This window comes from Babylonia areolata, chromosome 5 (genome assembly GCF_041734735.1).
Source record: "Babylonia areolata isolate BAREFJ2019XMU chromosome 5, ASM4173473v1, whole genome shotgun sequence".
NCBI classification, from domain to species: domain Eukaryota; kingdom Metazoa; phylum Mollusca; class Gastropoda; order Neogastropoda; family Buccinidae; genus Babylonia; species Babylonia areolata.
In genome coordinates this window covers 41,484,526-41,556,614 of record NC_134880.1, presented here as the reverse complement: position 1 = coordinate 41,556,614, position 72,089 = coordinate 41,484,526, and the positions used below count along the sequence as shown (strand labels likewise).

Below are 72,089 nucleotides of genomic sequence, written 5' to 3'. Positions count from 1 at the left end.
TAAAACATGTTCGTCCCAAAGCAAAAGAGTCATGTTTATGCAGTCAAGATGAGCTCTATTGTTAGTGCCAAAGAAAATCATGAATCATGCACACATAAGCAAGGTTTTAGAAAGCAAAATAGGTGTGCTGCATTCTGAACAGATTTTGTCCAGTGGTATGCAGCATTGTGAATGAGATTGTGTCCAATGGTGTGCAGCATTGTGAATGAGATTGTGTCCAGTGGTGTGCAGCATTGTGAATGAGATTGTGTCCAGTGGTGTGCAGCATTGTGAATGAGATTGTGTGGCGTGCAGCATTGTGAATGAGATTGTGTCCAATGGCGTGCAGCATTGTGAATGAGATTGTGTCCAGTGGTGTGCAGCATTGTGAGTGAGATCGTGTCCAGTGGTGTGCAGCATTGTGAATGAGATTGTGTCCAGTGGTGTGCAGCATTGTGAATGAGATTGTGTCCAGTGGTGTGCAGCATTGTGAGTGAGATCGTGTCCAGTGGTGTGCAGCATTGTGAATGAGATCGTGTCCAGTGGTGTGCAGCATTGTGAGTGAGATTGTGTCCAGTGGTGTGCAGCATTGTGAGTGAGATCGTGTCCAGTGGTGTGCAGCATTGTGAATGAGATTGTGTCCAATGGTGTGCAGCATTGTGAATGAGATTGTGTCCAGTGGTGTGCAGCATTGTGAGTGAGATCGTGTCCAGTGGTGTGCAGCATTGTGAGTGAGATTGTGTCCAGTGGTGTACAGCATTGTGAATGAGATTGTGTCCAGTGGCGAGCAGCATTGTGAGTGAGATCGTGTCCAATGGCGTGCAGCATTGTGAGTGAGATCGTGTCCAGTGGTGTGCAGCATTGTGAGTGAGATTGTGTCCAGTGGTGTGCAGCATTGTGAATGAGATTGCGTCCAGTGGTGTGCAGCATTGTGAATGAGATTGTGTCCAATGGCGTGCAGCATTGTGAGTGAGATCGTGTCCAGTGGTGTGCAGCATTGTGAGTGAGATTGTGTCCAGTGGTGTGCAGCATTGTGAATGAGATTGCGTCCAGTGGTGTGCAGCATTGTGAGTGAGATTGTGTCCAATGGCGTGCAGCATTGTGAGTGAGATTGTGCCCAGTGGTGTGCAGCATTGCGAGTGAGATTGTGTCCAGTGGTGTGCAGCATTGTGAATGAGACTTTGCTTGTTATGTGCAGCAATCTGAATGTGACTTTGCTTGTTATGTGCAGCAATCTGAATGTGACTTTGCTTGTTATGTGCAGCATTCTGGGCAATGAGGAAGAACCGGATGCCTATGAGCTGCACATCAGAGTGAAGGACTACTGCTTTGCCCGTGAGGATCGACTGATCGGCATCGCTGTCATGCAGCTCAGAGACATTGTGGAGCAGGGTTCCTGTGCTTGTTGGTGTACGCTGGGACGGCGTGTGCATCTGGACGATACAGGGTTCACCATCCTCCGCATCCTGTCCCAGCGCACCAATGATGAAGTGGCCAAAGAATTCGTCAAGCTCAAGTCCGAGTGCCGCCATGAAGAAGTGCTTGTGCAGTCATGATAGCAGTTCACTGCCCGACAGGAATTGGTTTTTTTCACTTCTTTTCGGCCACATCACTACTAGCTGGTGAAAGATCTGGTAGATTGGTCTTCACGATTTGGCCTAATTGGTTCTCTTCTTCTGCCTTTTAAATCCAGCTTGAGTGCATCAAATAGGTAGTTCTGTCTTTGCAGTGGATGCCAGGGGATGATTGCTGGTTGATGCCCCACAACCTGGTATTTCTAGATGCAGTCAGACGTGATCCTGTTGAAGAGCTTGATATGTCTTTGGCACTCTTGCTTCCATCCTTTTCATTGCCATTGGAACTGAGCCATCAGTGTGTTTTCTTTCTTGCAGAGCAGGCAAGCTGTATGACGTTGGCAGGAGCAGAAACATGCGTCCTTGCTCTGAAGCAGACTGCTTTACCATGGATCAGTGAAGAAGCGACAAGTTAACATTACAGGCAGCAGACCTCTCGCACTTTGGGACTGACTTTTTCTTCTTTCTCAACATGTGTACATATGCAGGAAGGAGTTCAGAAGGCAGACGACATTCCAAGGTCTCCTCCGCCTCTCCCATTCACCGGCAAGCCCAATCTGTGAGCGCGTGAAACCCTGGCTGAAGAGTGAGTGCTGGGAGACCCAGCTTCGTCTTGCTGTGCTGTGCTGACTGCTGAGGGCCAGAGTGTGAGGAGGTAGTCCTTGAATGCGGACAACTTTGTGATCAAACCTGTGACTGTTCAAAACAAGTTTCCTTCATTCCATCGCACATTTGGAAGACTTTTCCCCTCCCTTGTGATTTGGGTTATTGTTTTACATAGTCCCAGAATGAAACAGCTTTTCTTGTGATAAGTTAGTTGGTGTTCTGGACGGGTCTTAGGTTAGTGTGACTGAGTCACTTGTGATAAAATTGAGTACAGTTGTGATCATGTTATGCATCTCAGTATCCCCACTGTTTACTGTCAATGAAAAAAAAAGTGAAAAAAAAGAAAAACAAAGCAGAAAACCTGTAAAAAATCCCTGCTGCTTAAAAATTGGGATTCCAGTCTTTTTCAAAACAGACTGGTTTTGATCTGTATCTGTATCTGTTAAAAAATGTAATTCACAGAATGAACAAATGCTGCTAATTAGTTGATCCACGAAGTCAAGAGTACATGGCATAATTTGTTGTTCCCACAACAGACCCATGTGTGCTCGTCACTGGTGGATGGCCAGCAAGATATGAAAGAGTACTAGAATCAGCCAACACACATGTATAACAAACTGAAAAACTTGTATCATTCCTGTTTTTCACCAGTATTCATACTGTCTCCATTCCACCAGTATCTGTGCACTGTCACATGTGTTTATGCTGCTTAGATTTTCGTTACAATTATCTGAAAACATCACACAATAATAAGTAGGGCAAGTCTGGCCTTTTCATCCATGCTCTCTTTGAAACAGTTCCAAGAAGCAATTGAGATAGTGCCCGATAATTGCTCTGCTCTTCTTTCCTTGATAATTGGGGCAGCAGTTGCAGAATTGTGAGGACTGGACACGCCAGGGTTTCTGCACAACTTGACCTGGTTTGAGCCATGTAGAGGATGGGTCTTTATGGCTTTCAAGAATCCAGTATTTTGTCTCTTGATGCAATGATCAATGCCAGAATTGGGAAGACTTTCACCATTTGACAAGAAAACTCAACGAGTATAACAATCGCCTTGAAGACAGTACTAAACTGTCTTCTTTTTCTCCTGCAATTCTGAAGGGTCAGCGGGGCGCTGCTCAAAACTGTTCAGATTCCTCCAGGGCTGATGGTTGTGTGTCAAACCCAAGTCTCTGCTAGGTGTGCCTACTCCAAACCAGTTTAAGCCCCATCTGTGTAGCCTCAGCCATATTTTGTGAACACTTGGTGCTGGATAAAATCAGATCCACAGGCCCAGCATCAGTCCCCAGCCAGCAATGTTACATATGGCCAGGTCAAGTCCCAACAATGGAGAAAAAGAAGCTAACCCTCTCCCCCCTTAGGCCTCCCCCAAAAAACTACGCTGCCAGATAGATATCAAGCTGCCAGAATCCATGACTCTTGCTTCAGAGGTATGTGGAGAAAAAGCTCTCACTTCTGTTGGCATTGACAAAGGTGAATAGGAGGCTGTGTGTGATGGAGGCAGACTGAAACAGAAGTGAATGAGCCAGAAAAGCTGGTAAAGGAAGGCACAGACTGCTGCCAATCCACATCAATTGTATTTTCAATGCAAGGTTTCCAACAGATCAATTTTTCATTTCTTCGATTCCTGAAGTAGGCAGTACAGCCGTTCTTTCAAAATGTTTCAGATATATTTCTAGTATTGGTAACATGGAAGACATACAGCTTGAAGAAAGAAAACCCTTTAACTAAGCGAAGTTTGCTGCAGAAAGATCTAGAGTTGCACATCAGAGCTTGTATTGCATTTCTAAGGGAAATGATTACTTTAAACTGACAGAAGAAGCCGGGCTGTATTTGAACCAGTGAACAGTGGAAGCATTTTCTTGCATGGTCTGAATAATAAGTGGTGTGTATTTTTGGATTAGATAAACTGTAGGGTGGAGGGAAAAAAGTTTGAAAATATTTTGTTTTGCTTTGGTAGTTGAAGGACTTACATCTGTTTCAGTTGTATAGTTTTCTTTAAGAAAGATCTGGAATTTTATTACTTTTAAATAGCGACTTCTTTTTTTTTTCTGTCTTGAGGTGGAGCTGTATTGCTTTCAAAATGTTGGGACCAAGCAAACCTCAAAACATCTGGGCAGCAGTTTTATTTGTTGCATTCTTTCTGTGGTTTTTTGAATGGGTGTTTTTTGCTCTTTTTATAAACACAATTGCTTTAAGCATTTTTCATGGTTTCTATTCTTAGGCTACATTTGTCATCACAGGCTTGCTTGCGTTAGTATGTATCTGTTCTGGGGACAGGCTTTCTGTGTCAACAGTTTGCAGAATTCTTCAGGGCTTTTTATTGTTGACTTTTTTTTTTTTTTTTTTTTTTTAATCAAGGAACTCATGTATATCTTAAGTTCATGTGCCCTTCTCTTCAGAATTGAAAGTTTAAATCCAAATCTCATTGTATTGCACACTCATGCAAGCACATGCACACGCATGCATTTACATAGGGTATCGCAATTCACTTTGTATCACCTGAATCACTTTCCAGTGCTTTAAATGTTATCTGTTCCGAACAGTCTTACGGGTATTAAGTTTTTGTCAGAACTTTCCAGAATGGACTGAGAAATACAAAAACATTAAACTGATTCAGAATAACAAGGTAGAAAACCCTTCTAAAAGGTTGTTTGGCATGTTTGTCATTTAAGTGATATTGTTATGCTTTGTACACTTGTTATTCAAAACAATCAGATTGCAAACTAGTCTGGTACCTTAGGCAAATCCGATTGCAAACTAGGTACCTTAGGCATTAAGAGATCACAGTTGAAACAGGTTTGATAACCATGTTTTGACTTAGTGAAATGGGCTTTAAAACAGCTGAGAGACTTTTCCACTTCAGTCAGTCTAGAATCTACCTCCATGATTTTAGCCTCTTGAACTCGTTTCTGGCGCCTGTGTCAGCATGGAACTTGGGACAGTTTGATGGCAAGCAGTATCAGGGAGACAGGTTGGGAACACTTTATTGCAGTGCAGAAAAGCTAGACTGCTAATATAATTTTCCCTGTAACTTTACACCTATTGGGGGATTCCCCTCTGGCCTGCCAGCTTTATATAATCCCTGTCTAATAAAAAGGGAAAGGCCATAACGTCATTTTGTTCCACCAATACACACAAAGAGTGGCATCAGTCTTATTGACAGGGGCATCTGAAACCGTGGTGCAGAATGCATGAAGACAAATTGTTCTCAAGTACTATTTGGCCATGGCTTGACAAGGTCTTGGTGCTGGTCCTCTTTGAACTTGTCTCGACTGGTCTGTTTTTATCTGTTATCATGGGTGACATTTTCATTTGTGATTGATCCGTTTAAATTGTTGCAAACTGTTCATTTTGTACAGTCTAGTGCATGTTGACTTGTATTCTTCCATCACGCTTCCTCCCCATTTAAAAAAGAAACAAACGTCAGTGGTTTTGATGACATGGCGTGCTGCCTCAGCTAATGGCTGTGCCCTTCTGTGATACTTTTTACGGCATTGTACATACCCCACCTTCATTTGGACCATTCAAAATTCAGAGCACAGTTTGTTTCTGCATGCATGCATGTGTGTGTGTGTAGAGAGAGAGAGAGAAAGAGACAAGGGGTGTGTGGAAACTTAGTATCCAACCCCCCCAACCTCCTGTTCAAGCACTGTTGGTTTTTAGTTGGTTCAGGAGAGTAGCTTAGTACTGTTCATGATGTCATAAACCATGACTTGTTTTAGCTAGAATGAAATAGGCTTGCTGCGAGATAGATAACAAAGTTGCTCATAATTGGTATAATGTATAGTGTAGAGTAGTAGAACTATGACGCTTCAGTCCGTGTCCAAATTATGTAGTCTGTTCAAGGTTTAATGTGCGGTAAAACCTATCTTGACATTCCGAGCCTTAAAGTTTTGGATGGAACCTTCATGATCACCTGAATAATTGGACAGCTCTGTTGACGCTGATGTTTCTCACCAGCATTCGGTTGTGCTTTTGCATTTCTTGCTTTGTAATTGTATCCATCAGTCTTATTTGTTTTACAGGTCTCCATGTTACATTGTGGTTTTCTGTACATTGCAGTTTATTCCAAGTACAAAACCTTTGACAGATATCAGTTCAATCCATTTGATTCTGCTTGGTGGAGCAGCGCCCAGTGGAACCATTTTTGAGTGTTGATGACGAATGAGTACTTTTCATCATTTTGTGTGCACTGCATCAGTGTAAGGCAGTAGTTTGGACTAGCATAGCTATGTGTGAGTGAGTGTATTTTCATTCTGCATGAAGATGGGGGGTGGGCAAGGTAAGAGAGAATGGTTGGAGCCATTTTGGATGGACGGAACTACAAATATGGACTGGACACAATGTTTTTCTTCCAGTTAATTTCCAGTACTGGTTTGCATGGTATGCAGTCAAGCTTGTAAATTGTAAATAGAAAAATTTCTTTTATTTACATGCTATTGTTTGGTTTACTTGGAAGTGTTGTGAAACCATGAAAATTCAGTGATTTAAATATTGGGCATCCATGGACATAGAATTAAAATACTTCTTTTTCTTTCTTTTTTTTTTGTAGAACACATAACCTGAAGCTTTTAAATACATTTTTTTTATTCTTTCCTATTCAGAACTGGAGGAAGCTGAAACTCTCAAACTTTTGTGCATGTTCGTGTGTTCAAGGTTTTAAAATTTTAGCTATCTCATTCAGACAGGTAAGAAGAGCAGTAGAACAAAATGGGAAGGAATTTCTTTCACAGGTGACAGTTTTCAAAGATGAGAAAGTTGAAAAATAAAGTGTTATTCAGGACACAGGCACTTGCTATTAGTCAAAATCATTGTTCATACCAGACTTGGTCAGACACAGCCAGCTGTCATCTGATAAATGCATAAACATTAAATCCATAAGCTGTTGTAATGATTTTCTTATTTATCAGGGAGCATATCCACTTCTAACAGCCACTTTCAAGGTCTTTATCTGTTAAAAACTTTTAGCAAAAATCAGTTTTTGTGCCCCTTTGGAAGCGAAAAATCTGAATACATCACATGATCATGAAGTGTTCCTTTCACTGATGGTAAAGCTGGCTGTGTCAATGACGTGCAGTCTGAATTTAATAAGTTCAAGCGATTTATAAGGACAGAGAGATTGAAATCCCTTCTGGTTTACATTCTGTGTTTGTTTCATCTTGATGACAGTGTTATTTTAGCAGTTGATGAACAAACCGTGAAGCTCCATTTCTGTTTGCCTGTATATATACATATATATATATAACTAAGAACTGAATCACAAGATAGCCATAGATTACCTATGTCCACCCATTTGTATCATTTTTATTTCTTGGAATGAGACATTGCTATGTTTTTCTTGTTTGTGATCTTGGCTTTTTCCCCCTCCTCCTTTCTAGTCCTGTTTTTATAATCTTCCATTGCATGTTTTTTCATCAACATTATTGATCCTTTCCTCATCTTTTTATGAATAAAGTGATTTTGTTGATTTTTACCATTCTGTCTCAGATAAATGTGTTTCTATATTTCAAAGTGCAGAAGTATTATTGAAAACTACAGGTTTTGGGTTTTTTTTTTCTGTTTTCTTTTTTTTTCTTTCAAACAGAATGATTACATTTACCAGCAATAATGTACAATTCACACTTTTCTTGGGTAACCACACAATCAAAAAAAAAATGTTTTGAGCCAAAAGAAAAACAATTATCTAACAAAGGTTGATTTCACTTAAGTCAGATTCTGCATATTCCACTACATATTGCAAAAACTTCAGAGGGTCTGTAACCCAAGTGTACATTATTGTTTTTCTTCAAGAATGTTCTTTTATTCTTCCTTACTTCCTTCCTTCTTTCCTTCCTTCCTTTAAAATGTCTTCTTTTTTTTCTTTTTTCTTTTTTTTTTTTTTTAGTTGTAATTGCACTGCCCACATATAGGTCTTCATTTTCCCCAAAAGAGCACTGTGTGTAGTTATCATCTATGGATCACTTATATTGAAAATGGAACTGTATTATACATAATGCCAAACAAAAGGGACAACATAATGCTGCACATACAGTACATAATTAAAAGATTCCTGTGCCTCTTAAGACTCTTGGCACTCTCAACATGATAACTTGGGCTTGTGGCTCTGGATGCTGCCTGTTATCTACCTATGGGAATGGTGGCACACTAGTTTGACGCTGATGAAAAGGAAGGACAGACTTCACCAAGTTCTCTTCCTGACCTCCTTCCCTACTCCACCATCCCTTACACCCTCAACTTTTCTATCCCTTCCTTTCCTTACCTTGCAACAGCCAGCAAACAAGAATGCTACAGTTAGTACATTCTTGCACATAATCTCACACACCCAGTGCTGTAACACAAGATACGAAACCTTGTCACTTAGAGTTCAAGAACATCCAATTCATATCATATACTGCTCTTAGGCCAGCTGAATGCAAACACATCAGGACTGTCACCATGATAAAAAAATAATCCCATGAGAATTAAAAATCAAACATGGAATCAATATTCTAAATTTTCAAAATCTTTTTCCAAAAATTCCCTAAGGACACAGCAGGATGTGAAACTGTCAGAACGGCATTGGCCAACATTAAACTGACAACATTAGAGTGCACAACACTATTGTTGACACTGACCTTTGATGCAAGTCGTCACTGGATTGCTGACACATTAAGGGCACTTCCACAGCATGGCAACCCAAAACTCAAACCAAGCACCTTACAGCAGATCAGGACACTGGTAATTCTGGATTGCCTGGTAGGTCTGTCTGTACAAGTGACCATAAGTTTGTTTGGTATCATGCTTAAAAAAACAACATATGAGGATAATGCACACAACGTCTATGTGCATTCGTGTTGTAACTGTCACATTACACTTTCGCACTTCCTTGAAAAAAAAATTTTTAAGGGCCAGTCAAGAATAAGTCATCGCTAAGAAACTGAAAACATATGACCAACCTGACACGACAAACATCACACCATTCACCCAACAAGTCAACTAAACTACATGCGAGTTTGGGAGAGGCGGCCAAAGTTGAAAGACCTTGCTGGTGTATACTGGATACATATTGTGTGAGGCCACTGGGCGGGCCGTTACACCATTGATTGATTGATGTGGATACTTCTATAGCGCCTATCCTCAGTCAGAGACCAAGCTCAAAGCACTTTACATACCCAGGGACATTTGCACCACAGGCTGCCTACCTGGGTAGAGCCGACTGACGGCTGCCACTGGGCGCTCATCATTCGTTTCCTGTGTCATTCAATCAGATTTCAGACACGTACACACTCAGACAGACATGTAACATTTTACATGTATAACCGGTTTTTTTAATTTATTTACCCAGCCATGTAGGCAGCCATACTTCGTTTTCGGGGGTGTGCATGCTGGGTATACTCTGTTTCCATAACCCACCGAATGCCGACATGGATTACAGGATCTTTAACGTGCGCATTTGATCTTCTGCATGCACTTACACACGAAGGGGGTTCAGGCACTAGCAGGTCTGCACATATGTTGACCTGGGAGATCGGAAAAATCTCCACCCTTTACCCACCAGGTGCACCAAGATTCGAACCCAGGACCCTCAGATTGAAAGTCCAGCGCTTTAACCATTCGGCTATTGCACCCTACAAGACAACTGGACATACACACAACAGGGACACGCCGCCAGAATGAAAACACGACAAGTCCTGCTTCTCATCCTACATGTAGGAAACAGACAAATCTCTTGTCGCACATAAAAGAAAAATTCAAGTTTGTCTCCACCAAATTTACCTTCATCGCAGTTAGTTCATTTTAATCTTAAAGCAGAATATGGAGGTACTATCCTGAAAGGTAGCAAAGCATGGTATTAACATATCAAAAAAACAGTCTGGAAGTGTTTAGGCTATCTCAGCTGTTGGTGGAAGAGAGGCGGGCCAAGGTGGGGTGGTGAACAGAGACCTTGCTGTATAATGTATCAGAGAACAGGTTACAGTTAAGCAGAAGCTGACAAGACTTCTTTCTAAATACTTTCATGATTAATCAAGTGAATAAAATGACAGACGTCAACCAACTTTCATTTCACGAAGATAAATTCTCTTTCTGAAATAGATTAAAGGATCTCCAAACTCAAACTGAGCAAAAGACTGTCAACAAAAGAGACTGGTAAATGTCAACATGCCCAACAGGCCCAAATTTCCATGACATCAACTTACCAGACACCATCTCCTAGTTGTCGAGGAGTAATCCATACTGCTGCTGTAAGCAGCGAAGTGATGATCTGATGAGGATCTTCTCTGCACCGACAAAGGAAAACAAGATGAATAAGAAAGAAAGTAAAGTTATATTTCATTCTATTACACAGTGTTCTGTTAGTGTTAGTATAGTTACCTGTTTATAGTTGACTATTAAGTTTTGTTTACTGCTTGTGTGAGAAAGTGTGCATATGTGCATGCATGCAGATGTGTGTGTGTGTGGACATTCGTTCTTTAACAGCTCTCCTACTGGTTGATATGTTTTTGTGTCCATGAGAAAAAGAGAGCTGTTGTTTGTTTTATTGCCTTTTCAACAAAAGCATGGAGGAAAACCATTCTTAAAATATCAGGACTGTGGTTTATCTCCAAACACCAACAAAGAAAACCCCTCATGTATCAATACACACATAAAAAACATACAGTAGCCTTTTATTGTTAGACTAACGTTCTGACAAGAAAACATTCATGCATATCTTGGCTCTGTATTTCTCACCTAACTTTTTCCCCATGAAGCATTCTAAAGCCTGGCCAGTCACCAGGGAATATAAGCATCATATCAACAAACTCTAAAGCTCTAAAACTGAACGCAACTCTGAAGTTGGAACTGAGCGTTGTGCAAGAGAACTTTTTGACCACACATGGACACAATGTCACCAGCACACACACACACACACACACACACGCACACACACGCACACACACACAGATACAAGATGCAGAGAAGAGAGGGGACAGGGGAAAAGGGAATCATATATCAAACAGAATGTGGAACATCTATCATACATCCAGAAAAAGACACACAGGGGGACGTCTTCTGTATAACCAGACAGACAGGAAGAATGTGGAACGTCTGTTTTATAACCAGAGACTGGAACAATGTAGTAATTTATTATATAACCGGAGAGGCAGAATGTGAGGCATCTATTATCTAACACGAGATAGAAAGAATGGGAACACCTATTATGTAAGCAGATTGAGACATAAAACCACAGACAGGAAGGTTGGGGTACAGCTATTTCACAACCATACTATAGAGACAGGGTGAAAGTGAGCCATCCTGTATACAAGGGAGGCTCAATAACAATCTTTATACAGCTGTTTGGGTATATGTGCACATAAAACTAATTACTGTGCAAGTTTTTCGATGCATCTTCGCTCAGCTTTTCACACAATAGTTCCCTCTCTTTGAAACATGTCCATTGCACCCGATCACGTTTATTTAGGCATACCCAATATAACGCCCTCCCAAAGAAAGCTTGAGCATCTTTAGCACTCCGGAACTGCCTTCCCATCTGTTGTTGCCTGAGTGTCCAACAAGAATAAATCTCAAGAGGTTAAATCAGGGGGACTGAATATGAGGGATTTGTGTGACCAATACACTGCTATTTTCCGCCAGAAAGTCAAGAATTGCTGCTAAAGTGTGTGCACTGTCAGATTTTTGGAGCGTAAGTGTGTGTGCTCCAACCGACATTTATCTTGTTTTGTTCAATTCATCGTACAAGTTAAAAGGGACCCAAGGGTTCCCAATGCTATTATGATCATGGAGTATGATAGTGATCTTTCCAAATGAAATGTGTTCAGTGTATTCTCCATTGCATCTCGGGTAATTCTTGGAACATGCTCAATTACTGACCTTACCTGGGTCACCTTTTCTCGGGTAACAACAGTTACCGAATAACCACAATGGTCATCATCTTCGAGAGATGATCCCCAAAACTTAAATTCTTAGAGCCAAACAAAAACTGTTGATCTTTGCTTTTATTGAGTCATTTTTCATAGCAGAAGTCACAATGGATTTTAGCATGATAATCACGCTATGAAATGGTCACGTTTCCTGCTGGAAGACCATCATCATTGCACCATATTTTGCCTTCCTGAGCAAATCACAGATTTTCTGGGAATGGATCAATCGATATTTGACATAGCTTTGACACCATTGCTCCATCGAATGATGTAAAGTATAACTGACACTGTTGTTGCTGTAGTTTTTTTCTCTTTTCAGCTCTTTACTGAGCCTCCACCCCCACCCCACCCCCGTTATATAAGCAGACAGACGGGAAGAATGGGGGATGCCGATTATATTACCAAGTAGGAAGAGTGGAGGTTTTATTTTACCAGATCAAGACAGGGAAAACAAGAAAAACTTGTTACACAATGAGACAGACAAGGAGAATGGGAGACGTCCATTCTATAACCAGATAGGGAGAATGGGGAAGTTTATCATATGGCTAGACAGAGACAGCGAGAATGGAGGTAACAAGTATCATATGGCCAGATAGAGACAGGGAGACTTGGTGACACCGGAGATTAGAAAAGAGAGATAAACCACTTGCAGAAATTGCTGAAGCCAGGCAGCCTGCGCCGCGAGACGCATTCATTATTCATGAGCTGCCTTTGCCCCGCCCAAACTAAGGGAAAGCGTCAGTCGAACGCAGTCTCCTGAGTGATTTTATAATTTGGATTACACCTTTTTCCCCTTTTCTGTTTGCTTCATCCCACGCAGATGTCAAACTCAATTTTGTTGTGAATAACATTCCTAAATATTTATATGTATTGGTTACTTTTATTTCCCTATCACCACAGCACCATTTTTCACGAGTCGAAAGATGACCTCCATTGCGGAAAACTATAATATTGGTCTTATCGAGATTCACTGTTTGTTGTAGTCTGTCTGTTTCTTGCTTAAGGGCATTTAATTGATTTTGGAACCCTATGGGTGTGTCAGACAAGAGAACAACATCATCAGCAAATAGCATTAAGAGCAAATCTGTTGCGCCAGGTATCATTTGTATTCCATGTCTCCCCTTCTTTGATAACTCCACTGCCAATTCACCGATGAAAAAGGAAAACAGCTGTGAGCTTAGCATACAACCTTGTTTAACCCCTCTTGGGCACTGAAAAAAGTCTGAATAAATACCTTTGTCACGAACACATACAAGTACAGAATCGTAGATGCTTTTAACCTTCACCGTACTTTGTGGGTCTGACAGACCCATTTTTGCCTTAAAAAATGCCTTTAAAATATATTTGGTGTCCGATTAATTTGAAATTTCATGACTTTTGTTGTCACAACATATGCATCATTTTAGTAAATTAATGTACACTTTAACTGATTAGTTAATCAGTTACATAATTGTGAAAATTTTTACCTGCATTCCTACGTTGTGGGTCTTACAGACCCATACTCCCCAAAGAAGAGAAAACACTAAGTACCCTTATTCGTAATTCGTGGGTCTCTCAGACCCATACTCGCAAAAGAAGGGAACAAACCAATAATCCCTTTGTACTACGTGGAACAAAGTGATTGTGCGTACGTGACTGATGACACATAGGCTACCTCACTGCTTCTGTAGTTGGCTGGCACATCGCATCCGGCTCTCATGGAGAACACAACAGTACAGCAGGCTACCGGTGTCATTGCCTCAGGCAAGTTATATTTTGATGATTATCAAGTTTATTAATTGCCATCAAGTTAGCTTGCCATCTGTTCGATACTTTAGGTCGATTCCAACATCACCATCTCTGAAGGCATCAGTAAGCATTGCAGAGAACATGAGGCTGAACAGCGTTGGAGCCAGGACGCAGCCTTGCTTGACACCATTTGTGACAGCAAAAGGAGCAGATGTTTCGCCATTGTCCTGGACTCGAGCCTGCATGCCTTCATGGAATTGGCTGACCAAGGAAATAAATTTCCGAGGGCATCCGTACTTTTTTTTTTTTTTTTTTTTTTTTTTTTGCTGCCCCATCATCTGCGCCGTTTCAGTGGCATTACTCCCACGCCGCTCATTTAGATTCCCCCATACACGGCCACACCCGGGTTCGTCCGTCGCAGTCCCAGCGTCGGCAGTCCACAGGGAACCATCGATGTTAGGTCGCCTGGAGGCCACACACCAGAGGAGACCCTGCACTGCTGCTGAGTCACTTCAGTGGTGTTCAGTGGTGCCTGTTCTGTTTTAACGTACTTAGGACACCACCTACTAAGCCCCCTACTAACAACAATAATGGCTTAGTCGCGGAGCCAGACTGAGCGAGCGTCTCTCCCAGAGTGGAGACCGCCACCACGTCCCTCAAACAACAGCCCCCCCATGAATCTGCCGACACTGACGACATTGACAGGACTCACCCAAAGCACGGAAGTGGAGGGGTATCGAAACTGAGGTCACCATGAGAGCAGGCCATGAAAGGCCACAGACTTTGAGACTATTTTGTTTATATTGATGACGATGAAGGGGGAGGAGGATGACGATGATGATGACGATGTTGCTATGGAGGTCCATTTTGGTTTGGGACTGCGTGACAAGGCTGTACTCTACGCTTCCTGTCATAATGATATCCCGGCGTTAACCAGGCCCGAGAGATACAGACACTTGCAGTGTTGGTCAGGTAATTAGAGCAACACACCCAAAGACGCATCCTTGAAGTGGATGACACTCGACTGTGTGGTCCCAGTCTCCCCATTTAAGCCCACAGCACACTCAACTCTGGGTAGGAGCCGGCCACGGGCCGAAAAACCCACCTCCGCTGGGATTCGAACCCGCGTCCTCCCAGCCGTCAGTCCGCGACGCTAACCACTTCGCCACGGCGGCTGGTAGGGCATCCGTACTTGGCCATGATCTTCCACAGTCCCTCTCTACTCACGGTGTCGAAGGCCTTGGTGAGGTCGACATAGGTGGAGAACAGAGCAGCATTTTGCTCCTGACATTTCTCTTGCAGCTGCCTTGCAGCAAACACCATGTCGGTGGTTCCGCGCTCTTTCCGGAATCCACATTGGCTCTCAGGCAAATGACCTTGGTCAAGGTGTGCTGTGAGGCGGTTTAGTAGGATCCTGGCAAGTATCTTGCCTGCGATGGAGAGCAAGGAAATGCCCCGGTGGTTATCACAGGCTTGCCGGTTCCCCTTTCGCTTGTACAAGTGAATGATAGATGCATCTTTGAAATCCTTGGGGATCATCTCTTCTTTCCACATGAGTGAGTACAGCTGATGGAGCTTCTCAGTCAGCACAGTGCCTCCATCGTTGTAGACCTCTGCTGGTATGGAGTCTGAGCCAGGTGCTTTGCCACTGGATAGCAGATGGATTGCTTTCTGGGTCTCAAGAGGTGTTGGCGGATCGTCCAGTGTTTCGTTGATGGGGACTTGTGGGAGACGGTCTATGGCTTCATCATTTATGAAGGAAGGGTGATTTAAGACACTCTTGAAGTGCTCAGCCCAGCGTTCGATAATTTTCTCCTTCTCGGTGATCAAGGTATTCCCATCTGCACTGAGGAGGGGGGATGATCCTGAGGATGTGGGGCCGTAGACTTCTTTTAAGGCATCATAGAACCTCTTCATATCGTGCCTGTCAGCATATCCCTGGATCTCATCAGCTTTGTCACTCAGCCACTTATCCTGCATCTGGCGTAACTTTTGCTGAACAGTCCTGCGGATGGCATCGTACGCATCCTTTTTTGATGTGGACTTTGGGTTGCTCAGGTAGGCTTGATGCAGACGGCGTTTCTCATCCAGAAGCTGCTTCATTTCATCACAGTTTTCATCAAACCAGTCTTTGTGCTTTCTGGTCATGGGTCCCAGGGTCTCTGAAGCTGTACTATAGATCAGCTCACGCACGGTCCTCCAGTCAGACTCCACATTCTGGTTGTCCAGAGAGGCGGATTCCAGACGATCTTCCAGCAGCTCCACAAATGACTGTTTGATGGTGATGTTTTTCAGCTTAGCGATATTAAGCCGTTTTGGAGCCTTCTGGCCTTGGGGGCGTCTCTTGGGCTGGATTCGAATATTCAGCTTCGAGACTACAAGGCGATGGTCTGTCCAACACTCGGCGCCGCACATGGTCTTTGTTACACGTACATCTTGCCTATCCCTTTTCCTGACGATGACATATATATATGTGTGTGTGTGTGTGTGTGTGTGTGTGTGTGTGTGTGTGTGTGTGTGTGTGTGTGTGTGCGTGCGTGTGTGTGTGTGTGTACACCCGCACATTCTAATATTCCGTTGCTCCTACAGTACACATGCAAACACACACATACCTCATCCTCTACACACACACGAACACACACACACATGCGCGCGCGCAGAGCTCTCCTGACGTGTATACTTACACGCTCGCGCACGCACACAAATACACACACACACACACACACACAAATATATATATATATATATATATATATATATATATATATATACAGAGGCTGCCACACATACACACACACACACATACAGAGGCTGCCACACACAGACACACAGACACAGACACACACATACAGAGGCTGCTATTGATTGGCCGGAAGAGGGGTGGGAAAAGATCTGATGACAGGAACGTGTTGCTCAGTCTATTGAAGTTGGAAAAGCCCACATTAATTTGTATGGGTCTGTCAGACCCACGATGTATGAATAGGGGGTAAGCTCTGGATTCCTTCTTTAGCGAGTGTGGGTCTGTGAGACCCACTAAATATGGATAAGTGGGAAAATAACCAAGTACGGTGAAGGTTAACAGCCATGTAAAACTCCCGAGAGAGAGAGACAGAGACAGAGACTTAGAGAGAGAGAAAGAGCACAATACAACGGTCTGCTCGGGCAACATGAAGCATTCGTATATATATGAATTATATATATGATTATGTACATATAGATAGATTTAGATTTACATACTGATAGATCTATATGAAATTATGTATGTATGTATTCATGTATGTATGTATGTATAGACAGATGTTAGAAGAGAGACAGAGCTGAATATGTGTTTTATGTTTTGATATATATATATATATATATATATATATATATATATATATATATATATATATATTTGTTGAAGAAATGGTGATGTAAACCAGAAAGTGTGAAGAAAAAGTAGCGTTACGAAAACGCAGTTCAATAATTTACAACTGTCTCTCTCATGTGCAACATTGCGCTGGGGGGGGGGGGGGTGAGTTGGTGGTGGGGGGAGCTGCTTTATTTTCTTTTTATATTATCTACATTCAAGCAGATGCAAACGTGCTAAAAACCAAGCAAAAATGAATCGGTTTTCATTGTATACAGCGAATCTTACTACACGTGGGAAATTCCAGGCATAACTTAACTTTCGCTTTACTGCAGCTGAACCGTCAGAACCGACCAGTTTCCTTCGGGTGGGGAAGGAGAGGGTGATTTACCCCCACCCTTCCGCACTGCGTGTGTGCCCCAAAACGGCTTCAGCACTGTTATAGACAGTAAGAAGGGGCCTGCCGCGAGTGGTTTATCTCTCTTTTCTAATCTCCGGTGACACCTATTATCTAACCAGGTGGATACAAAAATGTGGGATGCCAAGTTCATAACCAGACAGGGAGACTTGGGTCGCCTATTATCTAACCAGATACAAAACTGGGGAGTGTCTGTTTCATAACCAGACATGGAGAATGTGGGCGGGTGTGTGTGTGGGGGGGGGGGGTGGGGGGAGGTGACTGTCATATAACCAGACAGGAACATGGAGAAGGGGTATGCCTATTATATAAATAGGGAGAGTAAGGCAAGCCTATTGTATAAATAGATAGGGACAGTAAGGCAAGCCTACTGTATAAATAGATAGGGAGAGTATGGTAAGCCTATTGTATAAATTGATAGGGAGAGTAAGGCAAGTCTATTATATAAATAGACAGGGAGAGTATGGTAAGCCTATTATATAGATAGGGGGAGTATGGTAAGTAAGCCTATCATATAAATAGATAGGGGGAGTATGGTAAGTAAGCCTATCATATAAATAGGGAGAGTAAGGCAAGTCTATTATATAAATAGACAGGGAGAGTAAGGCAAGTCTATTATATAAATAGAGAGAGTAAGGCAGGTCTATTATATAAATAGACAGGGAGAGTATGGTAAGCCTATTATACAAATAGATAGGGAGAGTAAGGTAAGTAAGCCTATCATATAAATAGATAGGGGGAGTATGGTAAGTAAGCCTATCATATAGATAGGGAGAGTAAGGTAAGTAAGCCTATCATATAAATAGATAGGGGGAGTATGGTAAGTAAGCCTATCATATAAATAGATAGGGGGAGTATGGTAAGTAAGCCTATCATATAAACAGACAGGGAGAGTAAGGTAAGCCTATCATATAAATAGACAGGGAGAGAAGGTAAGCCTATTATATAAATAGATAGGGAGAATAAGGCAAGCCTATTATATAGATAAGGAGAGTATGGTAAGTAAGCCTATCATATAAATAGACAGGGAGAGTAAGGCAAGCCTATTGTATAAATAGATAGGGAGAGTATGGTAAGCCTATTATATAAATAGATAGGGAGAGTAAGGCAAGCCTATTATATAAATAGATAGGGAGAGTCAGGCAAGCCTATTATATAAATAGATAGGGAGAGTAAGGCAAGCCTATTATATAAATAGATAGGGAGAGTAAGGCAAGCCTATTATATAGACAGGGAGAGTAAGGCAAGCCTATTGTATAAATAGATAGGGAGAGTCAGGCAAGCCTATTATATAAATAGATAGGGAGTGTAAGGCAAGCCTATTGTATAAATAGATAGGGAGAGTCAGGCAAGCCTATTATATAAATAGACAGTGAGAGTAAGGCAAGCCTATTGTATAAATAGATAGGGAGAGTCAGGTAAGCCTATTATATAAATAGATAGGGAGAGTAAGGCAAGCCTATCATATAAATAGATCGGGAGAGTGTGGTAAGCCTATTATATAAATAGATAGGTCACAGTATGGTAAGCCTATTATATAAATAGATCGGGAGAATATGGTAAGGCTATTATGTAAATAGATCGGGAGAGCTGTACTCACGAGCATCTGGAGGGGCAGACAGCAGAAGTTGTCGAGCCAAGGTAGCACAGGGCCCTCCCCTCCAGCTCAATGGGTGACACTCACCTCACTTCGAACGGAACCAAAACATTGTTTGCTTTTCCGTGCGTTCCCCCAACTCGAAAACAACTCTGCGGTAATGTTCAACTTTAGAATACTAAACTCAGGGGGGCTGTTTAGACGAAAAACAAAGGGTGTTTTAGGCTCACCTCGATGCGCTGAGTTGAATGGAACCCTCAGCTAAGCTCTAGGACCACTCCTTTCCCATGAAACTGCGACAAATACACAGTAAGCTGAGTACTCCTTCCCCACCTGCACGCCATTTTGACTGCTGATCACGTGGGTGATCAGCAGTTAAAATGGCTTGCAGGTGGTTGCTCTGGCTGTGATCGGCTGAACTTACTGTGTATAAAATTGTCGCAGTTTCATGGGAAAGTAGTGGTCGTACAGCTTTGTTTTTCGTCTAAACAGCCCCCCTGAGTTTAGTATTCTAAAGTTGAACATTACCCAACTCTGCTTCACACACAGGTAATGTTTCAATATGTCGCCACTACGAAAACAATAACTTCTAGAGAAACTATGTCACACTTGATACCACTTTCTGCAGTCGGTTTCAAAACAAACAAAAGGTATTCAAACTTCCGTTCTCCTTTTCTTTTCTTTTTCTCCGGAATCTTCTTCTGAAGCTCAGTTATTTTTCTTAACTCTTTCTTTATAGCTGATTGGCCAGGAAACTGACTCTTGATCTTGACTAACCAATCAGCGTATGGCAAAATTCCATTCAAGTCTCGTTCGATCGAGGGAAGCAAGCACGTGCACAATGTACCTGATGATTGCTAAGTTCGTTTATTCATTTATAGTCTGTTCGTCTAAGATGATGATATTAGACTGAGATGATTGTGAGAAATGTCATGAAACTCAGCTGCTTCGAGCAGGCTGTTCAGTAACAAATTGTGCGCGAGTAAACGAAAACTGGGCAGCGGGCCTATTTTTCAAGAGTGTCTTGAAAAGTGAACGAATACATTGCCAAAAGATAATACTGATGTGTAATCGTTTTCTATCTACAGTTTTTCCCCTCACCTGTCTGTCTCTGTGTCTCAAGTGCGATATTTGTGCGAGTGCCTGAACCGCCTCCGCGTGTTTTCGCACGGATAAGACCAACTTATCAAATACGCACGTTAAATATCCATGGTGTGTATGCTTGGGGGATGAGAAGACGGGATAGAGGAGGATGAAGGAGGGGAGAGGGGACAGAAATGGAGACAACTGTATCTCCAATAGTATAAATTCATTTGTTCCCCCCATCATCATAATTTCAAAGAACTGGAAATATAAGGTACAATAGGCAGTCTGCCATTAATATCTTTTTATGAGTGAATGTCAGTCTGTCCATGGAGAAATTAATGAAACCTAATTGCTGTACCAACGGGTACATGATTTGATTATCACCAATTCAAAATGATCATTTAATTTGACCTTGAGTTTACATTGCTGAAGTAATGTTCAATATGGTATTTGGCAGATGCATCAATAAAATTGGTGAGCATTGACCTCACTACCCACATTGTTTCTTTAAAGCATGTTGTAACTGTTTTTAACCTCCTGTTTTTGGGGGAAGTGGTGCAAGCTGAATGTCAACATACTCTGCTGCCATTCAGGAGGAAGTCATCAGTGTGGTTAATACCCTTGACGGGCGCAATAGCCAAGTGGTTAAAACGTTGGACTTTCAATCTGAGGGTCCTGGGTTCGAATTTCAGTGACGGCGCCTGGTGGGTGAAGGGTGGATATTTTTCCGATCTCCGAGGTCAGCAGACCTGCCAGTGCCTGAACCCCCTTCGTGTGTATACGCAAGCAGAAAATCAAATATGCACGTTAAAGATCCTGTAATCCATGTCAGCATTCAATGGGTTATGAAAACAAGAACATACCCAGCATGCATACCCCCAAAAGCAGAGTACGGCTGCCTACATGGTGGGGTAAAAAAGGTCATACACGTAAAAGCCCACTCATGTACATATGAGTGAATGTGGGAGTTGCAGCCCACGAACACTGAAGAAGTTAGTACCCTTATCTGTCAATACAGTGTCTGTAAGGGTTTGGTTCCATTCTCACTCTCGCCCTTTCTTCCAAGTTTGACTGGGAAATCAAACAAAGCATCTGGTCATTCAGATGAGACCATTAACTGAAGTCTTTGTGCAGCACACACTTGGAGCGCTGAAAAAGACCCCATGGCTAAATGTGTTGTCCTCTGGCAAAATTCTGTACAAGAAATACTCTGATAGATACATAAATATATGTATGCACTCCAGGGCTGACTAGCATGCTGAGTTATGCTGTTGTCAGGCATCTGCCTAGCAAAAGTGTTGAAGCATATCTTGATCTGTCTGAACACAGTGATGCCTCCTTGCAAAACAAACTTTTAACTGAAACAGAGTATCATTTAACAAGACCCCTCAGTATCCTGAGACAGTTATCCCACTCTATCATCAAAGATTGGTGTTGACACCGAACATGAACAGTAAAAGCCAACTGAGGAGGTACTTAACAAGCACAGCAAGATAACGATTCCTGTAGGCACAATTCACCTTCACACAAAACACCAAATCCCACAACACTGGCAACATCAAAGCAAGTTTATTTTCTTCCAGAATATGCAGCATGGCATACAGCAATGCAGCACGGCATACAGAACTTCCATTTAGCATCCAATGCCATTCATGTAACTAAGCATACTGGCACAATGCTCAGGAACATACTGAACTTTCTGGGCAGCCTGAACTGTGTAAAACCACCACCTAAGTTGTAGTTAGAACAGTTAGACGTTACCTTCTGCTCTTGACAGTATCCTACACTGTCATTCAGCCTACAGGTGAATCATCAGGGCCACAGCCACACGTACAACTAAAGCAAAATGCAAAGTTCTGATTTTTGGATGACTTAAGTCACTGAAATACTTTTAGTGGCAGCAACTTCTTTCTTTTGCTTTGAAAAATAAAATCAACGTTAAGTTCAGGCAACTCAAAGCCAACACAACATTTGAACAATCTTCTATCATATCATGCTGTTCGTTAAAAAAAAGAGAAAAGAAGCTATGATTGGCAACACCAACTGGCAGATGTATGGGAGAAAACTGGAAAATCTCTATACCATGACACAGCACTACAGCAGATGTCTGGGCACTGAACAAGACCACTAAACGGTCAGCCAGCGACCCAAGCCCACCACGCCAACACTGACCATTACAGTTGTGCTGGATTGACATTTCAGACCCTCTGTCTCACCACCACCAGCACTCGTCTGTCTTCCCCCTTCAACATTTCCCACACTGATAACTAACAGCCAGCCAAAGCCAGCCACAAAACAGCAGTGAGATGAAGCATTGCTTGTGTGCCAATGCATTTACTGATGAAGGCTGCACATAGATCATAATTCTTTTGTTTTAAGAACTGAACAATTTTTTACATTGATGCTGACAATACCTTTTTTCTTTCTTTTCTTTGGATGCTGCCAAAATGTCCAATAATATTTCAATTTCATATAAAATGCAGACAAAGACAGATTTTGTCCTCAATATATTTTATGCTACTACAACATTTTTGTTTTCATGTTTGCAATACTTTTCACATAAAAAGCAGACAATTCACAGGGTAATCACATCTGTATGGGGTACCTGGCCAGAACAATGCAAAATTTGAAGCAAGCTCTGACGCATCAAATTAAAAGCTGAATTGGTTTGGTCCCAAAACTTAAAGCTATCTGAGCAAACTAACATAGTTTCCTTCCAATGCTGTGTCTATCCTGATTTGCATGACATAAAATCTTTATATAAAGACCTTGAAAATGTTATATAAATCGATACAGCAAAGGTTTTTACTGTGGGGCCAAGTCAGCTTGAAACAGTCAAGTTTGCCGAGAGGAAATGAGAACTGTTAATGATGTAGAAAACTGAAAGCAAAAATAAGTACACCAGTCAAAGGCAGTATTGTTATGAAATAATTGCAATAAACAAAGATCAAATGTAAAAATACTTTTTGAAAAAAAGCTGATAAAAATATACTTTTGAAAAAAAAAAAACCTTGGTAAATCACAGGATGATGACAGTGCAACAATGGATCTAATTTAGAGAACACCTACGCCAAATAAACAATTAAGAACTATTACCAGATTTCAAGTTACAATAAGAATAGAGGATCCAAATTTTTTTGTTATAATATGAATGGGAAAAATGATCGCTGCAAACACTGGTGTGAAAAGTCTCATCTCTGTAATCTGATGACATTCACAATGCAGTCATAATTTGTTTTGATCACAGATATTCTGTCAGATTCCTAATCTGACCTGGATATACCACACCACAGGAAGTAGACATCATCTGTTGAAACAGGATGCCCATTAGAAAGATTTCCCATGAAACTAACCAAGAGCGTTCACACACCCAAACAATGAATACTGAACACTTTTTTCTTTTCTTTGGCAGTCTCATAAGATTGTGTGCATAATGAAAGCAAAACTGAATGATGTGGATCAAAATCAAGGTGGGCCATTTTGTGTTGACAAAAATGTTTTACATTTTACATTATTAAAATGAATGACTAGGCTAGAAGATGGGTGATTATAAACTCATTCTCAGTTGGGGTTTTTTGGGTTTTTTTTTTTTTTAATATTGTTACAAAACTTGTTCAAGTCTGGCAGTAATTCATACCAAGATAGGATCTTTTTACAGAAATAAAAATGTTACTTTTTTTTTAATGCAATGACAGGAGCACTGTTTATTGTTACTTATTGTTGCTTATTGTCCAGCTGATGCACAGGGCCATAACAGGACTGTCAAACAATATAAATGCTCAACCTTGTCAAAACAAAACTGCCGCATCTACACACAAACAAACAAAAAAATCACTAGAACCAACCCATAAAACACAGTTCATGACACATTATCTAAACCATTTAGCTCCTTAGGGCAAATAAGACTAGACCGTGCTGAAGGCATTTGATTTATCATCCCCAGATTACAAAAAATATGTAAAAAAGACCATACAGGCAAATAACACTGGAGAATGGACAACTAGTGCCAATTCTAGTGTTACAAATTTCACTAATGAGTCGCCAGAGCAAAACAGCATAAAGTACACCATAGACTGCAGAAAAAAATGTCAAGGCCTGCTCAAAAAAAAAGAAAGGGGAATGAAATGGGAAGACAGAAAAAGAAGACAACGGTTAAGGAAGAAAACAGGTAGAAAAAAAAAGAGAGCAACAGTAAAGAGGAAATTTCTAGCACTGAATTTCCAGAAGGCGGGGATACTATTTATAATGAAACAACATTGGCATCCCACACATTAAATTTCAGTAATCATCAAGAGCAAGATGTTCGAGGGAGGGAGTGGTTATTGCATGTCATATAACACAGCTGTTTGAACATGATACTGCAAAAAGCAACCCTCACCCCATCAAGCTGGAAAGCAGTTGTACAGTTAGCAGCATAAAGGCCTGGCGATATTCCCATCACTCACAAAGCAACATGACACTGCTTATGACACAGAACTGGTCAGCATTTCACAGAGACGAAAAAAAAAGTTTTTGTTTTGAAAATAATGGAACAATAAAAAAAAATATATATAAAAAAAGAGGACGGTAGGCAGACAGGCTCCACAATGCCCTTTTTTTTCCTCTCTCTCTCTCTCTGGTATTTTTATTTCTGCACATCAGGAAAGTAGGGGCTAGCCAGGAACCATAGCAACTGCTTGTCCATCAATTACAGAATGCATTACTGTTTTTTAGGAGATGATTCATGTACGTTCTTCTCTGTGAGATAGAAAAATAGACAATCACTCCCATACTGGCCAATGTCATCAAAAAGGAAATAAGTAGTCAAGAAAATAATAAAGCAATAAAACAAAAAAAGAGAAATAATACAAAACTTTCTACTGAATCTATATTGATCTTGATAAACAAACTAGAGCAATTCAGCTTCATGTCTCTTCTCTCACTTTCAAGTCCACTCACACAAAGAATCACAAACAGCAAGCGTTACTGGAGACGGTAAAGTGGTAATTTTGTTTTTGTTGGTTTTTTTCAAGCCATGATCATGACCACTTTGCAGTGGACGGGAGAAAACAATCCAGAACCATGCATGCGACTGCTTCAGAAAAGAGAAGTAAACCAGCAGTACTCGTCAGCGCTTCCCTGTGCATGCTCATTTGATCACTGAAAACTTGGATGATGATTTAAAACAAAATGGTGCTGAGTGCCACACAAGCCTCTAGAGATAATGTGCTTCAAAGAATCGAGTCAAAACCGTAACTTGAATTCACCACGTTCGATGATTAATGGAAAGAGTTTACTGAAAGCAAAATTCTGCCTCTATATGCTGAGTACAACATGAAGATTTAAGAAAGAAAACCTTCGCCATTTCCTAAATTACCAAAGAAAGAAAACAACAAAAAGTTTTATAAATTTTAATACCAACATGAACAATTCCAAATTCATTAATGCTAACCCAACACAACGTTTGTACACAACATATGACCTGCTTCATATAAGCTGCGGACACCACTATTTTGCGTGAAATGGGGACTGTACAGTGGAAAAAATTAAAAAATGTGTTATTCAGTTTCCTAACTGAACCAAAGAAATACCACCCCCCCCCTCCCCCCCCCCCCCCCCCAAAAAAAAAAAAGTTAAATAAAGTTCAACACCAACATGAACAATTCCAAACTCATTAACATGAACCAAAGACAACGTATGTACATATGACCTGCTTAATATAAGCTGTGGACACCACTACTATGTGCAAAATGGGGACTGTACAAAGGAAAAACAACACACAAACTCCAATGTCGTTACAAATGGGAAGAGGTGACAAGATCACAATATTTTTTCTCGAGTCAGCTAAAAAATCTATGGTTGACATAACATTATCAAAACAGAATTTTGTTCATCTTGATATCAATGAGACCTAACCAACTTTAACTTTGGGAAAACCAGTGTTCCTCTCTTTCACACCAAAATGAACTTCAAGTCAAGTCATACTCAAACTCATGGTTGTAATATCAATGTCTGGACATGTTTGACTTGTATGCAGTGAAAATTGGTGCATGAAAAAAAAAAGAAAGAACTTTTGGCAAAATATTTGCATTATCCCTTATTCCAATTTCTGACCATTCAAATTTAAATATTTTTATGAAGCATTTGATTTTGATGAAAGGCTAAGCCAAACTGCAGGCGTAAGTTCAAAGCTTTTAACTCAATGTACAATTACTTTATTAGAGGAACGAAAAATTCTCTGATACAATTTAACAAGCAGATGTGTGGAATACGCAACTCTGACTGACATCAAGAAAAAGATGAAGCACAAGAATACCCTACAACCCTTCATATCAGCTTCATAACCAGTTCTTAAGGAATGGAAAAAGGCTAAAACGCTGGTAACCATGCTAAATGTGCATATTCTGTGTATGTATGCCAAATGAACATTCTATGGACAGACTTATCATTTACCATTGTAGGCAGTTTCTACTTTAAAAATGGTTTTCTTGAGACTTTATAAACCGCTTTGAGTTCTGGTTTGATTATCCCTGTGTTTGCAAAGATAGTGTGGAATGTTCTGGTGTTTTTTTCGACTGGTTATTATTTACTATTATAACCTTGGTTCACAGTCAAAGATCGAAGTAGCTGTTTTCAACATTGCCCAGCTTTCAAAACTGACTTACATTTTTAAGAAATTGTATAAATGGTTGCAACCTGACACATGTCTAAAGTTGATACCTTTCTGAAAAATCAGCCGAGGTCTTTCAGTGTCATGTTCATCTTGTACGCATTCTTCACTTATCTTGATAACTGTCACTTTGGTTCACCCCTCTCCACTTGCTTGTTGAAGTAAATATTTGATCCAAGTCTGCTCCATGATCTTTCAAGAATGCCAATATACCATAAAAAACAAGGTGTGAATCATTCTTCAGATTTTGCCTTCCTTCAGAAACCAGAACAATGACTACTGTCTGGGGAAAATGGAACAGGCAGTCGATCACAACTTGTAAAGTGGGGAGTGATACCGCTGGGACCAAAGTGAGCGGTATCTTAATTTCGTGTTGTTAAAAAACAAGGCGTGAATCATTATTCAGATTTTGCCTTCCTTCAGAAACCAGAACAATGACTACTGTCTGGGGAAAATGGAACAGGCAGTCGATCACAACTTGTAAAGTGGGGAGTGATACCGCTGGGACCAAAGTGAGCGGTATCTTAATTTCGTGTTGTTAAAAAACAAGGCGTGAATCATTATTCAGATTTTGCCTTCCTTCAGAAACCAGAACAATGACTACTGTCTGGGGAAAATGGAACAGGCAGTCGATCACAACTTGTAAAGTGGGGAGTGATACCGCTGGGACCAAAGTGAGCGGTATCTTAATTTCGTGTTGTTAAAAAACAAGGCGTGAATCATTATTCAGATTTTGCCTTCCTTCAGAAACCAGAACAATGACTACTGTCTGGGGAAAATGGAACAGGCAGTCGATCACAACTTGTAAAGTGGGGAGTGATACCGCTGGGACCAAAGTGAGCGGTATCTCAATTTCGTGTTGTTAAAAAACAAGGCGTGAATCATTATTCAGATTCTGCCTTCCTTCAGAAACCAGAACAATGACTACTGTCTGGGGAAAATGGAACAGGCAGTCGATCACAACTTGTAAAGTGGGGAGTGATACCGCTGGGACCATAGTGTGCAGTATCTTAATTTCATGTTGTTAAAAAACAAGGCGTATATCATTAGTCAGATTCTGCCTTCCTTCAGAAACCAGAACAATGATGACTGTCTGGGGAAAATGGAACAGGCAATTGATCACAACTTGTAAAGTGGGGAGTGATACCGTTGGGACCAAGGTGTGTGGTATCTTAATTTCGTGTTGGCAAATAAGCTCGCTTACCTATCTGGGTATCCTGTTGTTATTTTGCAGCAAAGCCCTAGAACAATGTTGGGTGTGGAAACTTGCCATTAGTGCACTGTGTCAATAGTGTCAGCAGGTTTGAAGGTGCAGGCAATATATTTCACCGAGGTTTCCTAGCAACTGCATCAGTACTTTTCAAAGAGACTATGTGTATGTGTGTGCACATCCATGACACTGATTTTAGTAAACTGATACATTTTTCAGTATTGATCCTTTGTGATTTAATTCAATGTGCTTACAAGACACTTGTTTTCTTATACTGAGAGCACAGAAAAGTGTGATCATTAAGTATTCAGATAATTAATAGCAATATGAAATGCCAGACACTTTTCAACACTGGTAATAGCAAAATCAAATGACTGATACTGTTTGTGCCCATCTTTCAGAAAACTGTAATGGGACATTCATAGGCTTTACCATGTTGTCCCAATTCCCCAAGTATTGCAGAAACAGAAAAGACAATTACATTAGTGATAGCATGTGCACATATATGTATGTGTGCGTCCATGAACAATTACTTTTTTTTTTGTTTTCTTTTGGTTTTCATTTTTCTTTTTCCAGTTTGCTGGACAATATTTTTATATAGCTGGGACCAGTGGCTTTAACACCACCCAACCTCTAAATTCCCATGAGTTCTAGTATACTTGCATACACACACACACTTACACACACAAAAGGCTACTTAACAACGGTCACACAAACACAAACTGAAACTGGCACAAAATTTTACTTTTGGAGGAACTGATTAAGTTGGTTTTTGTTTGGTTTTTTTACCAAAACAAAGGATACAACTGAGAAACTGACCAGTAGAGTTAATATAAAACAAAAGCAAAGTGAACAAGAAAAACAAAAATGAAATAACCGAAAAAGAAAAAAAAAAGAAAAAAAAAAAGCACATTGAAAATATGAACATCCTTAATTAAGCAACAATGCCACTGGAGTATGTACAATTATCTTACCAACAGCATTAGATTCAACTCTCAAAATAAAACGTGAAAACACAATATAACATCATGAAAAGCAAACTTGAACAGCAACTGTGTCCACATGTGTGTATGTCTGCAAATGAAAAAGTATGTGTGAAAATGTGTATAATTGTGAACCTGTGCAAGTTCTTTTTTTTCCCCTTCTTTGCCTGCTTTGCTAATGCTTTTAATATTCATGACCGCATGTTCACAACAGCTAACCACATCTTCACAAAATCAAAAAATCACTGAACGCCACACAAATTCAGTTCTTTCTGCCCCTTTGATTTACATCCACCACAGTGATTCCCTCCTTCCTGCTGATCCAGAAGCCACGCTCTCTCTCTCTCTCAACTCTATCCACCACACTGAAAACACTGCCACCCATCCTCACAAAGGGAGTGACAAAACCATGCTTTTCAGCCCTTTCCAATCAAGCAGGAAAAGTAAAATGGCCCAAAGTTTCAGTTGTGTGATGTCTATTTCTGTGCAGAAGCTGATTCCATGGCCGTTTCCTCTCCGTCTTTCTTCTCTTTCTTCTCAGTTCCTGGCGGAAAAAGAACAAAATGCTTTCAATGACAAAGCAATAAATATATGTCTCTTTCCCCTCCCCTGGTCTTGCTTTCCTCTTCTTCCACCACCTTTCCCTGTCTCTGAGGCTAAATGGCTGGAGGCTGACCATGGAAAGGATTAAGGTGGAAACATCGTCTACATAATGGAATTTAGAATGGGAATATGCACAAAACTGTACACATACAGTCGTGAACAATTACCTGTCTAATGTAACTTGAGTATGTACATGTGTTGGTATTTGCCAGCATGACATATCTATGCATGTGTAAATCCCTAATAAAAAAAATGTGTGTGTTTGTATGTGTGTGCCTATATGCATACATGTATATTTTTGTGTGTGTGTGTGTGCGCATGTGCATTTCCAAACTAAGAAAGATGAAACTAATTCTTCCTTTCACATATGATCTGTTCCCCCACCCCCACCCCAAATCACCCAGGACCCCAAGCCTTCTCCTACAACAGACAGTATTCCAAATACTATTAATGATTGGTTAATGAGTCAGAAGTATCGGACAAATATTTTTAGATTTTCAAGTAATGAAAATACAATCACAAACAATAGAGTATGTATTATTGAAAAGAAACGAAAAAAAGGAAGATAAACTGGTAAAAGAAATAAAGTAAAAACAGACAGTGATATCAGTGTATTGAAAGAAGAAAAAAATCAAGAATTAACATTACATCAGGACAAAGTAATGGAAGGTGTTTTGCTTTGGTCAAAGACTGAATGGGTGGCAGATGAGGGAAAACATTTTCAAAATATTGTTGCAAACTTGTTTGAAAAGAATTTAGGACTGTTAAAAATGACAGCAATCTAACAGATGATCAAGAGGAAATAAAAATAAGGTGAACAGTTTCTAAGAACAACTTCATAAAGCAAACAAAGATGTTATGCCCTGTGAAATAAGTGACTGATTAAAAGTATACTACAACTGTCAGAAAATGAAACATTACTAAAAGGTAAAGTAAGAACAGAAGAAGTAAATTTTGCTTGAAAACAAATGGAAAATGGAAAGAATCCAGATACTGATGCTTTTAAAACTGAATTCTTCAACAACAAAAATTTTAACATCTTCAAAAAAATGTTTAAACAACTTGAAATATTTGTTGTAAGAGCACTGAGACACTTAGATGCAGTGAACTATCTTCGACACAAAGAGAAGATTTAACTGCTTGTATTCCCAATAAAGTCGGGAAAAAATTTAAAGAACTGGAGGCCATTCTCCATTTTTAAAATGATGTATAAAGAATTGGATCATCTTGTACTGGGAACAGACACATATTTTCAAACCAGCTGCTACTACAAGGTATGCTCTTGGGTTTAGATTTTGAAAAGGATTTTGAGTCAGTTGTGACAGTGTGGAATTTTATGTTTAAAAGCTTCAGAGCATACCGTTTTGGTCAAAAGTATATGTAAATGGGCAGAGACAATTTACAAAAAAGTCGACTCTACAGAACTGTTAACAGTCAGTGTGTGCCGTGGTTCAATGTAAAAAGAGGCTGCAGGCAGGGAGATAAAGAGACCCTGATTCATCTTACCTGGTCATTTTGGGAAGAGAGATTTGCAACTATAAGGGATGATACAGTTATACAAAACAACTTGCACAAAACAACTTGTGTTAATAAGGTGGAACACAAAATTTATCAATCTGCTAATAATACACATGCAATAGATACCAAAAAAGAACAATTGCACATTTAACTGACAATTTTGTCAAAGCCTCTAGACTATCACGTAATAGAGAAAACACGAGCAATCTGGCTTGGAAGCATGAAAAAAAAAATAATAAAAAGGCCTCAGGTAATATGTACATACCTGAATTGTACTTAGAATGGAATCTCAAAGACTGGTTAAATACTGGGTATCTGGTTCACTAATGACTTATTTAAAAACTCCTGTTTTTGGCTCATGTGTCTTTGCCTATCTCTTCCTGTCTATGTCTTATCTTTTTTTCTTTGGGTACCTATTTTCCCCATTTGATGTTATACTAAATGTTCACACTTGTATGTATATTTTTCAATTTTTTTTTTAAAGCAATGAATTTTCATGATGTGAATGGTGTAGTTAAATATCACAGTCCTCAGTTTAAGAAATAAACAAAAAAACAATACAAAAGGTCAAAAACAATGCATTTCTTGGCCACAAGACCTTTAGAAAAATCACTGATGGCAAGTACAGCTTTAGGTACATGTAGCAGATGGCAGACTGAGCCGGTTGCCTTATTGCTGAATCAGCCACACATTTCGACCAAACAGAGCAAACCAATGGGCTTAATTTGCATCAGTTTGACACTGCGTAGTGCATGACACCAAATACGGCTTCATGTACAAACAGAAGCAAACTATTTCAACATGCCTGACATGGCTATGACAAACATATGACAACGTTCCCACACTGATGGGATATCAACAGTTCCAAAAACACAGCCACACAACTCCAAAGGGAAAATGCTAACGAACCACATCACACTCCATGGCCTATGAAGACATGTACAGACCCCTGCTACCTTTTTTTCCCCCCTTTGCTGCCCCATTTCAGTGGCCTAACTCCCACACTGGTCATTCTCTGTCTTCCTCCTACACAGCCACATCTGTTGCAGTCGCAGAGATGGCAGTCCATAATGTTCGGTTGCCAGGTGGCCACACACCAGTGGAGACTCTGCAATGCTGCTGAGTCACTTTGGTGGTGTTCAGTAGTTCCTGTTCTGATGTAATGCAATAAGGACCCCACCTTCTAAGCCCCTAATGATGACAAGAATCCCTAATGTGGAGGCAGACTGATTGAGTGCCTCCCCCTTAGCCCCTTATGATGACAATAATCGCTTATGTGGAGGCAGACTAAGTGAAATCCTCCCCCTTTACTTGCTACTTCGATTGCACAGCCTCAATACCTTCTTCTGTGGTCTCCCCGGTTCCAGTGTGTCGACGTTTGCGAGGCACGTTGAAGCGCTGACGGGCCAGGTGAGGTGGAGGCAGAGCATCCATGCCCAGCACCTTGTGGATCTGCCGGAAGGCCAGCAGCCTCAGGGCATGCTGCAAATAGGTAGTCACCATCAGTTTCACTTTCTCAAGGTGGTGTCATAGCCAGGCTGGGGAACTGTCCAGGAGAAGTTCTTCAGAAAATCAGAAAATCAGCCGGGGTCCAGGGACTGCCTTAGGCCCCTGGTAGAGTGCTGGGGCAACGCCCCATTAGGGGTCCAGGGGAGCAAAGAGAATGTGTGTGTGTGTGTGTGTGTGTGCATGTGTGTGAGACAGAGAGTGTGTGTACTGATTATTATGTGTGTGCAGGGACAGGGGACACTGGGGGGGGGGGGGGGTGTGGGGGGGGGGGGGGGGGTCTGGTTGAGTCATAGCTGCCAACCTTCCAGACCCTAAATTAAGAATCCTGTCAGGGAGTGGGTTCAGGAGGGGGCATGGTGTAGATCGTTAAATGAAAACTGTTCCTTACACTGTGAAGTAAAGCACTGATAAACCCTTTTTATTGCTGATTTGCTGCCCACATCACATCGACTTTCACTGCTCGACGCCATGTTGGTAAAACAGCATTGGTGCCTTGTGCATGTGCAGTAACTGTCTTCAAGTTGAAAAACATGGGTCAGTGTACGGACCTTGTGAGCTGGTTCAGTTTCTCATGTTTTTTTGTTTGTTTGGTTTTTTTGTTTTGTTTTTGTTGTTGAAATTTTAAAATTCAGAAAAATATGCAGAAAATCCTAATTTCGGAATCAGTGCTAAATTATGGAAAAATCAGTAAAAATTAGGAATGGCTGGCAGCTATGAAGAGTGCATACATGTGTGGAGACTGGACAAAAATAAAACACACACATCGATTTCTTTTATCTCTGAAATTTTTTTTCTCCTATGAAATCAACTGCTCTTCTGCTGAAAATAGCGAATCCATAAACAGTTCCCCAGCCTGCATAGCGTTCAAACAAATCCATATATGCTACACCATATTTGCGAGGTACATGCCTGACCATCAGCATAACCCAATGCCCTTAGTCACGCCTTGAGTGCATGTATACATATATTTGTGTACCTATTAGAGTGGATTTCTTCCAGAGAATTCTGTCAAAAGGACAACATTTTGTTGCCATGGGTTCTTTTGCAGTCCTTACTGCACATGGGACATCAGTCTATCATCTCATCTCAAAGATTAGGTGCTCGGTTTGATTTTCCAGTCAAACATGGGAGAAAGGGCAAGACAAGGATTCAAACCCAGACCCTCACAAACACTGTACTGGCAGATGTACATCTTAACCATTCTACCACCTTCTTCCCACCTCCACCATCAACACACACAAATGTTTTTGCTACCGTGGATAATGAAGGTACACAAAACACGTTTTCTGCCACAGCATATCATACAGTAGAAGACAAAAAACAACATTTTGGATTGTAGGTGGGAAAAACCAGTAACATTCTCAACCTTTTTTTATTTTATTTTTTTTTTTAAAATGAGTGACATTCTGGTGGTCATGGGGTAATTAACAAAATGTGATGACAAAAATCAAAGCAAGCAGCTAAAACAAAAAATATAACAGCACTGGAGAGCATCATGGAACATTCCTACCTGAGCAGAGGCGACTAGATCCTCTCTCATCTGATTGGTCATGGAGCCCAGGGCATCAGTTGGCTCTTTCTCACAAGGGTCATACAGACTAGGGCCACCTGCACGACAGCATGATAATGAACTCACAAGCGGTACAACATCTGTAATAAGTCCAACATTAGTATGTCTGTAACAATTAAGATACCGCCCCCACCCCCTCCTCCCCCCACCATGCATAAAGTTAACCAATGATAATCCACAGAAAATATGCAAAATGAACATGAAAGGACAAAACTAAATAAAAACTACAAACCTGTTAAATATCTTAAATGCTTCATTTACATACTTCTGCATTATTATCATAAAAAAACAACCACCACCAACTTTCCACTGATTCATTCCTGTAGATTGTTACATATATTTTACTGATCTTCCTGTTCATGATCTCTCAGTATACACTTTGTCACTGTTGAAATCCTGCTTTCTTTATTCATCCTCCTGTTCCGCCAGTCCCTATCTCCCCACCCCCTCACCTGGAAGGATGATGCCAGAAGACAAACACTCAAACACACGGCGCAGAGCGTCTCCAGGGCTCATGTTCGGTCCCCCGCTGCTGACACACTTCTCTACCAGAAGCTCCAAGGCCTGCACACTCACACACACACACACACACGTTATTGCATTGTATTGTACTGTATTTCTCTTTTGTCACAACATACTTCTCTGTGTGAAATTCGGGCTATTCTCCCCAGGGAGAGTGTTGCTTTTTTTTTTTTTTTTGTTCCCCCTGCCTGCAAGTGTGTGTTTTCCTATCAATGTAGATTTATCTACAGTATTTTGCCAGGGACAACCCTTTTGTTGCTTTGGGTTCTTTTACGTGCACAAGACTGCACAAACACTTTCTTGTGTGTGTGTGTTTTTGCAAAGACAGGTCTCCTGGAGTAAAATATGTTAGTGTACATTAGAATGTACCTGCATGTCTCCAGGAACTGAAAAACAAAAACAAAGAATAAGTAACCATTAAATAGACATAGGCCCATTCTTCATTTATATTTACCAGTAAAGGTCCAGCCTCATATGGTGAGACCAAAACAAACAAACAAAAAGTATACAGATGCCGCCCAACTCTTGCATTTTTGCATTTCTTCACTTCTCATCACTTTACTTCCGCTAGAAAGATACACAGACATCAATTTTCAACAGAATTATTTATAGTGGTATATCAATATCAAGAAATGTATTAAAAAAAAAAATTTAAAAAAAAAAAAAAAAAATCTGATTTATTAAAGGAAAAAAAGAAAAAGAAAGGAAGAATGGAAGAAAGGGGAGGAAAAAATATGTGCTGTTCTTGGCTTTTGCTTAAAACAGCATTTTATTTGGTTTTTCATGAGAGGAACACATTTTAGATAAAGAAATGTGAGCAGAGAATGTGACACAGGAGCTCTGACTCACCCACTGGTTGAGGTGGTTCCAGGTTGGAACTCGCTGGCACAGGTCTCTCAGGATTCGGATGATGATCACGCAGGACTGTAAGCCTGTGGCTCTAGCCTGCAGGGCATACAGTATTTCACATCAACAGGAGTTCCAACTCACCTCCATTTGAACCTTCACATTTCAACCACTTTGTTCACCGTTACTTATCAACAAGCTTATGACTATATACTTATTGAAATATCTATCCTAGACAATGGAGTCCAATCAACACAAGATTAACAAGGGATAAAAGACAAATCTGCTCATGCTAACCAATGGTTAGTTAGACAAACTGAAAAGTCTCAAGAAGTTCAGACAGCGTTTGTGAATAATGCAAGTGCTGACCACTGACTTCCGCATCATCTATATTGGTGTTAACTGGACTCTAGTTATATACATAATATGCAAGGGTCAGACACCGGTTTCAAATGAGCAATTTTAAAATGCAACAAAATAAGATCTAAGCATCAACAGTTTACAAAGCTGGCTTTATCGAGAGCTCTTCAATTCCCGTGGGAGCGTTAACAATACAAAGCCTTTGAAGAAAAGGAGGCATGAGGCAGCAGGAAAATATGACGAGTCTTGTAATAAGATGATAGAAAAACAGACACGACCACTAGTCCATTTTTTTTCAAGTTGTTGAAATTTTAGCAGCAGCTGAATCCTGTTGATGCTCATTTTGCCAACAAAATGCAAGAAGCGCCTTTCCACAGGCAGCTCTTCCCATTTGTCAGACTGGACAACACTACTGATGAGGAAAAGAGGAGGTCTGAAGTTCTGCAGGTAATTCTGAGCTCAAAACAGTCTGCAGGTTTCAGGCTGTCCGATTTGTTATGTTCCTTCTTCTCTCAAAATGATTCAGGCATCTGAATCATTCCAATTTATCTGTCATTTTGAGGGCAAATGTGGTGACCATAAAATGCATATTTTCTCTTTCATTTTCTGTGATATCATTTTTGGAGGAGGATTCTCCCCTTATTATTTTTTAGAGCTCAGAGAAGGGAGAAGAATGAGGAACAGAGAGAGATACTCGAGTGAGTGAGAGAGTTAAGAGGGAAGGGAAGGAGGATCAAGAAGAGATGATTGTTGAGAGAGCAAGAGAGAAGAGTGAGAAACAGAGCAAAGGACAGACTTTTTGAGTAAGAAATCTTGAAATCAATTTTTTGAAATTCTTTTCTTCTCCTCCCCTTCCCCCAAGTTCCCTTATGCTCTGAGAAAATAACATGTCAATGGGCACACCACTTTTACCAGATCACTCCTGCTTACTTTTCAGCCTCATGTATAAGCTACCCAAGTATCCTTTTTTTCTGGACCCTAATTCATCAAAACAAGTCATTAACTCCTAAACATAACATCATAAAAACATCCTGGCAACAATCACAGAGAATGGTGAGTAGCATTTGCCAATGACAATCATCAAACAATATGGCTCCTTTAAAAAAAAAAAAAAACACTCACTCTATTTATAGGCATGTTCTCTTTCACAATCAAAGTTAAAAATCAGTCGCTATGGCCAAGTTGTTAATTAGTAAGGACGATGAGGAAGCGAAGGCTCAAATCCCAATAACAGGTTATCACTGTGGGACATTTTCCCCAATCTGCTGGAACCCAAAGAAGGGTGTATCAATGGGGTTCAAAGGGGGTAGGTTGGGACCAGTTTGGTCTCAAACCAAAATGGAAACCCACAGCATCGTCATTATGCTTGCTGATAATCATGAAAGAAATGCACATTTTTGTAGCCCTTCAAGCTCCGCTCACATGGTGACCCAAGTTTCTTTCTATTCCCTGTGGTGTGGCATGATTTCTTTCCCCAAAAAAGTTTTCAGTGCTTGCAGATTCACAGGAACAGTCACTGGACGAAAGATGTTGAGTCTGCACTGAGAAAGCTTCACTTTCACTGATTCTGCATCTGCAGTTCATTATCGTTGTCAATCAGTAAATTTTGTAGAATCTGAGCTGTGTATGTGAAATCAAAACATACTTAAAAAAACAAATAGAAAACTGATGTCATATGGCGGTCGTATCATCTTGATGCTGGCAAACTAGATGCGGCAATATCCAATCATAACAGGATGAGAAGTGTGAGAGTAATACCACTGAGAACATAAAATGGAGCATCCAAACTTTTTTTTTATTCCAAAATCACAGAACAATCCTTCAATCAGAAATGTTCATAACATTTCCAAGTTCTCTACAAATCTGTGATATGCTGTAAGCTTTTCAGACAACATGACCATAAATTTACTGAGTGTATGAATGTTTTGCTGGCATGTCTAAAATGCCTTTGTGATTTCGTCTGATTTTAGACTCCCGAAGTTTAACTTCAAAAGAAAAGACAAAATTTCGTTGGAATAATATCTAAAGCTAAAGAAAAAGATATTTCTGTGCAATATTGACTTAGTTTCAACACACTAATTAAAGACAAAAAAGACAAGTACAAAAACTTTTTTCTTTTGTAATGTATAGTCTGCAAGCAGCAAACCAACTGCACAAAAATCCCCCCCCCCCACCCTCCCCCGCCCCCAACCACCACCACCAACCCTTGAATATCTCTGCATGAACTGCATGTCTGAAATGTCAAAGAGTATCAAGGCAAGAGAATACAGAAGACAGAAGACCTATAATCTGACAGAGACACAACACAACACAAACAGTAACCCATAAGGCTGAAAAGTAGTAGTAGTAGTAAGAAAAAACATCAAACCTGAAACCACTTAGCATGACGGAGGGCGGCTAGAGCGGCCAGGCATTTCTGCCTATCCAGAACATCCGGTGGGTCTTTGACGGATACAGTCTCTATAAGAAGGGGTGCCAGTGAAGAGTTTGATCACACACAGCGTAGATGGTGTGCCACGGAATGGGTGTTTGACCATAGGCAAGGCCCGGCTCACGCTTGGCAAGTCGCCGGCACACAAACGGGTTGTGCGCTAGCAACCGCAAGCACAAAGCTCCAGACTGGGAAGAGGGCACACAGAGTGGCGGTGTACCACTCAAGACGACTGCCTTACAGCTCATTAACACTAAATGCTGTGAAACATTTATTCTTCAAAGTATTCTATGGTTCTATAATGGATTTTTTTTTCATGCTGTTACCAGTCATCATCATCCAATATTAATGTTTCTCAAAGCGAAACAAATAAATCAATCTTAAATATTTAATAATCCTATTTCATCAAAATAAAACTTCAACTGAAAGGCCTTTAAAAAAAATTTAATTCATATCAAGAAATAATGCAACAATAAACAACACACATTAGATTCACAGCAGAATATTCATAGATCTAACAAATGCATAAAATCTTTCAAACTGTGTTTGTTGTGTTTGTAAAAACCAAACAAAACCAAACAAACGAAACAAAAACTAACCTTTTTTTCTCCTTCAACAACATAAATGACTTCCATTTTTCCAAACATACAAAGATTATATCACAGACTTTGACATACACAGCTAGACACCACCACTCTTGTGCCCTCTTGGCAATCCTGCCATGATCAAAAATCCTTCCTTCTGCCCGGCAATCCCTCTAGCCGCAATCAACCTGTGTACTAGAAGGCTTGGCACAGCATACATGTCAACAGAATCAAGGAACAACAAATCACCTTATCATGAAGTTAGCTTTAAAATTATACACTTTAACAAAAAGCAGTGAGCATGGATGTCTAGCAAGCCTTCTTCAAACTTCCAGCTGACTTCCTTTTCTTTCTTCGCAGGGTTTCTTTCCATCTTTCTTTTCTTTGTGACTGTAGAATGATCATGTGTCAAGGCTGTAAAGTTGGAATGTTATCTTTACAATTATCACAAATCATGAGAGAAAGAGAATAAATGTTAAACTTTACATCATTACACTTTACATGACCACTCTACATCAGAATGAAAGACTAGTACCAAGTTTTACCTCTGATGATCAAATATGCAACACAAGACTGCCACAACTTTTAAGTAAAGGATAAGACATGGTGAACTAGTGCATCAATTACCTATTTCAAGACTAATAACTACAGCATTATTTTTTTAGAACAACATGATTCTGCAATTTCTGTTGTGCTGTCCAATAAATAACCCTTTCTCATTTCATTAACTGAACTGCTGCCACTTGAAAACTGTCCATTAAAATACAAATACAGCCAGCACATTTTAGCATTTCCCTGATATCAAATCAAAATCATTTAACTTACCATGTTTGACACCAACTAAAATCTCAAGTTATATACTCACAAAGTAAATCTGAACACAGGCTAACAGATTTTTGAACAAGTAATATAAGCCCTACAGATTTCAGCAAGTAACAAACCTTACAGATTTTGACCAAACTAATATGCCTCCACAGGTTTTGAACAAAGTATATACATGTATATAGCAGCAAAGACAGAAACAACAAGTTGTGGCAAAAATCTCTGTATGCATATTTGAAGCATCCCTCCCAAACAAGAGTGAGGGAGATGATGAAGACCGTACCTCCTTCGGGTAAATTGACCTCGCGCATGATGGGCGAGGTGAGGGTGATGGTGCAGGCACACTTGGGCTCCTTCTCCCCAGTGATGATGATGGCAGCTTCTTCCACACAGCGCTTCACTTCATACTTGTCCCCTGACACAGTCTGATGTAAAAAAAAAAAAAGCGTCCCTTGACACAGTCTGATGAAAAAAAAAAAAGCGTCCCTTGATACAGTCTGATGAATAAAAAAATTTTTTTTAAACATATATATGTGGGTGTGTGTAAAATTTTCTTCTTTTCAATGTATATTTATCTATCTGTTCAAGTCAAATTTTTGTATCCAAAGAGAAATTCACATGTGGTCGTGTTGCTAATGCTCACAATACAGACATAAGATATGCAGCTGCAAGACAGGTACGTTTTAAAGTACTCAAGAAATCACATACAATTACACGACACAGCTGACAACATTCTACATATTCAAGAGCACTTAACAGTATTAGAAAAAAAACCACCTCTTAAAAAACATGTACATGCTTAAATACCTGAAGAGATCACATCGAACTAAACTGACATATCTAAGAACATTTTATATGTATAACAACAATAAACTTTACTGAAAAAAAAATCAATCAATCACCTAAGAACAATCAAGTTTAACAAAAAATCAAAGAGCAATAAAGATATCACCCTCTCTCTCTACGCATGCATGCGCGCGCATACACACACACACACACACATTTATATACCGGTATATATATATATATATATATGTGTGTGTGTGTGTGTGTGTGTGTGTGTGTGTACACGCGCACGCATGCGTAGAGAGAGAGGGTGAAATCTTTATTGCTCTTTGATTTTTTTTTTAACTTGATTGTTGATAATATATACGATATGTACCTTAATTTCTGGTCTACAAGGCATAACTTTTTAACTAAAATCTAACCCCTGTATATAATCAGTTGTATACACCTTATCTGTCTGAAATCTCAGTTCTATTCACCACTTGGTGCCACCTCCAACAACTAACTCAATGCTTGACAAAACCACTTGTATGCTGAGACAATTGTGAATCAAAAGATCTAACTTTCTGTTCAGTGTAATGAAAAAATATATACTAAAAAAAATGTACTTTTATTGACATCACACTTGATGATCACAGTAAACAGACATGATCACAAATCTAAATCGAACATGACTGCAACACCATTACACAGTGAAAAATGAGCAACATCTGAGCTACTGCAAAAACAGAGAAATCAGAAGAGTGAACTAATCGCCTTGAGATGCTTTCAGCTGTATTGACTTACAGGCTGGAAATTACAGTATATATAAGTACATATAAATGCAAACTTGCACAGAACTGTCCAATGGTTCTAAAAAGTGGACAATTCCTCAAAAAATGGCCTTTGCAAAGAGATGCCACACGAATTGTTTATTCTTTCAATAACTCTTCAAAGTGCTTTCAAGAAAGAAAAAAAAAAAAGCCAACAACCACCAATTCAAACAATGTGTAAGGCACTAACACCAGAAGGAAGAATACAAGGAGGAACAAGGCAGAATGGTTAAGACGCTTATCTGCCAGTAATGTCGGAGGGTCCGGGTTGAATCCTGGTCTCATCCTTTCTCCTAAGTTTAACTGGAAAATCAAACTGGGTGTTAAGTCATTCTGAAGACATGACAAACCAATGTTCTGTGTACCAAACATACTTGGCACACTGAAAAAGAACCCATGGCAACAAAATGGCTGTCCTCTCGCAAAATCCTGCAGAAGAAATCCAGTCTGACAGGTCGACAAACATACAAGCATGCACCTCACGGCTTGACTAACACGTTGGTTATGCTGCTGGTCAGGCATCCGCCTAGCAAGACTGTTGTTAGTGCATATATATGGTTTTGTCCAAATGCACTGACGCTGCCTTGAAAAAAATTAACTGAAAACTAAGACCATGACAGATGAAGGTCAACGACTCACAGCCAGCTGCTTGGGCAGGTTGTCAGCAATACGCTCCAACAGGGTGCGGGTGGGCTTCTCCGAGCACAGCACTACCAGGTTGACGCTCAGGTCCCCGCGCAGCAGTAGTCCCTTGGCCAGCACCCCCACCCGCATCACCCCCTTCATCACCCGGTTCACGCTGCCTGTCTCCTCCTTCTTTTCCCTGAGTCACACAACACACATGTTCTGCTGTTGGCTTGAAAACTTCAAACAACATCCGTGATGAAATATGTGTACAGTCATATTCATTGCCCACTGCCAATGTACAAATCAACTGGTGTAAATGGTATAAGGTACAAAACTCAAGTCTGCTTTAAGTTCTTAACAACTACATGGACCAATTTCCCTTACTGATTACATTCTCACATTCACCAAGACCCATGCCTGACACTTCGTGCTTTGGTTACTTTTCTTTTTTAAACAAAGGTCTTAGTAACAGAAACTTGTAAATGGATCTGAAACAATATGATGGACAGCTGCCTTGAAAGTTACACAGAAAATTCAAATGACCAATAGTATACTTTTCATGTTTGTCTGGGTTTTTATAGCACAAGAAATTCGTAAGTAACATGCTTGTCCATTAATTTTTTTCAAAATTATTTTGTCAGTGTCTTTCAAGGCAAAATTATCTGCAAACAGGAGACTCATCAAGTACACTTTGCAGACCCAGCAATAACAAAAGCACACAGTTCGCCTTCTTGAAGTCTGATTCATTATAAACAAAACTTACGTTGTCTTCCCATCAGAAGCAGCAGATGTATCCTCTTTCTTTGCTTCCTTGGCATCTGGCTTGGGTCTGTCGCTGGACAGAGAAACAAGAAAGTTTTTGTCTAACAACATAGCTACATAAAAATTACTCAAATCCACAATGTGCAGGGGTGTACATCACCATCAGACACAGACCAAGAAAGGTTGAGAATGTCCGATCATTTTATTCCTGAAGAGGACATGTGTCCCGTGACCTTTTCACCGGCGAGGTCACTGTCAAGTGTTTGTTTGTTAGACAGATTCAGGTATCACGTGTGACTACTTTTAGTAATACCTTGATCCTCCCCAAATTACTAGTTCAATCTGAACAAGGTAAGAATCATCAAGCCTGCCACCTCGTCAGTTTCAGCAGTCTTAGCATTTGATTAACCAAGACATAGCAGCTTCTGTGCATGTGCTGGTCAGGAAAGCATCTGCTCCCTTTCTACTCGTGTTGATCTGGCCATACACTGAACCACTTTTTGAGCTTCTGAAAGAAAACATAAAAGTTTTCCTAGAATCAAAATCTTCTGCTAGATTTTCTGGAACGATAATTGAATGACGCACTGCCAAGAACATTCAAGTCAAACAATTTCGAGCAATATAACAGTTGACAGTTACTATGAACTTCAGTAATGGGAAACAGTTGACGAGCCTTCATTTCGTTGTCGGTAGTCTTGAAAACAGTTGTGGAAAGTCTTCAAAGGAAAAAGAATGCTTGTCGACAGAAATGATAGGAATGAAAAAAAAAACCAAAAAAAAACACACACACACAAAAATAAAAAGTAAGAAAATATCTGTTTTTATCCAAATCAGACTTTGACAGAATGGCACAGAGAGAGAGAGAGCGAAAGACAGTGAGTGAGATGATTCATTTACATCCAGTAAGGTTTAATCATGAGTATTTACAATTTTAACATGTTGGCATTTAGTGATCATTTTCATTTTTATCATAGCTAATCAACTACTATGGAACTGACATGAACACATGTGTTGACCTATTCAAGTCCCATTCATCTCTATGTGAAAAAGATGAATGTCTGATTATGTTCGGATGGGTCCATTTGTCCTGTTGTTGCCCACTTGGATGTGTACAACTCAAATTCACCAATGATGCAATCAAAAATGAAACCTTTCATCACAGATACACCTGAAACCATATCCTGCAGTCACTTGATTTTGGAATTGTTCATATTCATGAAAAAACAGGCACACGAACAATATGTTTTAATTTATTTTGTATTAACTCATTAACAATCTGGGACAAAAATGTACATATTCATACATGCACAAACACACACAAGCACACTGTCAATCTGCACCAAACACCTAGCCCTAGTGCACACACACACACACACACACACACACACACACACACACACACACACACAGAGCTCCTCTCTTCGGTCTCACCTTTCAGCCAGGAAGTCTGACACTTGTTTCAGCGCTCTCTCACAGACAGACACAATGGTCTGTACTGCCTGCAGCTCCACTTCAGTAGGGTAGATGGCGGCATGCTTGGCATTCACATGACGATCGTCTGAAGACTCTGGTTTTCGCATCTGTCAAACAACATATTTTGTTGATCAGCTTCAGCGAATAAACCCATTCTCTGTGTCCCCGACTACTAGCAGTTACACAATATCATCACCCATGACAATACATGCATTTAATTTCTTCTCCTTTCTTCTCTAGGAAAACATAATAACAATTAACGCATGAAAATAGATTTGCTGATCCCCGCTGTCTACATGCACAAAAACTCAAAAGCATCTGCAGCAGAAAGGTTACCAAAGACAGCTTTCAAACAAAGTCAAAGCAATCTGGACAGGCCCTAAAATCCTGGCGCACCTTTGACTCGACAACATTTTTTTTTTTACCACAGCAGTTAAAAGTACAATTTCAACCGTTCATGACTTGTCATCACCCTGATACTGTATTTGTGTGTTTAGGATCATAGGAAACTAAACTGTTTTCTTTTGATACAACTTTCATTCTGGTTGAAGCATTTTTCAAGTGACAAGAAAAGTTTGCGGGATCTACAGGGTGATACTAAGAAAACCCTGTTTTCAAAGACAGCTTATGTTAATTTTTAATAGTATCACAGAATCTCAAAATCATCACAGTTTTTACAACATATCTGCGAGTATAATGGAAACTAACTTGGAAACCTGTGGGTATGACAAAACTTACTTCAAAATCTGTGGGTATGATGGAAACTAACTTGGAAACCTGTGGGTATGACAAAACTTACTTCAAAATCTGTGGGTATGATGGAAACTAACTTGGAAATCTGTAAGTGTAATAGAAACTAACTAGGACATCTGTCGACATAATGGAAACTACTTGGAGTATATGTGGGTATGACAGAAACTACCTGGAAATCTGTGGGTATAATGGAAACTTACTTGGAATATCTGTGGGTTTTATGGAAACTTACCTGGAATATCTGTGAGTTTTATGGAAACTTACTTGGAATATTTGTGGGTTTAATGGAAACTTACCTGGAATATCTATGGGTTTTATGGAAACTTACCTGGAGTATCTGTGGGTTTTATGGAAACTTACCTGGAATATCTGTGGGTATAATGGAAACTTACCTGGAATATCTATGGGTTTTATGGAAACTTACCTGGAATATCTGTGGGTTTTATGGAAACTTACCTGGAATATCTGTGGGTATAATGGAAACTTACCTGGAATATCTGTGGGTTTTATGGAAACTTACCTGGAATATCTGTGGGTTTTATGGAAACTTACCTGGAATATCTGTGGGTTCAATGGAAACTGACTTGGAATAACTGTGAGTGTAAAGAAAAGTGCTAATGAGTGCCTTACCATGGGCCCCGGTCCACCCATGAATGGAGGGCGTGGTCCCATCATGCCTGGGGGTCCCCCCCTGCGGAAGTAGTCCATATCACAGCGACGCTGCTGCTGTTCCCAGTACATCTCTTCCTCCATTCTGAACACATTACGATGACACATCAAGATATTTGTTGTATTTTCACCCCTTTCGACACCACTTTTGGTTTTGAAATTCTTACAAAGTTTTTATTACAAGCACTTCCAAACAATCATGCATGAAATTTCTTTGCAATTGGAAAAAAAAGAAAAGAAAAAAGAAATCCTCCAAGTTCAGGATCACTCATTTAACTGTCCTGAGAAACTAATCCCATTCTTTTCAGTAATAAAACAATTTATAGCAATATTCTCAAGTTTCTTACAAATCAGCTTACTCGCACACACTAATTACATTACATTTTGAAATTATACTCAATACATAAAAAAACTTGGATTTTTTTTTTTTAAGTGCATCACAAGTGAGTCTTGAAGGCCTTGCCTCTCTTGTTTCAAAATGTAATGTTTAAGATGAGAAAGATCAGTTTAAAGCAAATGAAGTCCCCTAGTATTAGAGTAATTTCCCTTTTTTACTACTGTACCAAAACGTTTGCAAAGTAAAGAAAACTTCCATGCTTAGCAAAAGAAGTTCCTGTTTGAACAAAAAATGATAATTATGACTGCTCTTGTTGTTGGGTCGAATATCAGATCAAAGTGCCAAGTTTAGAGAATACAAAAAATATATATATAACAGTAAATGCAGTTTGCATATAATTAGGCTTCATTTTTTATTTTTTTGTGCCCATCCCAGAGGTGCAATATTGTTTTAAACAAGATGACTGGAAAGAACTGAATTTTTCCTATTTTTATGCCTAATTTGGTGTCAACTGACAAAGTATTTGCAGAGAAAATGTCAATGTTAAAGTTTACCACGGACACACAGACACACACACAGACAACCGAACACCAGGTTAAAACACAGACTCACTTTGTTTACACAAGTGAGTCAAAAAACCTGTGTACCTGATCTCCTCCCGCCAACGGTTCTCCTGGTCCTTTTTGCGCCAGTACTCCTCCTTCTGGGTGTGGCGCCGCTGCTTCTCCTCCTGCACTTTGCGGGCACGGATGCTGGGCTTCACCTCCACCTGCAGGTTCGGGTCCACCTTTTTCTGTGGAAACCATACGGTCATCACTGTCAAACTCATATATACCTTGTTTCATGTCTTGCCAGATCAGCACTTGGTCTACAATCATGAATTATCAATAGAATGATTCTTGTTGAGCGAAGACATGGACACAGACATGAAAAGATTGACAGATGATTTAAGGGATACCGCATAGACTCACTCTGTTTAAATTACACATGAATCAATGCAGCAAAAGGCAATGCACAGACTGCTTCTTTTCAGCACAACAATAGAACAGAATCTTTATTCTTGTAGAGTAAAGACGTGGACATACACACAAAAAGATCAACAGTCAACTTTCTTTACACATATATGAATCTACACATCACAAGAAGACAATTCACACATTCCACAATTCTTTTCAGCACAACAGACAATGAGAATGATAATGTCAGCACATGTGGACCAAGATAAACTAGTGATTTTAAAAATCAGAAGGTGAAGAGTCAAGACCAATTTCCTTGTAGGAAATACAAAAGTCCTTTACATTCTGGAAGAGAACAAAAAGGAACATTCCATATTCTCATACAACACACTGATCAACTGTCTCAAAGTGAGCGCAAACTCTCACCTTATACTGGAGGCGATGGCGTCGCCCTTTGAGGTGCATCTCTTTGGCATTGGGATCGTTGAACTTGCATTCACACAGCTTGCAGTTAAAGCTGACCACCTTTCCTTGCTCATTTCTTATTTCTTCAATGTATTCATGCCCTGTACATCAAACACATCAGCCGATTAAAACTAAATTGCATGCCCTGAAAATGAAAACAAAAATAAAAAGTTACGGCATGATCAATATTTAACACTTTATCTTCAAGAGAATTTATCTCGGATTTTTGTCATTTAAGATGCAAGCATTCACTTTCACTTTTATAGGCTTTAGTGTTCAGCTGTGGACCAAAAAAAAGGTCCCAGAATAAATCCAAATCAAATTTTTTTTAACAAGCAAATACACCTCATACTGGATGCCACATTTCAAAAACACACAAACAGAAGCATTAACAAGTGAACAGTGTCATGTGATATGTGATTTGATGGGTTAGTGTGTCATCTGTCAGATTAAAAACAGCTGGATCTCTGTCAGACACCAGTTTCTCATGAGTAGTGACATATATTTCAGTTAGTGACATATATTTCAGTCAGCTACACAGAGAATATGTTACACATGAGACTGTCGTAAGACAGTACACAAAAGTAGATCACCCATTACTGCTGTTTAATCACCAACACCGTATCAAGTGAAAGAAATCTAGACTTACCAACAGGAGCAACATCCTTTTCACCCAGAATGTTCAAGTGTTCCTCTTCTCTCACTGAAAGCACACAAACACAATGTATGTCCACACTGACAACATACAAACATCACTTTCATTCAAGAAAAAAAATGTGTAGGTGCATATCCTTTTCCATTCACTGGTTCAAAGCTAGTCTGGCACTCAGGTGAATGGTGGATATTCATTTATACCACGATTACCAAAATCAAACTACATCAATGCATCATGATAAGGACTGAGAAGATACCTTGCCAATGGAAAGATGTACCAAATTAATGAAGTTTCACCATCACCCTACAATTTTTCTGTCAACAAAGTATGTACCATCCACCGAATATTGTGAACATTCAGTATTCTGCATTGTTGCTGTCCCAGTATCCAAAGGGAAATACGGCATATGACAGACAGATCGAAAGCAACAAAGACAAGAAATTGAAGGGACTTAAGAGTCAAGAAAAGACACAAATCTAGTGAAGACTGAGAAGATAAGGGCACATAAAGCCATGAACCAACACATCCACACAAACAAAACATTTCCTACCATCAGTTGTCTCCATAGACTCAGCTGGCTTAGCTGCTGTCTCTCCACTGCTGCTTGGTTTGGCCGCCTCTTGTTTGGATCCTGTGGTCTTCAACACAGTCCCACCTTTTGGAGAAAAAAACAACAATAATTAAATATTGTACACATACAGTAACTGATATTGCCATGATACATTTATCTAATCAACTGAGCCAGTCAAATCCAGAACCATGCACCACCTAGCATTAATGTTAAAATAATTAAGTTAAGATTTTGCTTCAGAGAAAACTAACTGTTCATGATATGGACTCAGTTGCATACAAAATCAGAGTACAAAAAGTTTGAAAATACTTACACTCACAGAGAAACAGTAACCACTAACCTACAAAATAGTAAAGCTGTCTCATTATTACTGGGATCAGACTCAGGTCAAGCCAGAAAATGTTGAACACTCTTAACTCAAAACAAAAGAACAAATGTGCTGAACACCTTTTTTCTTTATAATGTTATGTTTTCTTTTATACTGACAGGTAAATAAGAGATAAGAGGGGAACAAACCCAGAAACACCCCCACAGAAAATAACCAGTCAAACAACTACACAAACGTGCACACACACACACACCTCTACCAACAACAAACAAACATACTGACAACCCAGACCACAAAAATATTCCTCAACCAATATACAACTCTCCTTACAGCCAGCTGCACAAGCGTTCAGGCTTTATCCCACCTGCCCCTATCCACACCTCCCCCAGCAATAAAACTGAAGCAAATTTATCAGCATCTACTGACCAACAAAAGTGATCTTGGGCGTGGACACCACTTTCTTCACCGTGTTCCCATTGGTGGTGGTAGTTTTGGCGGCGGGCTTGGAACCTGTCCCCAGCGAGGACACAGAGGTCGTCGTCTTGGTGACAGCCACGGTGGACGAACCGGTGGAGGTGACAAGGACAGGAGCAGTGGATGGGATGGGTTTGCCAAGCTTTGTGTGCAGCTTCACGACCTGCGTTTGCACAGTGAGAGACAACTTCACGTCAGTGTCGGATGAATCTCCATAGCAACGCAGTGAAGGAAGAACGGGGTGAAATGAAAAGATGACATCACATGCGGTTCTGATAGAAATGCTACTCTCTCTACACATACTTAAACATTTTTTCGGAGTGTTCAGAGCACCTACTCTAAGTAACATTTTCCCACAGTGTTTGGAGTAGCTACTTTGAGTAATTTTCTTTCTAAGTATTTCACTATTTGGAGTACCTACTTTTGAGCAATATTCCTCAAAACTTTAACACATCTTTCCATACATGCCTCATGATTTTCTTCTAAAATCTTAATACAGCTTTCTGTAAGCACCATGAGTAAGACACTGTCTTAAAAAAAATCTCACACAATCTAGTCATTACCCAACCTTAGTGAATCGCTGAGTCACAAATCCAGAAGTAAATTAACTTTTCTGTAAATAAATAAAAAACAAAAACAAAAAACGCAAACACCCACACACAGGTAAGACCCACCTTCTGATGCTTTGTCCCTCTGATGTGAGCAGCATAGGCATCCGCACCAGTGCAGGTGACATCGCACAGCTCACAGCGGAGCTGGTTGTGGTGTACCCCGCGTGACACAGGGGTGGAAGACCCTTTGGCTGCTGCTTCTTTCTTCTTGTGCTTCTGGCCCTCAAGATGTTCCCTGTAGGTCTGAAACACCGCATAGCACATAATACAACTCAAAATATAGTGTAAAATAAAATACTTTCAACAAAAAAAAGAGGGGAAACATATTTACACACTACACAGGCAATCACACCATTCACAATACAGTGAAAATCTCATAACTTGAGGGGAAAAAAGGGAAAAAACATAATAAACCCTGCGACAGCTGAGCCTTGGTGCTTTATTTAGAAAGATAAAGCGGCAGAGCTCTGAAGCACTGAAAGTACAATTTGCCCAGTGTTTGGAGCTGTAATTGATTCAGGTGAACAAAGTGATAAATCCTATTCTGAAGAAGTCAGTACAAAGAATGGTTCTTCATAATCTGTATTAAATGTTTCATGATAATCTGTCTTGAATACTTCAAAGTTCATCTCACCTCAATGAGATATAAGTCCTTTCACTAATGGCTACACTCATCAGCATCAGTGAAATGTTTAAGCAAGACATCTTCATCGAGAGCTAATAACCTGCAGATAATGATCTGCATGACACTAATTCAAGCACATGTAAACTCGCAGAATTATGTGCAAAAACAACAGTAACTATATCCCGATGAACATGGAAATGCAAAAACAATAAATAGTGTCGCAAGAGAAAAGTATCTATTGCCTCACATAATTCATTTTTGCATTGTCTCCAAAGATTTAGAATGCACTGAATACAAACTGATATCCAATTTGTGTACTGACATAAATACCATGATCACTGATGTGAGCACTGTTCACTCCTTGAGACAACCACCACAGCTTGATTGTGAACACACATTCTCTCCACAAGACAACATAAGCTCACAGAAGACATATCACAGTACACACATTGACACACTGAGTACAATCATACATGCTCAAGCACAAACTCACCATTACAATCTGAATAGATTAACACTGTTGTACAAACAAGAGAAAAAATTGATTCAAACATCTCTAGATAACACACACTCATGACACTGAGTTTGATGAAAAAACATAAATGAAAAAAAAAAATCCACAATACACAACACACACACACACTGACAAAACCACTACCTGAGGTCCAGCACAGCTGATCTTGCACACATCACAGTAGTGCAGCTGGGGTGTTTTCGGGGGGCCCTTAGGCTTGAGCTTGAAGGACTGGGACCCAGTTTTCTTGGCGGCCCAGGTGCCAATCGACTTGGCAGCCTGCTGCTGCTGATAATAGGAGGAGGCCGCCGAGTAAACTGCCGCATCATAGGCTGTAAAAACATTTGTTGTACCAAAAAATATTGATCAGTATAAGGTCATATTTTAAGAGAACTTGATTTCATTTATTTATATGTAACTCTAGTAAACAAGACATTTCAAATAATAACAATCAACAAATTTCAGCAAGTAAATCATTACCATCCACCCTTTACTTCCATTGACTGAAAAGACTGAAAGATTGTGGGAAACTGAGACAGACACAGAGAAAGACAAAGGCAGAGAAAAACAAGAGGCAAAGCCTTCAAGACTCACTTGGGCTTCACGCTTTATCCAGTCAAAGAATCATGAGGAGAAAAAAAAAAAAAGAGACTAAAAAAATCATTGAAAAGTGCTCTGTAATAATTATGATATATAAAAAAACCTGGGAGAAAAAACAAAAGGTATGCGGGCGGGATCAAACCATGCATGTTTAGTTCAGAAGCAAGCAGACTAATCCACACTGCTGCGTGTTGCGATAAACAGATGGGATTGTAGTGGACAATAACATCGTTTAAATCATGTTTTTTGTGTGTTTTATTTTATCTTGATTATTCTTTTATTTCGGCGGTAAAGCAGACTTTACTATCCCTTCAAGCCCAAGGGCCTACAACGAGCTGAAAGAAACGATTGATTCAATTTTTCTGTTATGTTTATTCCAGTTAATTCAGTGTCCACTTTAGAACATACATATGCAGTAAACACGCAGATGGTGTAGTTAATATTACTGTATGTGTTCTGTCAAGAATTTGTATTTCTTTCCTTTTAACTGTGAACAAGAAAAATGATGTCATGTCTTCAAATACAACCTACCTGCTTGTTGGCCTAACTCAGTGGGGAGCAGTTTCTAGAATTTTTGGATTTCGGAACAAACCTCAACAAAATAAACCGTTAATGGTTCGGAAAAAAACGGCTTAATTTGGGAGACTTACAACCTGTGATTGGTATGACTGTGAAGATATTTTCATACTATTTTTAAGTCAAACTTGGTGTTGGCAGACAAAGTATTTCCAAAGAAAATGGCAATGTTTAAGTTTACCACGTACACACAGACAACTGAACTCCAGGTTAAAATATACTCACTCTGTTTACACAAGTGAGTCAAAAAAGGGTGGGGGAAGTTGAGGGTTCAGGTGGAAAAAAAGATGCGACACCCTTAAAAGCCCAAGCCCACATTCTTCTCAACAGACAGCTCCCCTTCAACTCACACCTACTTGTAGGGTTGTTGTAGGCTGAGGTGTAGGTGTTGACGGCTGGGGTGGTGGAAGCTGTGTAAGCGTAGCTCTGACTGGCTGTGGTGACCTGAACCGCCGACGCCTTGGGGTGGGACGCCGGCCTCTGGGCTGTGTAGCCTGCGGCTCCCGTGGCAAACACTGGTTTGGCTGGTTGGGGACAGACAACTGAGAATGGGCCATGGATCATCCTGACAGTTTACCTAATGATGTACAAGACTTCTGTGTCGTCTCAAAAATAAGCAAAAACTCACTCTCTGGTTTTGGTTATTAACAAACAAAACGCAAGACTTTTTATTTGTCACTATGCATTTTTCTTTCCTTTCTGTTGCTGTTTTATTGAAAGCAAGTACAATGCTTTCTTTAATTACACCAAAATGTGCTATCTTATTATATACACCCTTTTGTGCAGCTGTAAATTTATTAATAAACATAACAGCTCTATCAATTCACAAAGTCTGTCTATCAGAATTAATGGCGCATGGACTATGAGAATGACAGAACAAGCTTTGGTGTTAAAAGCTTTGTCGAGATCAATTAGAGTAAGAGAGTCAGAGACAGAGACTCTGAATGTCTCTGTCCTTTGTAAATCTTCCTCAACTTTGAGCACACTTGTCTGAGAATATAACTAGCAGGATGTTCCAAGCACGGCCTCATATGTTAACGAATCTATAACGAATTCATCAAGAAGCTCTCACATTTAAAACACACACACACAGACACACTCAGAACAACATCTGTTACCATTCCCCTAATTCATCAATAAAGCATGACAGACTCTACAGTGACAGAACCCTACCTGTCTGGTAGTGAGCTTCAGCTGCTGCTGTGTAGGCTGCTGCAGCTGTTGGAGCTGTCTGGTAATATGCTTTGGTCTGGTCGTAGCTTACCGCTGGCTGCACACAGTCATCAGTGTGTCAGGTTCCTCCACCCATATTTTTCATGACAGAATATTTGTACATAATAAATAAATTAGAATCTTAGATATTGTGTTACCTAAAGCAAAGAATGTTTAAACACAAAATGTGGACTTTGTTTTCATCTCCAGACACTTACCAAATTTACTGACAGTACACAAGGTTTCTGTAAAATAAAGATCTTCCTCAGCTCATCAGCATCTAGAATCTGTCATTATATGTGCTAATTCTCCAGCCTCCTCAAGTGTGGAAATTTGCTCTCAGCTTTCTCTCAAGTCTTCAGGCTCTATAGCTGCAAACAAAATAGCTTCTGTTCATTTCCTGAACTGATTCAACAGCCTACTTAGTCCACTTCAGTTTCATGTCTTTTGATGAACAGTAAATACCTAACAGCATAAAAGTTATAACTTATAAGTGTGCTGTGAGATTTCACACAAAAAACAGACTGTTCAATTGATCTGGAAATAGTTGACAAACAACTTATAATCTTACCTGACACTTTTTTATGTACCAGATTTAGACAGCTGTTACAAAAGCATTAAAAAAAAAACCCCACTGAAATTACTGAAGTGATGAAGATGAACTCATAGAATTCAAGTTGGGAGAGCCTTCAAATTCAACGCATTTCAAATAAACAAGTTAGTTTTAAATGAGGGTAACACTGTATCTCTATAATGCATAATCCATCACTGATCAAGTTCAAATCTGCATCAATAACCCCCCCCAAAAAAAATCTTTACTTAAGAAACAACTCATTATCAAGCAAATAAATATTTCCACCAACAAATAAACAAGCAAACAAGAAAAGCAAAAACAATAAAAAGGAAACACATTCAGAGTTCTTACAGTCACTGCCACCTGGGTACGGGTGGTGTAAGCGTATTGTGTGGTGGCATGAGGGGCAGGGTAGCTTTCATAGGCTTGGCCCGCTCGGGGCGTGGCGGTACCGTAAGCAGCTGGGGCCGGGGCTGCAGCCACGTAGGCAGGCTGAGCGGGATATGCCGTCGCTGGCTGTGCATTGGCCGCCACCGGATACACAAAGTGCGCCATGGGCTACCTCTGTAAAACAGAAAATTCTTTTTTTTTTCTTTTTTTGCCAACTGCCACCAGTCAAAAAGCTGCATATGTGTACTTTCATTATCTGCAAGGAACAACAGCCAATCATGCTCTGGTAATTTTACTGGATGTTATCATCAGTGATGAATTTCCATGTGGATTAATATAAAATATTTTGGACTGATTTTATTTGATTTTTGTAAGTTATGTAACTCTCCTGGAAATTTAGATGATGCTTTCAAAATGGTGGGTGACAAAGTACAACCTAGCCCTAGTGGCTTGAAACAGCAGCATGATAAAAAAAAACCGTGATTTTGTCAACCAAGATGATGCAGAAGCTTTACAAGTCATCAAAGACCAAGTTAGTGCCTCGGGTGACAAAATCTTGTCAGATGATTCATTTGACAAAAATGAAAGTGAGAGTGATGCTCTGCAGAGAAGGTGGAGGGTGAGGATAGTTACAGAGCTAGATGTTACAAGAAAAAGAGAGGCTGACCTAGAATCAAACATAAAGACAAACCATCCACTTAGGGCAGGGAGGGCAGGCAAAACTGATGAAGAGGGTGCAAAAATTTCATGCATTTTACACATCACTGGACCAGTGTGATTTTAGAAATCCATGTCCACACTGATCAAAGACGGGGATCAGCTATTACCTGCAAGCTAAATTCTCAACAGACTGAGTCAGTGCTCACCACCCTACCCTGCACTGTGTGCCAACTTGATCACTGTTGTGTTAACCTTGTTGATAAAATATATTGTCTGAAAATGAGCATGAGGTTAGTGGATGTGGCACAGGCAGGTGAGGCACATGAGGGAGGTGTGTGTGCATGTGTGTGTATGTGTGCGATTTCCATTTATCTTGAAAAAACTAAACAGTAAAGGCATGTTTCACAGTATTCAGCTTCTGAAATGTTTGAGATTTTAATTTAATTAAGCTACGCTGCATGCAAAGTTCTGGAGATATCATGTTCATTTTCTAAACAAGGAAACTGTATACAATAAAAGTAAAATAGACATATTTAGAATGTTTGAGTTCGGACTTGATAGTTTTATTCAGATTTGTTTGTATTCATGTTTTTCCACAGTCTATGCCATTCCCGATTGACGCTAGTCACGAATTTGCACACTGAGACAAAAAATGACTGCAGAATTGATATCAATAAATTTATCATTCACATTAATCACTGTAACTTAGATTTCTTTGGGGATCTGAATCAAAACTTGTTTATCTAAAAAAAACATTGAATGGTTTTAGCTGATATTAATCAAAAGTCAAACAAAGCACAAAAGAGCCTCCATCTGCAATCAAATTTTCTGACCAAACCGACCATGAATATACTGAATCACTATGCTTACCTGGATCAGTACTAACCACAAACTGACATAGTCACATACACATAGAGTTTTTAGTATTTTCTTGTATTTCAACTGCACGCCCCCAAATCCCTCTGTGGCAACTTACAGTCACACAGGTCACTTGGATTCTGCTATGTGTAACAGACCCCTCAAGAGTTCCTCGGCTATCTTGGATCTAACGCACGCCAATCTAACTTTCATCCCAAATGCAAACAATGCCAAAGGTGATCGACACAGACAAAGAAGCAAACATGTGTGACCTCAACACTACATCTTCAGTCCCTGCTTTTGTGGACCACAAAGGCATTAAAATTGTTCTTACATGTGAGGAAAAAGACAGTGGAGGGTTCATTCGACAAACTTGTCAACTTGTTAGAATCTTGTTGTGTGTTTTGAGGTCTGCAGTGAACCTGAAGAATGATTTCTGATTTGAGTTTGATCATACCACTTTCATTGTCTCATCAGTCAACAGGATACAGCTCATTAAAAAAAATTGCTTGAGCTTTTGTGTTCATGTATCAAAATCAGTAACATTTCTTGTCATGGTTTCCACATTCATTATCTATTTATTTATTTTTTGGATTTTTTAACCAGCCACTGCAACACAGTTTGATGGAACACTTTTAACAATACTATCAACCACCACCACCACCACCCCTACTTTATTTGGAGTATCTCACCCCTAACACTAAACAAGCAACAAAAAGTCATTAAAACTTCCATATCAGCATAACATCTGTCAACTTATTAATTTTTACTGTTTTACAAAGATGATTATCTGAAAGGTGCATTGCACAAGCAATTGGGAGAGCTCTCCATGTGGAACATCGTGGATTTCACATTTTTGCTGTCCACCATTTATTAAGTTGATAGCCTCCATTGCTACAACCAAACACTGTACAATGAAGTACGATCAAATACACAAATAAGAAAACTAAAATATGAACTATGAAGCCAAAAGTTGTTTTTTTTAAATAATAAAAAATGATGCCTGCGTTCGCATGTTCTGCCACTCTCGATCGCCTTCATTGCTTGTATGTAAGGGGAACCTATCAAGTAATCAACTTTGAGAGTACACATCATGTGTCATGCCTCTATAAGTCACGTAAGCACAGAACTCTCCAGGGGTCTATCATCAAGCAGCTCAAGATATAATTCTCAGATTTAAAAATACATAAATAAATAATAATATTATTATTAATAAGTGCTCTGCACAACACATAATTTCATTTGGCCTTCAGGATTCGGTTTTGTTTCACAGTTTCAGTTTCAGTAGCTCTAGGAGGCGTCACTGCGTTCGGACAAATCCATATACGCTACACCACATCTGCCAAGCAGATGCCTGACCAGCAGCGTAACCCAACGCGCTTAGCCAGGCTTTGAGAAAAATAATAGATAAGCGTACATAAATAAATAAATAAATAATAATTCTAATATAAAAAGGTAGTAGTAATGATAATAATAATAAAATAATAATAATAATAAATAAATAAGACAACAATGATGATAAATAAGCAAATAAATGTAAAACATGAAGACACACATTCACACATACACCCACACATGCATAACAGATATGCACCAAACATACAGTCTCACAGATATGTTTCACAGAAAAAGCTTTGGCGTGACAGTAAGAAACATAATAGATCTAAAATGAATCAATTAATTTCGTTATATATCATATTTTCAAAGTCAAACAAAACACAACTAGTGATTTATGGCCCCATGTCAAGCCCACTGCTGCATTTGTTTTGCCAAGAAAGGTAACTCTGCATCCCTACCGCTGCAAACAATGTAGCACAAGATTTCACAGATAACGATTAAAGCTCTCCCGTTAACAGTTGCACAAATTATATCTTTCTAAAGCTTTTAACGAAGCAGACGTTCACAATTTAATATGAAAAACAAAATGGAATAAATCAAAATGAAAACTGGTTTTTGTCATTTTTTTTCATGTTGAAACGGACCATGTTTCGAAGGAAGAGCCTGTGTCACACCAACTACAAAAATAAAACAATAAACGTACCAACTGACAATACAAACAACATCTTTCCGTGTCTGTATATGCAGAATATGAATATCCAAATGACTGGATGCATACTTACTGCTGTTACTCTTCCGACCAGTAAGCGCGATAATTTCAATCTCAAAGTCAAACAAAATGTTGGGCACCACGCCGGGAAGTAAGATGTCGTGCAAAACGGTGCATGAGCTGACATAACTAATTACAGGAATTTACCGGACTGAATTCAAAACAATATGTGTGTGTGTGTGTGTGTGTGTGTGTGTGTGTCTGTCTGTCTGTCTGTCTGTCTGTGTCTGTATGCAGTCTGTGTGTGTCTGTGTCTCTATGTGTGTCTGTGAGCCGTTGAAGCACCCGCACAACAAACAACATTAGGCCCTACTAGGCTGAACTGAAACTGATTATGAACGCAGTTCTGAACAGAATGCGCTTTGTATACAGAGAAAATCGGAAGCACACACATGACAGAATAAAGGCTTTTTGTTGCACAAGTATACTGATAGAATACCGTGGGGGCAATGATAATAATGGAAGGACATTGACTCGGAGAGAGAGCACCGTGGGGGCAATGATAATAATGGAAGGACATCAGTTGACTCGGAGAGAGCCGGCCCGGGGGCGGAGAGAGAGACACTGGACAGACAGACAGACAGAGAGTTGTTTTTTCATCAGGCCATGGCCCCTCATCACCGGCTGAAGGAGTGTGTTAAGATATACATGGCAAAATCTTCAAGAACGAAATTTCAAAGTTTAACGAAACGATCAGTACTGGAAATGAAAAGCAATAGTTCATGAAGTTTGAACTGATGCTTTGATAAGAAACATGACCGAGATTACGCAAGTCCGCACTTTGACAGTTTTGTTGACATCAGAACTGAGACGTAGAAAAAGGCAATAATTCCCGGAAGGATTAACTTCATTCTATTGCTGATTTCACTGACTAAGAACTGGACATAACAAAACAACGAAACCGGCAAAATGCAGTTCATCTTCCTTGAAAGTCTCACTGACGTGAGTGATGTAATGGACAAAACAGATTTCTATCATCATGTTCTGTTCATCTACAGCCATCTGATTATTGCCTTCTTACTCAGTATTGCAGATCCCCAAACCCGTCCAGTTAAGTCGTCGGGGCGCTGCCAGTGCGTGGTCAGGGAGGATCAGTTTCTGTTTCACTGAATTTCTCAAGGATGCGTCACTGCGTTCGCCGGGACAAATCGGCCATATACGCTTCACCACATCCGCCGCTAAGTAGATGTCTGACAGCAGCGTAACCCAACGCGCTTGTCACGCAGGCCTTGAGTGTATGCTTATATATCTGTGTACCTATCAGAGTGGATTTCTTCAATTTGCATAATTTTGCCAGAGGACAACACTTCAGTTTGTTGCCATGGGTTCTTTTTCAGTGCGCCAGGTGCGTGCTGCATACGGGACTTCGTCTCATCCGAAAGACTAGACGCTCAGTTTGATTTTCCAGTCAAACTTGGGAGAAAGGGCGAGACGGCCTGCGGGATTCGAACCCACACTCTGACCCTCACGCACTCTCTATATTGGCAGCTCAGTGAGCGTCTGCCACCTTCCTCCTGGATTAGTCGTCGAACAAGAAGGCTCACTTGTCCCGGTCAGTCATTAGCAAGCGCCTGGATTTGGGCGAAGTTTTTTCCCGGCCGGTCCAGTCAAGGATGTTATCTGTCCACCTCTTTCTCTGGCGTTCTCTTCTTCTCTTTCCTTTTACTGTTCCCGGTTCAGGTGAAGGGTGGTCTTGAAGAGGCCACAAGATCTTGTTACGTGGCCATACCATTTCAGTTTCCTCTTCTTTACAGCTGTAGACAGCAAGTCTTCATAGTGGCTTCTGTACTGTCTCACTCTTCTCAGCTTGGGTCTTCCTTCGGAGTTCTGCAGTTAGAGTCCATCAGTGACTCGCATACACACAGGAGAACTGACAAGACGATGACATGCAACAGTTTCAGTTTGGTTTGGAGGGTGACTTTTTATGTCTCCAAACTGGTTTTATCTTTACCATCGCAGCTGTTGCCAGTGCAGTTCTTGCATGTACTTCCGGCTGGGATTCTTCTTGGCTGATGATAGCACCAAAAAGTATTTGAATTGTTTGACTGGATCACCACTGACTTTGGTGTTCTGATAGGTTCATCACTGTTTCTCACCAGGTAAGCCAGTTCATCTTCACTCTGACCTACCAGTCGTCTATATCATCAGCAAATCAGAGGTTGGTAATTGTTTGCTCTCCAATACCAACTTTGTCAATATGACTGATCTTCCAGGGTATCAGTCATAGTGGAGTGATGGCCTAGAGGTAACGCGTCCGCCTAGGAAGCGAGATAATTTGAGCGCGCTGGTTCGAATCACGGCTCAGCCGCCGATATTTTCTCACCCTCCACTAGACCTTGAGTGGTGGTCCGGACGCTAGTCATTCGGCTGAGACGATAAACCGAGGTCCCGTGTGCGGCATGCACTTAGGGCACGTAAAAGGGTTGTTCCTGGCAAAATTCTGTAGAAAAATCCACTTCCGATAGGAAAAACAAATAAAACTGCACACAGGAAAAAATACCAAAAAATGGGTGGCGCTGTGGTGTAGCGACACGCTCTCCCTGGGGAGAGCAGCCTGAATTTCACACAGAGAAATCTGTTGTGATAAAAAGAAATACAAATACAAATACAAATTATTCGTTCCAGGAAGCTGTCAACCAGGTGAGGGACAATAAGCAGCCTTGACGTACGCCAACTGGTGTGTGTAGCCAGTCTCCAACTCTTCTCTGGGCAATGAGCGCATTGCTGGCTTTGTTGCATAGCTGTTGGATTTTTTGTATCAGCTTTTGGCACATATTGCAGTTCTTCATATTGGCCAAAGTTGCGTCATGCCATACCCAGTCAAAAGCCCTACTGAAATCGATGAAGACGTACGTGAAAGATAGCTTGTTGATGTTGGCTGTATTTCTCACACAAAGCTCGGAGGTTGATTATTTGTTCTAGTGTTGTGCTTCTTCCGCTTCTGAAATCAGCTTTTTCTTCTACTGACGATTGTTTCTTTTTTCTGTGTAGAATGACTTTCACTGATCATCACTGTACTTGTTTTACTGATTAGGCTTATTGTCCTATAGTTCTGGCATAGTTGTAAATTGCCGGCTTTCTTGGGGAGGGTGATGATGAGGGATCGTTTCCAGGGTGTTGGCCATCCACCGATCTGCCAAATCTTATTGCTGACACTGGTGAGGATGTCAGTCAGTGACTCTCCACCGTTCTTGATCAAATGCATCACTGACTGACTGACTGATGTTAATCATCATTCGGCATTTTTTCTCCTCATCACTGAGGTCCTGGTTCTTTTGATGAAGATTACCTACCTCTTAGTCTTAGACGGACCCTTCACCTCACCCTCAAGCGCCACAAACTGCTTGAGAGAGAGAGAGAGAGAGAGAGAGAGAGAGAGAGAGAGAGAGAGAGAGAGAGTATCAGGAATAGTGGTGGACAAAGCCTTGACTGAAGGAAAAACTCACAACAGAGAGAGAGAGAGAGAGAGAGAGAGAGAGAGAGAGAGAGAGAGAGAATATTAGGAACAGAGGTGGACAAAGCCTTGAAGCGAAAACTCACAATTAATAAGATAGGTTTCCAAGCAGCAAGCGGCAGCTGACAAAGCCAGAAGTGACTAGATCAGAAATGGCACTAGACAGGTGGTTGGTGCTACCAAAGAGCCTATACCTTCCGTAGTAGCCATACAGCCCTGCAAGCTAGCCTACCAAACACGGTACTCAGTCTTCAGAGCCAGAGAAAGACTACACCGACGGGTGGATTGACGGAGATTCAAACACGATCCGCGCCCACAGCTTGACGTACGCTAATCCTCCCTTCAGTCTTGCCGCAGATCGCCAGTTTTTTCTCCCCGCACCCCCCCCCCCCCTCCCCCTCCTCGCTCCGCCCCCTTCCCCCACCGTGTAGAAGTGGTTGAACAAAAAGCGAACAAAAGAAATGATGCTTCTTCCTTGTAATAGTAAAGGTGACGAGTAGTCGTAATACGGGTTGTCGATATATGTCAGCCTTTGGCTGCTTGGGGAGGCACTTTTCTGACTACACTCTGTTAGAATGGGACACTGCATGGTAGAGTTTCAGTTTCTCAAGAAAGTGTCACCCCGTACGGACAAACCCCTTTTCGCTGCACCGCATCTCCAAGGCAAATGCTTGACCAGCAGCATAATCCAACGCCGGCGCTTTGTCAGGCCTTGAGTGCATGCATATATCTATTATATTTGTATACCTATCCGAGTGGATTTCTTCAACAGAATTTTGACAGAGGACAACACTCTCCGCGTCAGTTGCCATGGGTTCTTTTTCAGTGCGCCAAGTGCGTGCTGCACACGGTACCTCGGGTTTACAGCGTCACCCGAACGACCAGATGCTCAGTTCGATTTTTCAGTCAAACTTGGGAGAAAGGGCGTGAGCGGGATTCGAACCCAGACCGCCCTCACTGGTATGAACTCTATTGGCAGACGAGCCTCTTTTCCATTCTGCCACCTTCCTCCTCAGGCATGTTAGAATGGGGGTGGAGTGCCTGGGGGAGTGGGTGGGGGGGGGGGGAGACTTGTCTGACACAACAGTGATTCGACTGGAAAGACAACGCATTCAAACAGACTGCGAACACATGTTTATTGTTCATTCATTCGGTGAACCCAACTCATTGAAACAAAAGCTTCACATCATAGCCAAGTCTTTCGTCACGTGATCACCACCAAATTGACAAAGGGGAAGCGACTGGGTTACGGCACGGGATAAGATGAGCGCGCACGACAATGTTCGTGGACTTCTCAGCGAGCAAGAACTTGTCACTGAAGAGCCTGATTGTGTGCTGCCAACATCATTTCAAAAGAACACGAACAGTCGAAAGACTTCGGTTTGTTTTGGCGACAATAAGGTTTGTCATTCAATTCCATTTCATCAAGTGATGCAGGTGATATGGCTGTTCAGCATCCATCATTTCCCACAAGCACCAGTTTTACCTATGGCTATAGATCTGCAGATAAATAGACTGTTAAATGTTAAATCTTCAAGTTCCTTTTCTTTTCCCATTCCCGGCCCGATTGACCATTCTTTCACCGTCGCTATTCAGTCCGCTGAAAAAAAAAGTTCTTATGCTCTATTTTTTTTTTAATTCAAAGACTTGTTTGGGCTCAGTACGTCCTATACATTATTATCTATGGATTATGACGTCAATTTGATGTTAGGATCTGTAGGCTGCTTAAAATACGCTTTCATCGACAGATCGTTTGATTGCACCGTGACTTCGCCATTGCCAGCAACAAAAGAACAATTCTTTTCCATGCAAGTTAAAATAAGGCCTCAGCCTGTAAGATGGTGTGATACGGATCGTGTCATTGAAGTTGGCATATCAGTTCCCGAACTCCAGATTTGGTTTATTAAAAGATTTTAAATGTCGATCATTTTTTTTATCGTAACACCAGTAATCTGTTTGACAGAATCTACAGATATTGAAGACTTAAAAAAAAAAAAAAGAAAAGAAAAAAGAAAATAAGAAAAAAAAAAGAAAAGAAAGAAAAGAAAATTAATTGCAGGACTTAAGTATTTGACAGAGAATTGTTGAACCAATAATCGTTGTGTAATGCCAGCTTCGCAATGGTCTGTACTAAACTTAGATCTAAAAGGAAAAAAAAGACGAAAAAAAGAATAGGTTGCGGTAGGGCAGTGTTTTCAATGTATGCATTTGTGTATTTTGTAGCCCACGCAAATGGCCACTTGTGTTCTTTTGCAACTATTGTGTGGTTTCATTCAATATTACATTTTCTTTTATTGCTCGGGCCGACAAAAAAGAAAGAAGAAAAAAGAAACTATAACTTATTAGCAAACAATTAAAAACTCGACAGACGAGGAGCGTCCATGGCTGAACGGATGCACAAAATTATTCTTGCATGTCCTTTTCTCTGTCTCCACCCTACCCATCACCACCCCCACCCCAAAAAGAAAAGAAAAGCTGTGTGTGTGTGTGTGTGTGTGTGTGTGTGTGTGTGTGTGTGCGCGCGCGCGCGTGCACGTGTGTGATGAACACGCATGCGTCAGTGCACGAATGCATCCATGCCGTAAAAAATATTGACCATGCACTTTTTATCGGAGACGGAGAGGAGGGTGTGACTGGAAACTTTCACCGATCGAAAGAGGAGAGAACTGGGAAGAGGACGCGGGGTTAAGTGAGTGGGTGGGGGTGGGTGTGTGTGTGTGTGGGGGGGGGGAGGTCAGTGGCGAATAGAGCGCAGGATAAGTAAGGGTGGAAAGTAAGGGTTACTGAGTGGAGGGGGAAGGAAGAGAAAAAAAAGGGGGAGGGAGGGAGGAAGGCACACAGAGAGAAAGAGAATCATTGTTTGCTTCTTGCACCACTTTAAAAAAAAAAAAAATTTTTTTTTACTCTGCAGGTGAGCAGTAAATTCTGTTTCATTGTATGGTATATTGATTCTCTGTGTCGAAATGGAAGAAGGTAGACTGAGGAAAAACAGGGGTCGGTTGGGGTGAAGGCCGGGAATCGTTGAGGAAAGTGAAAAGCACCCCGGCGCATTTGCTGAGAGCAGAGCAGATTGATCGACCATTCTGATTTTATAACAGGAATATTTGTATTTTGTATTTGTATTTCTTTTTATCACAACAGATTTCTCTGCGTGAAATTCGGGCTGCTCTCCCCAGGGAGAGCGCGTCGCTGCACTACAGCGCCCGCCACCCATTTTTTTGTACTGATTTTTTTCCTGTGTGCAGTTTTATTTGTTTTTCCTATCGAAGTGGAATTTTAAACAGGATTTTGCCAGGAACAACTCTTTTGTTGCCGTGGGTTCTTTTACGTGCGCTAAGTTACGTGCGCTAAGTGGATGCTACACATGGGACCTCGGTTTATCGTCTCATCCGAATGACTAATGGCCTAATTTCCACATGCGCACCAGGACTGACCCCTCTCCCACCAAACCCAGCCACACAAACACGCATTTCTTCCCTTGACACACGTATATTATCAGTCTCTTTTTTCACAATTTAAAAACAATTTTTATTAAGAGCTAGGGTTGTTAACTTGAACTTGTGTAATAATCTGCCCAGTCACGCTGTCACTGCAGGAACGCTGAACAACTTAAATAAAGAAGATAATCATTGGGAGGATTATGGCTTCCAAAGAAATTTCTCTTTCGGAAACCAACCATAGCGTAAATCAGTAATTGTTCACTCTCATGAATAGTTTAAACAACTGACACACATCCTAAGCATGATCAGGCAAAAGCCTGTCAGAGAAACTACAGGTACCCTTCTCCCGCGTTGACTCCCACAGGCACTCCTTCTTCCGGCTTCAGCTGTCCGCCTGTGGAACCAGATTCCAGACTATATAATCTCAGCCATTTCCCCTCTGTCTTTCAAGACCAGGACTGAGGCCTGGCTGCGAGCCTATGCTCAGTATAGCTACAGGACAGTTTTGTTGTTGTTTGACTCATGTTGTGTGGGGCCCGGGTTCCCTTGGCTGAACTAGGGGTCTTAACAGTCGTACACAGACATCAGTCATCTAGAGCGCACCACTGTTGTGGATTGTTGCCCTGTATAGGGATTCCCACAGGATTATAGACAAGACAAGACGAGCCCCAAAACAGTGACGCGTGATATATATGATATGATATTAGTAACTTGATTCAGTCTGTCATGTTCTTCTTTCATCTCTTGAAGTTTAACATGTTCTTCCATTCTTCCATACCAGCCCCACTCAGTAAATATGAAATCAAGTTTGCTATCTCTTCGACTGATGGCGTGCGCGTGCGCGCACACACACTCACACATACACACACTGGCACACACACACATACACACACAACCACTGACACGCACCCGCACACATATAATTGTGCCACGATCGGTGTGTGTGTGCGTGTGCGTGCGTGCGCGCGCGCGCGCGCGCGCGCGTGTGTGTGTGTGATCAGTTCGATGTTAATGAATGAATTTTAAATCCAGTAACGTTGTATTTCACGAGAACTGCATGAATATATATCACTTGGAAACACGCCTTTTCTCTTGAAGTTGAAATAAAAAATTGTCATGCTGAAAGGGACAGGAATTAATAATACTAAGATGTGATTGCATTGAAATCGTGATTTGAAGACATCAGTTCATGCAGATCTAACTGCTGTCAGTCTAATTATGGACTGATGCTTCGATCGATATTTTTCTTCCTTCTAGTTCTACTGAAGTTCCGCCACCACGGTTGGCGAGGTGTCCCCCACGCCCTGAACTCATATAATCTTAAGTCCGCAGGTGTCCCCTTCCGCCCCATCAACCTGTGTGTAGACCATTATTATGGACCAGGGAATTTAGATTCAAATTTGCGTTTGGTCAAGATGTGAACAACAAAACCGTTCTTTTTACGATAAAACAGGATAAATTATACTGACCACATTGATATAAAGTTTACTACTGTAGGGACCCGAAACATAGATGATTTATTAATTAATTCATTATTATTCACACTTCTGGCCGTGAGAGAGCACCTTACAAAGAGTCGCAAGGCGAGAGCGTGTGACGGAGGTAACGCAAGCGCGGGTTGCAGCTCGACAGAAACGTCTAGCATGGTACCGTGCATGTGACTGAATGCCAGTGTGTTTGATTGAGAGAATGGGGGTGGGGGGGTGGGGGGGGGGGGCGTGGGGGGGGGGGGGGGGGCGTGGGGGAGGAGGGTGCTGGGTAGTGAGAGGTTTAGAATGACTACGACGGTAGCAGTAGTTGTAGTAGTATTGAGCAGCAGCAATAGTAGAAGCAGTATGAGGACAAACATTGTAAACTGTGGTACAAAACAACATGCGTATCGTTAAGTCAAAGTCCCGAGCTTAATCTCTCATCGCTTCAAAAATACTTGAATTTTTCGACTGAAGAATCGATTTTTCAATACATCAATTTAAAAAGATTTTTTTCCCCAGACAGATGAAGGTTAATTCATTGTGTTCGTAACTCCGACTTAGCTGTTACTGAAACAATACAAAGAGTTAGCTATCACGGCCTTGCTCGGCTGCTGGCCCGTCAGTCCGAAGAGCTCCATCTTTCGCAACTTTCTAAAATAAATTCGTGAAAAAAAGAAACTTAGAAAAAAGATGACCTCATGTGGTTACCAAATGTGGACTGAATCTGTGGAAGTTTACAATGACCGTAATCAGTGCAAGTCTGGTTCTTCTTTTTTCACACTGAGCTGACCAATCACACATGGCTCAGTTTAACGACCTCACCCACGTCCGTCCGACAGCAGGTTCACAGAGGGGAACGCGCGGAAATCGGTTCGTCCTTTGGTATGTTTCTCGCAAATTGCGTTACAGATTTCACTGCAGTTTTACATATGATTTGAATATATAAACTTGGGTTTAATCCTTGGAGCCGAGTTTTATTTCCAAGTGTGTGTGTGTGTGTGTGTGTGTGTGTGTTATCCACTGTACATTCTACATTGTTTGACTACTGTTTGTCCACAGCAACATGGTGACTGGGATCAGAATCAAACTTCTCCCTGTTTGAAACGATCTGAAAGTTTCCTGCTTGCGCTGTCGGAGACGGCCGCACACAGCACAAAGCCTGATTACGGGCAGCGCAGAGAAACTTCACCCGTCATCGAGGAATCGCCACACAGAACCAAGCAGCAGACACTATCCGGAGGATGGACGCCTGTGGAGAATAATGATGCAAAGCAGCAGAACTGTGACTCGAGGAATCTCGCTCAGCAAGGCCGTCAGTGTAGTAGCTCTGCAAGCTTCAACAGGTGGGGCCAACTGTTTGGGTTCTGTCGACCCATGATCAAATAACTCACACTTCAAATGCAGAACTTTGTAAGAATCTAGCGCTGACCATTTATATTTTCTTCATCAGTTATCATAACATGAAAATTAACGTGGCTTCTGTGATCACTGAAATAAATAGATGAATAAATGGAGCAAACAGGCGCTAAGCAAAACCGCAGTGTATAAAATCAACAAATCTTGCTAAGTTACCAGTATTCTCATTTCTTGTGAGAATATTTGTAAAATGGCCAGAATTGCATTTCATTTACCTCTTCTCCCACATCCCCCCACCCACATAATCTGTCAAACACCACCCACATGATCTGTCAAACAACACAACTGTTTGTGGAGATGTGCCAGTGACATGAGCCGCTATGTTTAATTTCAGCTGCTCCAGTGAAGGGCCTCAATGCCGCATTTGCCATGAAGGTGAAGAGGTGGAGGAGCTGGTGTCCCCTTGTTATTGCTCTGGGTCTGTGGGTCTCCTTCACCTGTCGTGTTTAGAGCAGTGGCTTGGGGCCAGCCATTCCACACGATGCGAGCTGTGCAAGTATGAGTTCACTCTAAAGAGGTTGCCACGTCCATTTTCCGAGGTGATGGATTTTGCTGATTGCTTCTGTTTTGCAGTGCACATTTGTGTGTGTGTGTGTGTTGATAGGTCATTAATTCAACATCTGTTCACAAAGTGATTTTTTGACGAAAACATTGCGTTTCTTGGTATAAATGTGTGTGTGTGTGTGTGTGTGTGTACGTGCGTGCTGTATTCTTCTGTATATATATGTGGGGGTGGGGGGTCTGGGCATATGTGTGTGTGGTTGTGTGAGTGTGTGTGTGCTGTTGAAGCTGCAATACGTACCCTAGGAATGCGTGTGTGAAGGGGGTGTGGGGGGGTGCAGGGCAATTGGGGAGATGGTGTGTGCGTGTGTGTGTGTGTCGGGGCTCATGTATGTTTATGTGTATTTGGGCCTGTGCACTTTTGTTTGTGCATTCGTATCTGTGAAACTGCATGTTTGTTGCATATGTTATGCACGCTCGTGTTTGTGTGTTTTACATTTATTTGCTTATTTTTCTATCATTATTGTCTTTTTTTTTTATTTCTGCATATTCATTTCTTTAAAAAAAATTTTCATTAAAAAAAATTATCTATTCATTTATCAATATTTTATTTTATCTTTATTTATTTATTTATTCTTCGTAAAGCCTGACTAAGCGTGTTGGGTTACACTGCTAGTCAGGCATCTGCTTAGCAGATGTGGTGTGGCGTCTGTAGATCTGTCCGAACGCAGTGACGCCTCCTTGAGCTACTGATACTGATACTGTATTCTTCTGTGTTTGTTCATGTGGATATTTACTGCTGCAACTATGACTATCATATATTCATGCACATTTTTTTTTTTTACTAATACAGTCATTTGCTTACGTTTTTATATGTTTGTCAATATGTGTGTATGTGCACGCACACATATTTGAGATATCTGCGAAAAAAGTTACAGTTGAGAATTTGTACTTGTTCTCATGTGTTCATCAGTCTAGGAATATATATGTACTTGCCATATTTCTATCGATATAGTCATACATCATAAAAGTGGAAGAAAAAAGTTCAGGCAACAACTAAACAACTTTTTCCGTTATTTCAAAATGACTTTCACAAAGATTAAAAAGTGAAATGTTAAATGAAAATCCTTCACAGACTGCATTTGAGGGCCATTTGGATTCTCTCTGATGGTAGAGAATCGACACTATTTTCCCCTGTGGATTCCTCAATATTTCTGATGTTTGGTCTCCAGTTCATGCAAGACCCACCAACTCCCGGCCACCGCAAGAACCTGATCTGCGACCTGACCTGCTTTGCTCTGCTGACACCTGTGACGGCAACAAGCGCCTACCTGTGCACTGGTGGTGCCCTGCACTATTACCAGCAGAAGCCTGACAGCTGGCAGGTGCAAGGGCTGATTGCACTCACCGGCTGTCTTATCACCGTCTACTTTGTCTGGCTGGTGGTGAGTATACAAGTATACAGCCTCTGTTCAGTGCTGTTCAGATTCAGTGCACCAGTTGATAGAGTTTGTCTTGACTGATATTAGATGATGATTCCAAAGACAACTGGTTTTAGTGACTGTGATGTTTATGAGTTGTGTGAATTGAAACTGGGGAAAAAAACAAGACTGAATGAATTTCATTAGAACACATGCACATGTTCAAACTAGCATGGTGTCTTATACCAGTCAAGTCACATATACATTACCTTCAGTTACCTCTTCATGAAAAGATGAAAACAGCTGTTAAAGAGGGTGTTGTAAAGAAGAAATGAGATGATAGCTTTACCTCGGTAAACATCTTGACACAGAACTATGAAGATTTTTTATTTTCCATTTTGATCATGGTCAAATTCATTTGATACACACTGACACAGATACTGAAAATGTTATGGTAATGTTGTACTTCATCTTGGTAAACACCTGGACACAGAAGGGTTCTATAAAAAAGGACAAGTTTCACTTTCAAGGTGTCAGAGCATGCAGACAGATCCATATACACCACACCACATCCACTGTGGAGAAAAAAAAGAAGAAAAAAAAAAAAAGAAAGTAGATGCCTGGTCTTTGCATAAACTCAACATGCTAATCAGGTCTTGAGAGCCGATCCTAGGTTTGTGTGAAAGAGGCAAATGATGTTCAAATCCTCTCAAAAAAAGAGCTGCTCAAACTGCTGTCATTTTGAAAATGTTATTTTCTGCTGTCTTCATCAGATTGGTATCCATAACCACTCAGGCAAACGACTTTCAAATTCCCCTCAAAAGAGCTGCTCTGCTGTCAGTTTGCAAATTATATTTTCTGCTGTCTTCATCAGATTGGTATCCATCACAATGCAAGCAAACAACTTTCAAATCCCCCTCAAAAGAGCTGCTCTGCTGTCATCAGTTTGAACATTCCATTTTCTGCTGTCTTCATCAGATTGGTATCCATCACAATGCAAGCAAACAACTTTCAAATCCCCCTCAAAAGAGCTGCTCTGCTGTCATCAGTTTGAACATTCCATTTTCTGCTGTCTTCATCAGATTGGTATCCATCACCACTACACCATCTGCAAGAGGTGGCGGCAGGATCACCAGGTGGTGAAGATCACCTACATCTCGCCCGTCAAGAGCAAGAGAACTCTGCGCTCCTCCAGCCTAGCCAGCTGCAAGCTGGACAACACTCCCCTGTCTCCGGCCACCTCTGCCCGAGGGAGCATCCTGGCTCGGGCAAGTGTCAGCGACCGGGGAAGTCAGCAACGCCAGTCCTTGGTTCCCACGCCCGTCCTTCGCCCCATCCTCAAGTACTCCTCCCGCTTCCATGCCACCAGTTGGCAGTCCGGATTGAATGAGTGTGCCATGGAACTGGGTCTGCCGCCTTCTTATATTCCGGAAAGGTCCAACTCGAGTCTTCTTTGTTTTCATCAGTCGAGGCAAGAAACATATGTTTGAGGGGTGAAAAAAAATCCAGATTTTTGGTCCATGTGGGTATGTCACGAGGGTGTCAGAGACTTCCGATAGACGCTCAGTAATAGGTCAGTGATAGCTGGCTACGCAAAAAGTGTACAATCTGCAGCATGTCAAGAGAAAAATACAAGATTTTCTGTGACTTTGCAGGTACCCACCAGATTACTGGTAATCAGTCTGATATTATATTTTTGGGGAAAGTAGAGTTTTTCAGTACAGATACATGCCAGACTATTTGAGGATGCTATATCAACACATTGTTCACAGCTCTGCAGATTATCTGTGTTCAAACAGCAACATGACTTTTTATCTATGAATGAGAATGCAAACTGACACATAGTAACAAGCAGTAGACATACATGTCTTTGCATGCGTGTCTTATAAACTTTGTTCAGGTTTAATTGACATTAAAAATTGATTCTGATTCATACAAATGGACACACAAACATGAGTACAGATAAAGTGTAAAACAACCTGATGCACAAATGTAAGGACACAGCAGATAGAAGTAGCAGTAAAAGACAGGCGGAAACATTCACGTATTGGTTTTCCAGTGACTCACAAATCGTCCCACTTTTCTAGTAATTTGGTGTCATGTATTTTCAAACTTCTGAAGATATTATTAAAAAAAAAAAAAAA

General features: G+C 40.6%; 2 protein-coding genes across 2 annotated transcripts in view; one reads left to right on the top strand and one right to left on the bottom strand.

Annotated features, from left to right (window-relative positions):
• The window catches only part of LOC143282074 (protein unc-13 homolog B-like), a 269,862-nt gene extending 262,227 nt beyond the window's left edge, over nucleotides 1–7,635 (top strand). The window contains 1 exon segment of the mRNA XM_076587535.1: nucleotides 1,244–7,635. Within this exon segment, the coding sequence (XP_076443650.1) occupies nucleotides 1,244–1,535 (292 nt within the window). The 3' untranslated portion in view covers nucleotides 1,536–7,635.
• An 18,215-nt stretch (nucleotides 7,636–25,850) lies between these two features.
• LOC143282073 (zinc finger RNA-binding protein-like) lies at nucleotides 25,851–58,391 on the bottom strand. The gene is made up of 22 exons (XM_076587534.1): nucleotides 58,255–58,391; nucleotides 54,578–54,790; nucleotides 53,614–53,710; nucleotides 52,797–52,964; nucleotides 51,409–51,596; nucleotides 50,189–50,368; nucleotides 49,467–49,677; nucleotides 48,692–48,796; nucleotides 48,136–48,189; nucleotides 47,448–47,587; nucleotides 46,713–46,858; nucleotides 45,690–45,813; nucleotides 44,265–44,413; nucleotides 42,835–42,906; nucleotides 42,084–42,267; nucleotides 40,130–40,271; nucleotides 38,378–38,469; nucleotides 35,653–35,748; nucleotides 34,734–34,845; nucleotides 34,222–34,319; nucleotides 32,543–32,684; nucleotides 25,851–29,625 (listed from the first exon to the last, which is right to left on the bottom strand). The coding sequence occupies exons 2-22, from the start codon at nucleotides 54,779–54,781 to the stop codon at nucleotides 29,558–29,560; spliced, it is 2,772 nt and encodes a 923-aa protein (XP_076443649.1). The 5' UTR covers nucleotides 54,782–54,790; nucleotides 58,255–58,391; the 3' UTR covers nucleotides 25,851–29,557.
• Nucleotides 58,392–72,089: the final 13,698 nt, after the last annotated feature.

Excerpts from the sequence above, each read along its gene's own strand:
- LOC143282073 (XM_076587534.1), bottom strand. The coding sequence starts at position 54,781 with ATGGCGCACTTTGTGTATCCGGTGGCGGCCAATGCACAGCCAGCGACG. Across the intron at positions 50,369-51,408 it reads TCAGCTGTGCTGGACCTCAG|ACCTACAGGGAACATCTTGA; the intron begins GTAGTGGTTTTG and ends GCGGTGTTTCAG. Across the intron at positions 34,846-35,652 it reads GGAACCACCTCAACCAGTGG|GCCTTGGAGCTTCTGGTAGA; the intron begins GTGAGTCAGAGC and ends GTGAGTGTGCAG.